Below are 70,419 nucleotides of genomic sequence, written 5' to 3'. Positions count from 1 at the left end.
TTATTGTATATGAATACATATGTATGTAACTTTTAAGAGGAAAAGTCTAGATCCAGGACGGCACGATTCACTGCTACAGTGATTGTGATCATCTAGTACAACCTGAAAGGACACCTGTGGCTCTGGATGAATAATTCATCCTCCGTTTCCTCATCTTTAAAACAATACCCAGGGGCCCAGAAGATCACTCGGTGATTAAAAGGCTTCTACTGCTCTTCCAGAGGACCACAGTTTGGTTCCCAGCACTCACACTGGGTGGTCCACAGCTGCCGGTTATCTCCAGCTGCTGGGAGATCTGGCGCCCTCTTCTGGCCTCTATAGGCAACTGCACTCATGTGTATACACAGTTACAAACATTACTTTAAAAAAAATAAGGTAAAATCTTTTCTAAAAATTCATTTCGCAGAGCTCAGGGAAGGATTTGATTGATACACACAGATAGCATGTATTCTACATAGCCTAAGATGAACATGTGCTTAACACGAGGACCTGAGTTCGATTCCCTAGAACTGCTCCAAAGGGGCAGAGGGAGGCATTCGTTGTGCATTTAATTGTATAAAGTAAGTGATAAAATAAATGGCAGGGACCAGGAGTGCCAGTGTATGCCTTTAACCCCAGTGCTTAAGAGGCAGAGATGGGGATCCTTATGAATTCAAGCTAGCCTGGGGTACATAGTGAAACCTTTTCTTAAAAAAAAAAAAAAAAAAAAAAAAATCAGGTAGCAGACATATTGTTGATAGAGGTGTGTTTAAATGAACTCCGGTTCCTAATTAGTCCTACCTTGCACCCTTGTATAAACTTCAGGCGGGGGGGGGGGGGCGGCTACTTAGCTCACACTGTAACTGCAGGGGGGGGAGGGGCAGGGGAGTGTTAAGCCTGGGGTGAATGTTGACCATTCTCATTACTGGTGTGGCTGCCACGATGCTGGACACCTTCTTGCCTGGAGTGCTTTCCTTCTTTTGAATTATTTCCTTGGGACAAATTCAAACTCCTTTCTCCAGCTTGCTACAGTTGTCAGCTCCAAGAAAAGCAGGTAGCCATAAATCCCGCAGCAGCTGAGGCCCAGGATGGAGTCGGGGCAGCTCCCCTGCTAGGAGCCGCCTGCAATGGGTGTGACCCAAAGCTGCTCCTGGCCGAGGCTCCTGTGCCAGAGATGACATCATCTGGAGAATGGAATCCTCAGCAGTGGGCTGGGAAGGCTGGGGGTTGGCGAATGTTTACTCTCTTGGCATTTCTGTCTCCTCCCGGGGAAGGGGGGGTGTGAGAACTGGTCCAGATGCCACGAGCCGGGTTTCCTTCACCTCAGACGGGCCTAGGAAGGCCTGAGCTTATGGGTGACAGTGTGAGTCATACGTTGGATGAGATAAGAGGAAAAGGCAGACTCCTAGGTGCTCTTCTCCCCACCTGGGATCCAGAAGATGCTAAGTCTCAGAATTGCATGCACCGTTTCAAGTATATAAGCCAAATGTCAGTTAAAACACCCCAGCCTTTGAGTTCAAATAAAATCAGTGCTGACCACATCCTTTGTGCACCCCTCCCGGGTGTGCAGAGATTCTGAGACCTAACGATCATCCTGGTTATCGCTGACTTCATAATCAGCCAAGAAAATTCATTTTGGGGACCATCCTGCTACCTGCTCCAAGTAGACCTGGATAGAAATCAGCTCTCCTCCATGATTAGGAACAGTGAAATTAAAATAGTATTTAAAAGCCACTCCTATACAAGTACATTGCAAATTTAAACAGCAAGACAGAGAGAGAGAGAGAGAGAGAGAGAAAGAGAGAGAGAGATATGAAAAGAGAAAGACAGTGAGCGTCTGCATGCAAGTGCACACGTACATGCATGTATATGGTGGAAGCCAGAGGTTGAGATAGGAAGTTTCTGTTGCTTTCCTTTCTTTCCTTCTTGAGTAGGTCTGTCTCTAAACCTAGAGCTCAGGGATCAAGTAGTTTGGCTGGCCAGTCAGCTCTCACAATCCTCTTGTTTCTTTCTCCCCAATATTGGGTCTACACACGAACAGCCTCATGCCCAACTTTTACATGGGTGTTAGAGAGCCAAACTCAGACCCTCATGTTGGTGCAGCCAGGCACTTGATCCACTGAACCACGTTCTTAGACCTTTCATTTGGTGGTGCCAGTGCTGGCGGTGCTGGTGGTGTGTGTGTAGGTGTGATATGTGTGTTCTTGGAAGGCTAACTTTCTCTTCCTTTCAACGTCTGATAAATAAAGAGTGGCTGGGTGTGGTGGCACCATCCATTGACCCCAGCGCTCCGGAGGCAGAAGAAGGGAGATCTCTGTAGACCAGCCTAGTCTACATAATTTCTAGGACAATCAAAACTACGTACTGCCACCCTGCTGAGAGAGAGAGAGAGAGAGAGAGAGAGAGAGGAGAGAGAGGAGAGAGAGGGGGAGAGGGAGGGGGAGGGGAGAGGGAGAGAGAGGGAGGGAGAGAGGGAGAGGGAGAGAGGGAGAGAGAGAGAGAGAGAGAGAGTTTATGTCAACTTGACACAAGCTAGAGTTATCTGAAAGGATGGGAAACTCAGCTGACGATAGTCTCCGTAAGGTCAGGCTGTAGGGCATTTTCTTAATTAGTGATTGATGTGGGAGAGCCCAGCCCATTGTGGGTGGAGCCATCCCTGGGCTGGTGGTCCTGGGTTCTATAAGAAAGCAGGTTGAGCAAGCCATGAGGAGCAAGCCAGTAAGCAGCACCCCTCCACGGCCTCTGCACCAGCTCCTGCCTCCAGGTTTCTGGCCTGCTAGTTCCTGTCCTGACTTCCTTCGATGATAGTGATTTGGAAGTATCAACGAACCCTTTTCTTCTCCAAGTTGCTTTGGTTAATGTGTCAATGCTTCAACACAGCAATAGTAACCCTAACGAAGGCACCAGACTTTTTCCTATCCCATGGGTTATTGTTTATTCATTCATTCATTCATTCATTCATTCATTCGTAGGGTAGGGGGCGGTGCATGTGCCACAGCAGGCATGCAGAGGTTTGATGACAGGAATCAGCTTTCACCTTCTATTATGCACATTCCAGGGATCAAACTCAAGCCATCCGGCTTGGCAGCAAGCCCCTTTCCCCACTGAACCACTTTGTGGTCCAATTCCATCCTTCCAGAAGTGTTACCACAAATTCCCAGTCCACCCAGCCTGAGGGCTGAGCACTTGACCACAGCCTGGCTCAGTTCAATTGTAACTTCCTATTCTCCTACGCTAAGCAAGGAGTCAGGCCTGGGGCTGCTGGGGCCATCTTTCCGACTATGGGGGAAGGGGCCTTTCCATGGGGGAAAGGAAAGAAGCTAAGACCAAAGAAAAAGGACTATGAGCCAAGAAGTCCAACTGTGACAGCTGTCGCCCCACGAATGACACTTCCCTTGAGCTTAGCTTCCCTGCTTTCCTCCAAATGTCACCTTGGGAGCTGGAGAGATGACTCCTGCAGTAAAACCATTTGCCACATAAGCGTGGGGACCTGAGTTCAAACCCCGGAGCCCATGTCAAACAGCAGGGCATGGTAGTGATTGTCTATAATCCCAGCAGTACTGGCAAAGGCTGATGGAGCCCTGAGGCTTGTCAGCGAGTCAGCCTAGCCTAACCTGTGAGCTCCAGGTCCTAGTGAGAGGTGAACAAACAAGGTGAACTGCTCCTGACCTCTGGCGTGCATATGCATGAACACACGTGCATGTGCGGGCACACACACACACACACACACACACAGAAGAACACCCAGATATGAGCATACACTCAGAAAAATAACAATAGATAAAAAAACTTAAATTGGAGACAAGAGACAATCATTGACTTCCAGAAGGCTGTGCACAGAAGTGGAGGACCTCCTGTCTGTTCCCCAAGGCTAGGGATGCTTGGGGATTGCAGCCCTGGAGGGAGGGCCTCCTGTCCATGTTTGGCTCAGCCCAGAGCTAAGGAGAGGCAATGCCTGCTGGGCAACCAGGTAGTCTGGAGCTAGGCAGTCTGTCTGTCCTGAACAGACAGAGTCCAGTCTACCTTGGCTCTGCTCCCATTTCTTCCTGCCCTTCCATGGCCCCGGCAGATCATTTCCCAGAGACATCTTCTTTCTCAAAAGAAACCCAAACGCTCCAGTCATTACTATTTTTACACTGTGTACCTGCTGGGCATACCCAGTCCCCAGATTCTAAACTTCTGAGTCCCAACGTTGCCTTACAAAATAGAAAATTCCACACCACAAAGCTTGATTTTTTTTTTTTTTTTTTGAGGTCAGACATCCTCTAATCCTAACACTGGAAAGGCAAACACAGACAGGTAAGTGTGACTTTGAGGCCAGCTTGGTCTACATATCGAGTTCTAAGCCAGCCAGGGCTGCACAGTGAGAACATATCTCAAAACAAAAACAGAACTTTGGTCGGACCAATGAAATGGTAGGGGAAGGCTTTGGCTACCGAGTCTGATACCTGAGCAAAATCCCCAAGACCCCTGTGGTAGGAGGAAAGAACCAGCTTCTACCAGTTACCCTCTGACTTCCATACATGTACTATGCTACATGTGAGCTCCCCATACACATGCAGTAATTATAATAAGTTAGGTCATTTTTTTCTTTTTCTTTTTAAAGATTTACTCATTTATTATATATAAGTACACTGTAGCTGTCTTCAGACACACCAGAAGAGGGCATCAGATCCTATTACAGATGGTTGTGAGCCACCATGTGGTTGCTGGGATTTGAACTCAGGACCTCAGAAGAGCAGTCAGTGCTCTTAACTGCTGAGCCATCTCTCCAGCCCATTAGGTTATTTTTAAATCTTAATTTGGGGGTTGGGAGTTTAGCTCAGTGTTAGAGCGCTTGCCTGCACGTGCAAGGCCCTGGGTTCGGTCCCCAGCTCAAAAAAAAAAAAAAAAAAATTTGCTGCCAAGCCTGACTCGTGAATTGATCCCTGGTACCCATAGAGGTGGAAGGGATGTTTTCTGACTTTCACACACTCACTGTAGCATACACACACACACACACACACACACACACACACACACACACACATACACATCCCATACACTACATACATACATATACTACACACACATACCACACACATGTACGTATTCACACACATATGTACACACCACGCACAAAAAACAATTACTTTTTAAAATTGAAAAACAGACCCTTGTACAGAGTTCTTTAAAATGTTGTGTATGAAATGTAATGGCTATCTTGAAGAGACCTCACTATACAGTCGCAATATTTCAAAATTGGAAGAAAAAATATCTAGAACAGTTCTTGTCCTGAGCACTTCAGAGAACTGACCAACCCAGTGTGTACATGGTTTTTTCCTGTGTGTATTTCTTCCAGAGACAGGGTTGGTCTTTTCACCAGCTTCTTTCTGGAGGTATTTCTGAGACTTGGAAAAGAGAAAGAAAGAAAGAAAGAAAGAAAGAAAGAAAGAAAGAAAGAAAGAAAGAAAGAAAGAAAGGAAGGAAGGAAGGAAGGAAGAGGAAGAAAGAGAGGAAGAAAGAGAGGAAGAAAGGAGGAAGAGGAAGAAGAGAGGGGAGGGGAGGAAAGGGGAAGGGAGGAGAGGGAGGAGTCGCATTTCCTGAATGAAGCTTCTCCCACCACCAGAGAGAACAGGGTCGGATGCTAAGGGCAGGTCACAGGCTGGTCTAGCCAGGGAAGTCCTCAGGGGTCTGAGTTCTCAGCCTCAGCACCCTTTGTTCAAGCAAAATTTTAGAGGAAAACCCAAGCTGGAAAACAAAGGAGGCAGAAATGGGACAGGAAGAGGGGGAACTTGACCCTCAAAGACTCCTGGGAGCAGCACAGAGGCTCTGTGCAATTCATAAGCTACCTCAAGCTTCTTCCATGTGACCTTTAGGAGAGACCTTATTTAGCTAACTCAACTCATTTTACAGATGGGAAAACTGAGGCCCATGAAGAAATGAGTTGAATCTGGGTGGTAGTGGCACATGCTTTTAATCCCAGCACTCAGGAGGCAGAGGCAGGTCGATCTCCATGAGTTTGAGGCCAGCCTGGTCTACAGAAATAGTTCTAGGATGGCCAGGACTACACAGAGAAACCCTATCTCAGAAAGAAAAGAAGGAAGCGAAAGGAAAGAAAAGGAAGAAAAGGAAAGGAGTTGACCTTGTTGTAAGCTACTTTATGACATCATAGCAGCCAGACTGCAACATGCACACACACACACACACACACACACACACACACACACACACACACACCACCCCACCGGCTCCGGCTCCAAGTCTCCTGTGTTCCCCTGGTCTAGGAAAAAGTAGAAACTACATTTTCTGTCCCCAGAGCTCAGAACACTCAGTGTCTCCCACAGCCCACACTCTGGGGCCTGCCTTCAGGCCCTTGAAATGTCCCCTTCTCCATGTCTGTGACCCTCCTGGATTTTCCAGGTAGGCGACAGGAATCTCCCTCACCCCAGATAGCTCAGAGCTGCTGTACACTTGAGCTGATGTCACTTGTCAGACTGGTCTCCATCAGTGACTGGGGAGGGGCCAGTGTGAACCCCAGCTCCCAGGAGTGAGATCTGCTAGAGGCCAAGCCCCAAGATGTCTCCCTTTACAAGGATGAAGTTTCACGACTTGCGGGTTTTAATTAAAAAAAAATTTTTTTTTATTTTTGTGGAATCTCAGAAAAAAAAAAAGATTTCCCCTACTTCTGCAGCTCACTCCTTATTATTAAAAACCATGACAAGATGAAGGGGAAATGCTGTCCAAGCGTCCAGAATGAGACCATATTTTAGCAAAGATCTGGCCACACTGCACCCTTGAAACCTATTCCCTGCCTCTGAACACTGGGGCCACCACCGTGTCTCCACAGATCGGATTTTTAAGTCCGGGGCTTATTGCTTTCTGAGCCTCCAGGGATGTAGAGGATTATTCTGGACTTAATCCTTTAATAATTTTTCCTCCCTCCTGTCTGAGGGCTGGCTTTCCGGCTGAACTCAGACTGGGTAAAAGAGCTCGTGTCCAGCTCCACGGAGCCCCCTTATAAGCTATTCAGGAAGCTGGCCACTTCTGGGACGTGTGAAGGCAAAGCTTGAAGGCTAGATTCGAACTTGAAGTCTGGTCCGAGGGAGAGGCCACTCACGGAGCACCTGGCACTGGCACCGGGATGCACAGTGTTTCCTCTATGGGGGAGGGGCAGCACTTCATCTTCTTGAAGAAGCAGCGGAGGCCTGATAGCAACTATAGCTTGTCCGAGGTGACACAGGGGACAAGTGGCAGAACCAGACTTCGAACTCTCTCCTGCTAGGCTCTCTGAGCTGTAGAACATCGAAGGTGCTGGAGGAGGAGCCCGGGTAAGCTACAGAGATTATTAAGAAGTAGAATGTGGGGTTGGGGATTTAGCTCAGTGGTGAGCGCTTGCCTAGCAAGTGCAAGGCCCTGGGTTAGGTTCCCAGCTCCAAAAAAAAAAAAAAAAAAAAGAAGAAGAAGAAGGGAAAGAATAGAAAAGAAAGGAGGCATGGTGGTACCCACCTCTAACCAAACTCAGGAGGATGGGCAAGAGAACCTGGAGTTGGAGGTCATCCTTGACATCTTTGAGGACCTGGCAAGTTTGGGACCAGTTGTGGACTACCTGAAACCCACCTCGAAAAACAAAATGGCATGGGGTATATATGACCTAATACCAGCAACGTAGTTATAGAGCAGAGAGAATTTTTTTTCAGGGCTGGGGTTCAAGCCCGGATCCTTGCACACACACTGGACAAGTTCTGTACCACTGAGCAGCTAACCCAACCCTTGAATTGACTTCGGTGGATGGCTCATGAGTAAAGGAAGCCTCCATCACGCAGACTCACTGGACCGGTGCACAGTAATGGGCTCTGTAAGGTAGGAACACGGACATAGAGTAGGGAAAAGCCAGACCAGTTAACTCTGAGACACTCTTCTGGTTTCAGGTTTTTGTTTTTGTTGCTGTTTGGTTTTGTTTTTGCTTGTGTGGTTGGGGTTTGGGGGGGTTGGGAGTGTGGTTTTTTTGTTTGTTTGTTTGTTTGTTTTGTTTTGTTTGAGACAGGGTATCTCTGTGTAGTCCTGGCTGTCTTGGAACTCGCTCTGTAGTCCAGGCTGGCTTTGAACTCACAGAGATCCACCTGCCTCTGCCTCTCAGGGATTAAAGGCGTGCACCACTGCCACCTCCACCACCCAGTGTCAAGTCACTCTTACATAACAGCTAACCCAGAGGCGAGTTCCCTATGATGTCAACAAGATCAGTTATAATCCCCTGTTATTTGGAATGAGCCCATCTGTTCTGGAATCCGTCTCGGCCTCCTTAAAGCCTTCATTTGATTTTGTAGAATTTAGGATGAGTGACTCCATTTTGTATGATCTGGTCAGTTGGAGCCGGTCCAGGAGCTCGGATCGGACGATCGCCTGTTGTTATTTCTGCTGGACAGCTGTGTCCTCAATTTCCACGAAATTGAGATCTGGCCGGACTGTGAGCCTACAGCATTCCGTAGCGGGAGGCTGAGCAGGGCCTAAGTCAAGGGAAGGAGATGTGTGCAGAGCAATGCCCACCTGTAATCCTAGCCCTGGGGAGGCAGAGAGCAGAGGATCCTAAGGTTTGCTGCAAATACGGCAGACTCTGTGAGCTCCAGGTTAAACAAGAGACCTTGCCTCAAAAAAACAAAAGACAGAGAGTAATTAAAACATGCACCACTGACTTCTGCCCCCCCCATATGCATGTACAGACACAAATATACATACACACACACACACACACACACCATGAAACTTAAAGGACAGCCATATATTCTTTCATCATCCAGCCTTCCCAGGTCTCAGAGAGAAAAATCAGGTTGAGTTCATGTGATAGTGTGCATATGCTCAGCCCAGGGAGAGGCACTATTAAAAGATGTGGCCCTGTTGGAATAGGTGTGTCACTGTGGGTGTGGGCTTTAAGACCCTCACCCTCGCTGCCTGGAAATCAGTCTTCTCCTAGCAGCCTTCAGATGAAGATGTAGAACTCTTAGCTCCTTCCTCCCTGCCTGGAAGCTGCCATGTTCCTGCCTTGATGATAACGGACTGAATCTCGGAACCGGTAACCCAGCCCCAGTTAAACGTTGTCCTTATAAGAGTTGCCTTGGTCATGGTGTCTCTTCACAGCAGTAACTAAGGAACCCTAACTAAGACAGTTCAAGACCCTCCTCCTCCTGTTGGCCCCTGAACACTGGCCTCCCATCTCAGTTTTCCTGGGGATATGCACAGAGGGAGAGTGGAAGAGTTGTGCTCATTCCCCTTGATGCAGACAGTCCCTACTCACCATCCTGTGGACCCTGAAAAATCAGACCTCCTGCCCAGCAGCCTCCTCGGAGAGACAGACACCTTCTCCAGCCTTCTACTAAGCTCAGCGATCAGCTAGCCTCCTCTGAATCCACAACTCATTTAATCAGCAAACCTCCAGCGAGCAGCTTCACTGTGCACACAGCTGTCTAAGCCATAGGCTTGGAGAGGAAAAAAGACAACCCCAGCTGTCCCTGGGGGGAGGGAATAAGTGGGTAGTTGCAAGCCAGCAGGGTAAATGATATCAAGGGGGATGGCTTGCCAGGGGCTGTGGTAGCATCTGCATCCCCCCGGAGAGCTTGTTAGAAATGCACATTGGCAGGACCAATCCAAGTCAAATAATGCAGATGGGGGAGCAGGCCACCAATCAACGCTTTCATAAACCCTCCGGTGATGCTGATGTGAATGGCTGAGAACCAATGGGTTGTGTGGAAGCGGAACGAACCCTGAATGAAGTGCCTGAAAGCCTTCCGGGAGGAAGAAGGCTCCTGCTGTAAACAAGGAGCCACATTAAAAGGTCACGAGGCGAGACGTGGGGGTTGGGGATTTAGCTCAGTGGTAGAGGCGCAAGGCCCTGGGTTGGGGGGGCAGGGGGGCAGGGGGGGTCAAAGTGCTTCTACCATTTCAGGGGCTGGGGGATTTAGCTCAGTGGTAGGCGCTTGCCTAAGCAAGCACAAGGCCCTGGGTTCAGTCCCCAGCTCCGGGAAAAAAAAAAAAAAAAAAGGTCACGAGACAATCCAAGTGGACAGAGCTGTGGATGCAGGAGCTCCGGGGGAAGGGCAGTTTAAAGAACTGCTGGCTGGAAGGCTGTAATGGCGTATGCCTGTATCCTGGCACCCAGGAGGCTGAGAGAGGAGGTTCTTGAGTTTGAGAAGGGACCAGGCTACACAGTGAGATCCTATCTTAAAAGGGAGGATTAGGGGAGGAGTTGGAAATTAAAAAAGTGAGGGAAGGGTGTGTTAAGGAGGGAGAGGGAGAAGGAGGGAGGTGCAGAGAGGGGGATGGGGAGGGAGGAGAGGGAGGGGGGGGGGGGGTTAGTAGGGAGGAGGAGGGAATGGTAGATTGAACAGAGCACTGAGTTTGATCCCAGGAGTGCCAAACAGATGTAGTGTGGTCCACGCCTATAATCCCAGCACTCAAGAGACGGAGGCAGCAGGATCAAAGAATTCAAGATCATCCTGAGCTCCACAGCAAATCTGAAGCCATTCCCATTCTTGGCTACATGAGATCCTGTCCCTACCTAACTAGGGGGAAAGAGCTAGCATGTAGCTTGCCTGACATGCGTGAAGCCCTAAACTCGATCCCCCACTTCATTAAGCCAGGGGTCATGGCACATGCCTGTAATCCCAGCACTCAGGAGCTGAAGACAGGAAGGATCAGAAGTGCAAGGAAGGCTGGGACCCTGTCACAAACCAAACGACAAAAATACAAGATGGCTCTACGATGGATGGATGGTTTGAGAGGAAGAGGGGCTGGGGTGCCGAAAAGCCATCCAAGAAGAGAGTATGGGTGCCCCATGACCCCTCCCCGCGGTAAACGGCTCTGCTGGAGTCAGGCAGGGCAGATACCCCAGCCTCCCAAGGGCTTGGAAGCCCCCCACCTCCATCCGGCACCTCCTCTGGTTGGTTAACTGCATGACCTCATGTGTTATGGCTGCAGAGACAGAGACACAGAGGAGGCCAGATCCGGTGTTTGTATTGAAATTAATTGGGGACTCATGGATGATGGAGGCTTTAAGGAATGTACAGGCCCCCTATGTGATCCCTCAAACAATGGTGTTGCTTACCACCACCACATCCCCCCAAAGACCCATATCTGTATATCCGCAGCCCTTCTCAATGAAATAATTATAGACAGATTTAAAACTTTCAAATACAAAGGGATACCTGAAGAGACTTGAGCTGGGGAGGACCTAGTCAACACTCCCGCCCACCCTCGTCCCCCACCTATTTTATTAGCCGAGGAAGCAGAGATTCCCCCCCCCCTTTTTTTTTTTTTAACCAAAGCAGCAGCTTGTCAATCAGGAAAAACCCACTGCTCACCCCCAGACCTGATTTATGGTGATTCAGAGGAGAGATGCTGCCAGGAACAGGCCAGGGCCAGGAAAGTTTCATCTGTCTGGAATCCGACAGGAAAAACGAGGCTGGAAATTTCAGAGGAAGCCGGGATCCGTGCCGGTCACAGCGCCTCTGTTTGTGCTCGCTCAGCTGGCTCCTGTTAGCAGCTAAGGGGCCCGCGGAGGAAAAGCGGCAGGCCAGGTTTTTCCATCTCTCCAGAACCTTGAGCTTGATCCCCAGGCAGCAGCTGCTCCAGTGACCTCCGACCCCAAAGAACAAGAGCCTTCGCCAGGTTTTCCCCAAAGCCCCCAGCCCTGGGCCTTTTTTTTTTTTTTTTTTTTTTTTTTCTCTGCTAGCGGGACTCATCTATCTCTTGGGGTTGTTTGTTTAATAAGACACTTAGCACACTCACGAAGCTGGGTTCTGTATGAAGAGTAATTCAGTTTTGTTTTAATTCCCTCCGGTGGAATGACCGAACTCTTCAGTGGAGGCCTTGATTGTCCTCTGGGTTAGAAGAACCAGGAACCTGGACCTCCAAACCTGATCTTCCGAGCTCTGCTTTGAGGCCAGGGGTCACAGAGCTCTGCCCAGATCTAGCAGAGAAACAATTAGGAAAAGAATCTTTTCTGCTTCAGTGTTTATTCCATTCCATTCCATCCCATTCCATTTTCTTCCTTCCTTCCTTCCTTCCTTCCTTCCTTCCTTCCTTCCTTCCTTCCTTCACTGATTCATTTATGCCTAATTTGTGCCTGGGCCTGTGTGGAGGGTGTGGGAATAGAGGCAGAGGAGATAAGAAAGGCATGACCTAACCCCCAGGTTCACAACCCAGTAAATAAATAACAAAAAATGCGGGGGAGGTTGGAACAGGCACCAGGCAGAGAAGATTGAAACGGCTTCAAAAGGCAGGTAAGGGCCAGTAAAATGGCTCAGTGGGAGAAAGGGCTTGCAGCCAAGGCTGATAACCTGAGCTCTATACTCAGACCCTACACGACAGGAAGAGAGATCTGACTCCACAAGTTGCCCTCAGAACTCTGCATTCAAGCACATACAAATTCAGACAAACATCAAATAAACAAACTGATGTTTTAAAATAAAAAAGGCAAGTAACGGGGGGAGGGGTGTAGAGGAATGGACCAGGAGTGAAGAGAGAAGCAGGGAAGAGAAGGGGTACACATACACCCACACCGAGGGGGACCTGCTGGGGCCGGGGCAGAGGATCTGACGGCTAGGCCTGCTCTGCCAAGCTATTTGTTCTGTTTCTAAAAAGAAAAAAAGGACACATTACTGGGCTGGAGAGATGGCTCAGGGTTTAAGAATACTGGTTATTCTTCCAGAGGACCCAGGTTTGGTTCCCAACACCCATGTAGGGACTCACAACCTCTTCAGGCCTCTACAGGTACTGCACACACGTGATACATACATGCAGACATACATGCAGACAAAACATTCATATACATAAAATAAAAATAAAATGAGTATTTTTTAAAAGAAAGAATTACTCATGGCAGTTGCTGAAGACAGGAAGCTAAGGCAAGTAGTTTGAGAGTTGAAGGCTAGCCTGGGCTACACAGTAAGAGCCTATCTTAAAGCGAAAGTAGCAAGATGATAGGGTAGCTAAGATGATAGTGGGCTCTGGCAATAGAGAGATCAGGCTCAACTCTGAACACAGCAAGGATGGTGAAGACAGATAACCAAAGAACAGGGCAGACGCAGTGGATGGAAAATTACTGAGTGGAGACTTCAAGGCCCGTGGGATTCCTATGAAGGCAAATCAGGGCAATGGGAAGCCTGATTCCCTGGGGATGAGGGGTCTGATCGGTCATCCAGCAAGGGTGGAGGATTTTGCTAAATTCACCCAGAAGATATAGAGATAGAGATGGACACGGACACACACACACACACACACACACACACACACACACACAGTGTCCAAGGACAAATCCAAGGTCAAGGTTTGATGAAAAGGAGGTCCCAGCAGGCCCAGTTTGGTCAAAAAGAGCTGATGTAAACTCAGGCAATAGGAAGTTTATGCAGAGGACACTGGAAAGTTTAGTCGAGGGACAGGGAGATGAGATGTACAGGTCCCTGGATGACATTGGGGAAGTTGGGGTGTAAAGGACAGGGTTGGAGGTGAAGACCAATCAGGAGAGAGGGTGGGAGCTGCTGAGATAGGCGAGGGTGTAACTTTCATCAAATGTTCTTCAACACCGGCAGGGAGGGGCTGGTAGCAGGAAGAGAAGACGGCTTAGAAGACATTCGGTGTCCCAGTTCTGGACTTAGGCGTGGTGGTGTACCATAAAACTAGCTCTCAGGACGTTGAGCCAAGAGGATCCCAAACTTAAGGTCCCCTTGAGCTAACAGATGGGCTTGCAGACGCCCACTCTGGGACTCAAGGTTTCTAATACACTGAGCAAAGACTCTGAGATACCAGTGAGCCACTTGCTCCAGACACGCAATGGAAGGGGTTCCTCGCCTCAAACTCAGAACACGAGCTATGCGCTGTCTACTGTGATTTTTCAAAACTCAAAATGAATGCGAAATCCCAAAACGAAGCTTGGAGCGGTGGGGTATATCTGCAACCCCAGCCTGTGGGAAGAGGAGGCCCGCTTGGGTTACAAGAGACCCCGTCTTTAAAGTCTAATAAAACAAACACAGGAAAAATTCCACAATGAGCAAAATATCAAACTTTCAAAGAAAAAGAGGATTAGCCCTGCCCCCACATACACTGCCCAGTCCATCACCCCAGTCAAGCTTAGCTCTTGGTCTCAATAAAACTTCATTAACTAATAGGCCATTGACTCATAAGCAAATCGTATTTCTCTCTTTCTCCTTCCCCCTCCCTTGTTCTCTCCTTCTCTTCCTCCCTAGTGCTTCTTTCCCTCCACCTCATCCCCCTCCTCCTCCTCCCCCTCCTCCTTCCCATCCCTCCTCCTCCCCATCTCCTCCACCTCCTCCTCCTCCCCATCTCCTCCTTCACCTCCTCCTCCCCATCCCTCCTCTTCCCCATCTTCTCCTCTTCCCCATCTCCTCCACCTCCTTCTCCCCATCCTTCCTCCTCCCCACCCCCTCCCCCACCTCCTCCCCCTCTATCTACCCCTTCTACCTTCTCCTCCCCATCCCTTCTTCTCTATTTACCCTCTTCCTCCTCTTCCCAATCTCCATTTCCTCCTCCTCTTCCTCCTCCTCCTCCTCCTCTTTGTTATGGTGCCATTACTTGAATTCAAGGCTTCAATTACCCTAGACAGGCTTAACCCCTCGATCTCAACCCCACCCCTTAATTTTATTAATATTTATTATTAAAAAACTTCCAGTGTGCCCTACATTTTGGATCTGAGAAGCCCCCTTTACACCCTCTCCCAACAACAAAGCTGTTCCAAAAGTCTCTTCCTGGCCTCCAGACCCCAGTGGAAGGACAATATTCCACAGAAACAGCTCACGTTCTAATTCAGCTGACCAGGCTCTGTGGTCAGCAGTGCCGAACGGAGAGTCCCACAGTCCTTTGAGTTTCCTCATGTTCCTGTACACCTGGGAAGAGTTGTTCCCAAACTCAGCTGCTTTCCCTGTAAACTTTTTTTTAATTTATTTATTTAATGTATATGAGTACATGCTGTCTTCAGACGCACCAGAGGAGGGCATCAGATCTCATTACAGATGGTTGTGAGCCACCATGTGGTTGCTGGGAATTGAACTCAGGACCTCTGGAAGAGCAGTTGGTGCTCTTAACCACTGAGCCATCTCTCCAGCCCTTCCTTGTAAATTTAATGTTTGATGATTTTCATTCCATTAAAAGCAAAGTTGCCCAAACCCAGGACCTTTGCACAACCAGTTCTTCAACAGAGTGGGTACCACATGCCAGACTCTCCTGGGGCAAATAGATAAACAAGACATGAGACCTCTATTCCCAACACTGTGGCCTGCCCCTTGGATTAAAACAAAAATTAGGCCCAGGGACAGAAATCATTCTGAGATGGACAGTTTTCACTGTCGACTTGACACAACATAGAATTACCTGGAAAGAGGGTCTCATTGAGGGCTTGACCTGTGGGCATGTTTATGGAAATTTTTCTTTATTAAGTTAAGTGATAGCCGGGGTTGGGGATTTAGCTCAGTGGTAGAGCGCTTGCCTAGCAAGCGCAAGGCCCTGGGTTCGGTCCCCAGCTCTGGAAAAAAAAAAGAAAAGAAAAGAAGAGAAGAGAAAAGAAAAGAAAAGAAAAGAAAAGAAAAAGTTAAGTGATAGCCAGCCCACTGTGGGTAGCACCATTCCCTAGACAGGGGGTGATAGCCAGTCCACTGTGGGTAGCGCCATCCCCTAGGCAGGGGGTCCTGAATTGTGTGAGAGTTCAGAAACCAAGCTAAGTGCAAGCAAGCTCTATGCATGCCTTCATTTCTCTGCGCTGTTGTGTGCAGCTATGACATGACCAACTGCCAGCCCCTGTGACTTCCTTATAGTGATAGACTGGAACCTGAAATCATGAGCTAAAATAAACCTTTTCTCCCCTAAGTTGCCTTTGGTCAAGATATTTTATCACAGCAACAAACATGAAACCAGAACACCTTCATCGTTTTTCTAATATTAAGTATCCACTGGCCACCTGCAGATGCCAAACACAGCCAGGCCATTGGTCAAGTCAGGTACGATCTTTGGTCTTAAGACCTATAATCTTGGGGCTGGAAAGATGGCTTAGTGGTTAAGAGCACTGGCTACTCTTCCAGGGGCTGGTTCCATTCCCAGCACTCACCTGGCCACATTGAACTCCAGGTCCAGGAGATTTTGATGCTCTCTTCTGGCCTCCAAGGGCACCAGGAGGACACAAGGTACACAGACACACATGCAGACAACTCACACACAGGAAACAAAATAAAACAATTTAAAAGGATAGTTATAATACGGTCCTGTGAGGCGGGCTCGGAACGATGACTGTCGCACAGCTTGCTACACACTCTTTAGCGGTGAGGCGATACGGGGGTTTAGAGACATTACCTAGTTACTAGCTGACAGTCAGGGGAGAGTTTTGCACAGCAGGGCTTTGAAGTCCATACAAGTAAATCTGGGGCAGACAGATGCCCCAGCACTTTTCAGACAAGAAACCTGTGTGTACTATAGCCAAGTGTGAGAGATAGCGGGTGACCAGAGGCCAGGACGCCGAGCAAACGTGTGGTTCCCCATAGACTGTGAATGGCCTCTTCATAATAGAAGACTAAAGACTTGGACTTAGTTCTGTCCGCAGTGGGAAGTCTCTGGAAGCTGTTAAGCGTAAAATGACAGGTTTTGATCTATCTTGAAATTACATTTTATTTGTTCCGGTGTGTATGTGTCAAAGTCAGAGGACAACTTTCAAGAGTCAATATTCATTGGGCAGTGGTGGTGGCTGTACACGCCTTTGATCCCAGCACCAGGGAGGCAGAGGCAGGCAGATATCTGAGTTTGAGGGCAGCCTGGTCTATATAGTGAGTTCCACAACAGCTGGAACCCTGTTTCAAAAAAAAAAAAAGTCAGTATTCTTTCCTTCTATCCATGGGTCCCAGATATAGAACTGGGGTCGTCCAGTGAGCCTTTACTCACTGTCTTGGGGGTTCAGCGCTGTGAGAAAATACCACGAACCAAGCAATTTGGGGAGGAAAGGGTTTGTTTCGAATTACAATTCCACATCATAGCCTATCATCAAAGGCAGTCAGGGCAGGGAGTCAAGGCAGGAACCTGGGGGCAGAAACCAAACCAGAGGCCACGAAGGAAATGTTACTTAGTGGCTTGCTTCTCATGCCTTGCTCAGCCTACTTGCTTATAAAACTTAGACCACCTCCCCCGGGGGGGCGGGGAAGGGACGGGGAGGCACCGCCCACAGTGAGCTAGGCCCTCCCACATCAATCATCAATCAAGAAAATGCCTGAAGGCCAATCTGGTGAGGACACTTTCTCAGTGGAGGTTCCCTCTTCCCAAATGACTCTAGCCTGTGTCAAATCGACAAACAGCTAACCAGGACTAACCCACTGAACCATCTCACCAGGCCCTTGATCTGTTTTTAGAAAGAAAGCACTGGCAGCCACAGAGAAGAGGAACCAAAATGAAATGGAAAGGATCTGGAGGTGGAAAATCCCATTGGAATAGTTCACTAATAAAAGGAGAATCAAGGCAGAAGTGGGGGCAGGGGCCAGAAATGGCAATCAGGCACACTTATGCCAAGAAGCCATCCAAGATGGTCAGTATAGTTTATAGGGCCAAAGGGCAAGAAAGTGAAGGTGTCAGGGCTGGACAGGAGGTGGCTCAGTGATCAAGAGCACTGACTGCTTCTTCCCAGAGGACCCGAGTTCAAGTCCCAGCATCCACATGTCACAACTGTCTGTAAGATCTGACACCCTCACACAGACATACACGCAGGCAAAACACCAATGCACACAAATAAAAATAAATAAATTGTTTTAAAAGAAAAGGGGAAGAAAGTGGAGGTGTTTAGATCAAGAGCTAGTTTTGAGACTTGGGCAATTCTGCACTGTGGAGAGAGTGTGCATTTGTGTGCGTGTAAGCCATGTGTGTAAGCAAGTGTGAGAAGGAAAAGCTGCAGAACTGATGTGCTCAACTGCAGGCCCGTGGCTTTAGGATTTGTGGGAGATGGTTCAGGTAAAACGACCAGTTGCGAGATGATGGGTTCAGGACTCAGGGCTTGGAACAAACTCAGGCTGATACTGGGCTGTGTGGGCAGAGGGTGTAGGCAGAGGGCACATGGGCCCATGAGCTGCCTGGGCAGAGAGGGCATGAGAGGAGCCCCAGGTGAGAGGCCACAGAAGACAGATGCAAGAAATGAACGTGGGACTGGAGAGGGGGCTCATGGGTAAAAGCATACACTGCTCTGCTGAGGACCCAAGTTCACTTCCCAGTACCCACACTGGGTGACTCACAACCGCCTGTAACTCCAGCTCCAGGGCCTTTGATGGCCCTTTCTGACCTCTCTGAGCTCCTGTACACACACAGCATACGCTCACACAAAAGCACGCCCGTACACATACATTTAAAAAAGAAACAAAACGAATACGTTAAATAAGAAAAATTGGCCCCGGGCGTCTTTGAGGGCTAGCCAGGGAGCTCATGAGAAGAAAGAATAGAAAAGGGGGGGCTGGAAGACCAGGAGCTGAAACCCTGAGGAGAAGGGTCCACGTGGCAGGTGGGAAGGCATGAAGACAAGAGCCAACTGCAGCTTAGAGATGGGCTAGCCGTAGGAGAGTTCAGCTAAAGGAATGTCAACAGCTGCCAAAATCTACATTTCCATTAAACCGTGTTGGGATTCAATCCCAATTTGAGGTATTAAGAAGTGACATGGTGGGGAGGGATGGGAGGAATCCAAGGGATGATGAGGTCCTGAGGGCCAAGGTCTTCACCAGCCATGAATTCATTCATGATAAATGGGCTTCTCTCGAGAGTGGTTGTTACAACAGCCTGGGACCCCAACTCCAGGGGATCTGACTTCCTCTTCTGGCCTCTGTAGGTACCTACACACACACACACACACACACACACACACACACAAACACACACACACTGGAAAATAAATATGGGGTTGGAGAGATGGCTCGGTGGTTAAGAGCACTGGCTGCTCTTCCAGAGAACCTTGGTTCAGTTCAAGATGTCCAAATGGAGGATCACAACGGTTCCTAACTCCAGTTCCAGGAGATCCAACACCCTCTTCTGCCCTCCGGCACACACATAGTACACATACATACATGCGAGCAAAACACTCACACATGCAAAATAAATCTTCAAACGTAATGAATGTTTTAAAGCTTTTCACTTCTAAAGGATTTGTTAAACATTTAAAATCAAAAGCCTGTTTGGCTCTGCCTCTTGAATAGGTCCTCTTGCCCTCCCTGTCCCTAGGACTAAGAGCTGAGTAAACCTTTACCCTTTTTGTCTTTACCACGTGTGCACGCGCATGTCTGCACACTTGCATATGCAGGTGGAGGCAAGCAGTCTGCTTATGTGTAGTCCCTAGAAAGATGACTCTCACCGTGTTTACTCGAGCACCGCCCTGCAACTCATGGACGAGGCTGGGCTGGCCGGCCAGGGGCTTCAGGACCCCCCTGGCAGGACTCCCTAGGCCTGGCATTCCAAGTGCATGCTACTTCTTGGTTCTGGGGAATCCAACACCAAGCCCTCACGTTTGAGCAGTGATCACTTCACTAAGCAAATCTTTATTCTTTATAAATTACCCAGTCTGTGGTAGTCCGAGGTAGCAGCAGAAAAACAGCAGAGACCACCACATCCTTCTCCATGGATGGAATAGCGGGAGGAGGGTTGAGGAATTTATGAGAAGTGGGGAAGCCAAAGCGAAGGAGTGTAGACAGCTCCTTCAAGGCATCCTGAGGAGGGAGAGGTGGCATGGCATGGGTCAGAGAGTATGTGTGTATATGTGTGTCTGTGTGTTCTGTGTAGTTGTGTGTGTGTGTGTGTGTGTGTTCTGTGTATTTGTGTGTGTATCTGTGTGTTCTGTGTATTTGTGTGTGTGTGTGTGTGTTCTGTGTATTTGTGTGTGTGTGTTTGTGTGTGTGTGTGTGTGTGTGTGTGTGTGTGTGTGTGTGTGTGTGTGTGTGTGTGTGTGTGTGTGTGTGTGTGTGTGTGTGTGTCTGTCTGTGTGTGTGTGTGTGTGTCTGTGTGTGTGTGTGTGTGTGTGTGTTGTGTGTGTGTGCGTGTGTGTGCTTGTTCTGTGTATTTGTGTGTGTGTGTGTTGTCTGTTCTGCGTATTTATGTATGTGTGTGTTGTATGGGTATGTGTGTCCTGTGTATTCTTGTGTGTGTGTGTGTGTGTGTGTGTGTGTGTGTGTGTTTCTCTGTGTGTCTATGTCTGTCTGTGTTTGTGACTGGAAGTTGCACTAGAGATTGGTTGAAACTGGGAGACACCTGAGCACCTCATGGGTGGACCTCACCTCTGCCTCATCTCAGTTCCTTCCATCAGTCCTCAGAGAACCCTCAGACTCAGGTAGCAAGACACTTCCTGGAGTAAAGGCACTTGGCACTGACCACCTAAGTTTGATCCCTGGTACCACACGGTGGAAGGAAGAACAAACTCCTGTGAGTTGTCCCCTGGCTCCCGTGCATGAGCTATGGCACACACCCCAATAGGTAAATAAATACGTGTAATTAAGTTTTTGAAAGAAATAAAGCTCCTGGCCCAGCAGCCTGATGGTGTCCTCCTTCTAGGACCTGCTTCTGTCACAGGTGCCAGACCTGTCTTTATCTGAAGCCCCCCCATGACCCCATAATAAAACTCCTGTCTGAATTCACTCTTCCCGTGTCTATGAAGTTCATCCTCTGTATTGAAAACACAAAGACCTGGAAGTTTTGTGTGACCATGAGCTTCCGGTACCCTCAGTCTTGAGTAAAACTCCATCTGCGACTAAGAAGCCCCTCCCTCACCCCCCCTTCACTATTAGCCATCTTTTGAAGCAAGTGAGACACAGACTTGGAAGTCTGTGGGTCGGCAGGGACCTCTCAGGCCACCTTAGCAGGGTGCCCCGTCCTCAGCAACAGGGGGAGGACTCAAGAGTCTCTCCCCATCGTCTCGGTCTGGCTGCCCTGCCCCACCCCTAGCCTGCGGAGGACTCTTCCAGGAGCCACTGCCGTACCTTCCAAAAATAATTCCAGAACCAAATTCCAAATGCTTCACCTCCCACATCCTTTTGCTGGATCACCAGTCCCCAGCTGGCCCACCTCTTGAAGCAGAGAGAATTAGAAACCAGCAAGGGCGGAAGATGACATAAGCGGACATTGTCCGAGATCTTCAAAACACAGGGGGAGCTGCCTATGGAGAAGCCAGAGCGGGGAACCTTAACTGACCCCCTCAGCCAATCTGCTCTCTTGCTTCCTCCTCCAGCCCTTCAGGTCTCCAAAGGCTTAGCTCCACAGGAAGATCCTGTCTTCCTGACAGCAGGACGGAATGTTCACCTCTCTTATTAACAGAGCATCTGGTGACATTATAATTGAAATTTTCATTCTAATTATTTCAATTGGCCAGAAGAGCAAGCAAGACCAAGAGAGCCCGACTGTGCACACGTGGAGGGTGGGTGACCAAGGAGGAGGGAGACAGAGACAAGGACAGGAAACTGGCTGTGATCAATGAACCAGAGAGCCGTGGGTGTTCATCTCACTCTCAGCTCAAACGCACAGCTCTGCCTTTCAGGGAGGCAGGACTGAGGGGTTCACTCACACGTAGAGAGCCTCCTCCTCCACAGACCTGCCCCAACCCTACTTCCTTTCCTACCCTCCTTCTGCTTTTCTCGGTCCTCCACTGGCCCAGCAACCACTTCTCTACCACCGAGCTACACCCTCAGCTCTGTGTGTGAATTGTTAACGTGCCATCTTTAAAATCATGTGGGTTAAACCCTGGCTAGGTTCTGTTCACTATAACCCCAGCATTCAGAAGGCTGGCTGAGGCAGGAGGATGGTGAGTTTCAAGACAATTTGGGATACACCACATAGCAAGCTCTAGTTTCTAAAGAAAGAGTAAAAAATTAAAAATGAGTGTGGTAGGCCGAGCCTTTAGTCCCAGTACTTAGAAAGCTGGCGGGGTTGGGATTTAGCTCAGTGGTAGAGCGCTTGCCTAGGGAAAAGGCCCTGGGTTCGGTCCCCAGCTCAAAAAAAAACCAAAAAAAAAAAAAAAAAAAGCTGGCAAGACCAGCTCCAAGAGTTCAAGACCAGCCTCGGCTACAGGGTGAAACTTTGTCTCAAACAAATATATCACCAAAATCATATGGGCTAACAGCTGGTCATGGAAACACTGCTGAGATCTAATGGGAGGCTTCTGCTCTAGTTTTGTTTTCGTGGCTCTGATCCGATACCCTTATGAAAGGTAATTTAGAGGATGAAGGGTTTGTTCTGCCCACAGTTCCAGGTTACTGTTCACTAACGGCAGGAAGTCAAAGACCACGGGGAGCAGAAGCAGCTAGCCACACCACATCTACAATCAAGAGCAGTGTGGGTTTGTACATGCTTGGTCCAGGGAGTGGCGCTGTTAGGAGGTGTAGCCTTGTTCCAGTAGGTGTGTCACTATGGGCGTGGGCTTTGAGACCCTCATCCTAGCTGCCTGGGAGTCAGTCTTCTCCTGTCTGCCCTTGGAACAAGAGGTAGAACTCTCAGCTCCTCCAGCCCCACATCTGCCTGGATGCTGCCATGCTCCCTCCTTACTGATCATAGACTGAACCTCTGAACCTGTAAGCCAGCCCCAATTAAGTGTTGTGCTTTATAAGAGATGCCTGGTCGTGGTGTCTGTTCCCAGCAATAGAGCCCTAACTAAGACAAGCAGAGAGAACAAATTAATGCATGCTTGCTCCTCATGCTCAGCTCCCTCCCCTGCCTACCCTCTCCACACCAACCCAGGGAATGAATGGGGCATCACACATTCAGGCTGGGTCTTCCTACATCAGTTAACCCACAGCATGCTTAAAGCCCACCTAATCTAGACCGCCTTCCATTGAGGCTCCCTTCCCAGGTGATCCTAGGCTGTCTTGCTGACAGTTAAAGCCGACCATCAGAATCTGTTATGGAAGTAAGGTTCTCGGTTTTGCCCGGAGTATGGATTAGGGTATGGAGGAGCTGAGTAAAACGTCTAAGTGCAGCTTTCTTGTAAAGCTAAGGGGTTTGTTTTTTAAATATCACCACCCATGGCAGCTCTGGCCTCAAATTCCAACGCTTGAAAACCGAGGCTTGGAGGATCGATACGAGTTCAAGACTGGGCTACACAGTGAGTGGCAAACCAATCCGAGTAGATCAGATAAAACCACATAAATACCATGGGATGACTTCTGGCTTCCTGCTCCCTAACCTACCCTCGGAGCTAAGAGCATCGCCCATGAGCATCTCTGTCACATGCCCTGGGTGGAAACCCCTAGGAATGCCCCAACCACAAGCTGAGAGAAGGGCAGGCATGGTGGTCCTGGGTACATTTGAGACACAACTACAGACATCATGGACCACAGACTGTGCCGGGTATATTGGGCATTTTCATTTCGTAACAGTGGGCAAACATTGAGCGAGGCTGGCCTAAGACGGGGTGGGGGGGGGGGGGGGGGGGGGGGGGGGGGGGGTGGGAAAGATTGCTGCCTAAGAGAGTCTTGGGAAGAGCTCAACAACAGACCATGTGCCTAACCCGTACAAGGTCCTGAGTTCAGTAGCAGCCACACATCACATGCACACGCATGCACGCGCACACGCATGCACACACACACACACACACGGACACACACACGCACAAGCACAAGCACAAGCACATAAGTGAAAGATTCCGAACACAGCCCCCTCCGTTGAGGGGGAGTGAGCAGAAGAGACAACCTCCTCCCACACACCTACAGCTGGCAGATGGGCAAGAGGAGGAAGTGAATGGACAAAGCCTACCAGGTACCCTCAGGAAAACCTCACAGAAAAGGTGGCATCGGGCACCAGTTGTTCCTTGTCAGCCAGTGACAGTGCTGTCACATCCTATGGCTCACACAGCTGAGAGAGAGAGAGAGAGAGAGAGAGAGAGAGAGAGAGAGAGAGAGAGAGAGAGAGAGAGAAGAGGGACTTCACTTCCTCCCCTCTCAGTGCTCTCAGCAAATATCAAGTGTTGTGGGCATCATAAAATCATAGTCAGTCATCAGGGAGCCCAAGGTAGAGGGAGAACAGGCCCTAGGGAACGAGGCTGCTTCCCCATCCCTGAAGCCTGAAAGGCCATAGGGGCTTGTTGACACAGCTGGGGGAGAAAGGTTTTATCCCCGCCTCATTAATCACTCCTGCACAGGAGCTCCAAGGCAGGGGCACCCCAGGGGCACAGGGCTAGCTCTCACAGGGTAAGGAGAGTGCAAAGGGGGGGTCCTGGCCTCGGGCTCAGGATCCAAGGCAACTCTCAACAGACAGGGGATCACCGGAAGGAGGTTGCCTACACCCGGGGGACCCACAAGCAGGGGATTGTCCAGTCCGGATGTTCTCCTCCGAGTAGCAGCCTTCCTGCTTGGAGGTGAATGTTTCCAGCCTGGGCTGGTAACCCCTAACACACGGGTCCCTGGAGGGAAATATATTTTCCTCTTTCCCATTTAGTCAAATGAGTGTTAGATGCTTGCCATGTGGCTCCTGACCCTCCCTAAACTCTACCCAGGAGGTGGGTGGGGGGTGGAGATGGGGGTCCTCAGTAGGATAATCGGAAGACATCGAGGGTCAACAAGCTTTTGCTGAGAGCAACTCAAACCATATGACTTAGCTCTGAGTACAAGAGACAAGAAGCGTCAGAGGAACCATTTCCCCATCTCTCTCAAGCTTCGGAACGCAAACGCGCCCTGAGGACCTACCAGGTGACAAGGGCACAGCACAGAACAGAGGGAAGTGTCAAGCCTCCAGAGCAAAGATGTCTCAGAGCGGTCAGGAAGGCCAGTGCCACGGAGCCCAGGTCTGGTTTCCAGAACTGCCTTCTTTAGTTAACTTTGTCGCTGGACATCCTAAATTAAGCCCCTCCAAGATCTGAACCAAGACTCCGAGGGTGGGCAGCAGCTCGAGGGCACGGGGACTCCCCTGCGGCCCCTCCCTGACTGTGCAGCGGGCAGGATCCAGGCAGCTTTTCTGCGGTTTCATTTTGAACCTCAAAGAGGAGCAGGTGGCCACTTGGCTCCGGGACTCCTCGCGCTCCCTCCACCACTAGGGGGCACGCTCATCTCTCGCCTTCCAGGCTCCCTCTTGCATTCTCTGATTCTTCACCCCTCTCCTCTCCTCCCTCCTGCCTGCTCCGCATCCCGTTTTCTCTCTCCCGCTCCCTGCCCCCCTTCTTCCTGTCTCGTATTTTCCTGCCCAGGAATCAGACCCCAGACAGTACCTAGGAAGTCTGCGGCCTTGCCTAATAGAACCGTAATAGTCCTCGGGGAGGCGTGATAATGACATCCTCCTTAAATAAAAGGACTTAATGGAGATTTCCCAAATTTGAAAACCACATTTCCACTAGCAACCTACTCAGTGAGTGCTCAGGAAAGGAACTCATGGGGAGCTGCAGTGGGGGAGCGGGGGCAAGGAGGTTCTGCGTCTGCGCAGAGCATGCTGTTCCTGAACCACTCTCCCATGTAGGACAAAGGACCCTTCAGAGGTTACAAACCACGGAGGTGGGTCACCTCCGTCTTCTCCCACCCAACACGACCAGCTCCCAAAGAGCAAAAAGCTCAGATTCAGCAAATACTGTGTGACCCAAGGTGAGCTGCTTCCCTCTCTAGGCCCCAGTGGTCCCAGCTGAACTGGGTATAGTCACGTGTACCAATATGACCCAGTGAGAATGAACGGTTAGGGCGTCAAGGTGCACAAAGAGCCTTCTTTTTTAAATTATATGTGCGTATGGAGGGCACATATGAAGTTGAGGAGGCCACAGAACATCTTGCCGGAGCTAATTCTCTCCTTCCATGATGTGGGTACCTAGGATCAAACCTGGGTGTCAGGCTTGCCCGCAAGCACCTTTAATGGCTAAGCCAGCTCACAATCCCAAGAAACAGAGGTTCTTGTCAAACATCCTACAAAAGAACAACACACCCAACAGACCTTTGTCTGAAAACGCCAACCCGAAGTAATAGCTCACATGCTACACGAGCACTACGAAGCCTGAGGCAGGAGGATTGCTGTGAACTTGAGGCTACCTGGTCTACACAGTGACTTCCAGGCCAGTCTAAGATATATAGTGAAACCCTGTCTCATAAAAAGTATAAAAAGAAAGGGCTGGGGACATAGTTCCGTTGGTAGAGTGCTTGGTAGCCTGAAAGAAACCCTAGTTTTGAGTACAAGGTCGGGCATAGTGGTGCTTGCCTGGAATTCTCAAATTTGAGGTGGAGGCAGAGGGTGCAAACAACAGAGAGACAGAGCTGATATGGGAGCTGCTCCTTGAGTCCCTGAGGTTAGGGATGGTACGGTTTCTCATAGCCTGTGACCCTAGCTGACGAACAAGCCATAACTGAGGTACAGGCTTTACAGTTCGGCTTCTGTGTACTCCGGGGCAGCTTTTCCCAGGTAATGGGGTTTATGAGCCTTTGGGGGACCCCACATGCTTCTCTGAAAACTGAGATGCTAAGATTGGACCTGGAGTTCTCAAGTTCCTGTTATCTATCCGGCCCTGTCCTGCCCTGCCGGAACCTGCCCTGCCCTGCTCCCAACTAGAAGATCGCCGCCCAACTGCCGCCATGCTGGCAGAGAGCTCTGCCATCAGCACGCTGTGATCTTGGGCAGAGTTCTTCCCCCGTCTCTCGCCCTCTATCCCCTGAGGTGAAGGCACGTGGGGTTAGGTGGTCTGTTAAGGTATCGACATTCTAAATAAAAGTTTAAACTGGAATAAACTCTTCCTCTTCGTGCCTGGCAGCCCCTAAAGAAGCTGTGTGCTTGCCAACACTGCCACCTGGTGGCAGCAACACTCCACTACAGTGGCGACTTCTGGGTCAAGTGGGCGTTCACTTCTCTACCAGCGAAGTGACTCTAGGTTTTTATTGTTGTTAATAACGTTATTAAATTTTTATCTTATCTTAATTATATATGTTTGTGTGTGGGTATGTGCACATGCATGCAGGTGCCTGTAGAGGCTGGAGGCATCAGATGCCCTGGAGCTGGAGACGGGTAGCTATGAACCTCCCAACGGGAAGGAGAGAGAAGGCCTAGGAACTGTATCCAGATCCTATATGCAGAGCCTAGGAACGTCTCTGAAAGAGCAGCATATGCCCATCACTGAGCCGTCTCTCCAGCCCTAAGTTTTTTTGCTTTATCTTGTTTTTGTTTTAAATCACTCTCTGGCTGGTGTTGTGGCTCTGTGGAAGAGCGGTGGCCTTGGTATGTTTGAGACCTTCCGTCCCGGATTCATTGCACCCCCAGCACCACCACCACCCAAAGAAAGTGCTAACAATTTACAGCACCTCGTGTCTATTTTTGCAAATAGAATACTGTCTTTGGGGCTGGTGAGATGACTCAGTGGGTAAAGTCACTTACAGCTAAGCAGGACAACCTGGGTTCTGACTGAGAAACCTACATAGTAAGAGAGAGCTGACTCTCACAAGTTGTCCTCTGACCTCCACATGATTGCTAGGACTCGTGCATCCAAACCCACACCCACTTTCATACACGTACACAAATAAACAAACAGGCAAACGTGATTCTAAAACCCCTATCCCTTTTGTGATACGAATGTGCCCATGTGTGTGGAGGCCAGAGGTCAACTTCCAGTGTCTTTCCTCGAGAGCTGTCCACCCTGGGTGTTTTTTGTTTGTTTGATTGATTGGTTTGGTTTGGTTTTTTGTTTTGTTTTGTTTTTTGACAGGGTTTCTCACTGAACTTGGAGGTCACTGACTGGGCTGGGAGGGCTGGCTAGTGACCCCCAAGTGACCCTTTCCCCCCTCCCTGGTGCTGGGGTTACAGGTGCAAAGAGCCCCTGCAGCCAGTGTTTTGACACAGGTGCTGGGGCTCAAACTGAGGCCCCCATGTTTGTGTGGCAAGCACTGTACCAACTGGCCACCTCCCCACCTCAGAGACTTTATCTCCTTCCAAGTGCCCACTGCGTACCAGTTACGGGGCTACACTCGCTCTACTGCCCATGCTGTGCTGAGTTTGATCCCAAAGCAACTCTGTGAAAAAGACGATACTGATCTTCATTTTACAAAAGGGAACAAACGCCCATGAAAGGGAAGTGACTTGCCCAGATGCTCATAGCTACAGGGATGAGATCGCTGTGAAACTGAAAAATCTTCCTGACACTGCTCAGCCAGGAATGAGCAGCTCACTTTTCTCAGCCGCGGAGGACTCCTGTCCACACGCCTTTGGAGTTGGGAGAGGTCACCGAGCTGAAGGTGACAAGAAGAAGAGGAGATGCTTGGAGTCTTATTGGGGATTGTGGGCTCGCAGAATGAGCCAGGCGTGTGAACTTTTGGCATGGGAGCACACGTGCTTCCCTGAAAGCTGAAATGTTAAGATTGAACCTGGGGTTCTCGAGAGCCTATCGTCCTGGGGCACATTGGACACTTTCCAGATGTTCTCTGGGACGCCAAAGAAACTTCTAGATTCTTCAAAAGGCATTCACCCATGAGCTCAACTCACATGTCTGCGTGTCCACTCACTCTGCTAATATGAATGGGAAGCCCCTCCCCCCCATCCATAGCCTCTCTGATCTGGGCTGGCCAGAGAAAACAGTGACCATCTATCCTGTGTTCTCAGGAAATAGTTCCTTTCCTGACAAAGAGACAAGTTGAACTCAGCTCTAAAATTAGCGTTTTGGGGTTGTTTCTGGCTTACCTCTGTGAATTAGAACATCCCCAACTCACTAACAGTGACCGCTCCCCTGGTGGTAACCGGCGGCAGCCCACAAATAATGAAAGTGTCACCCCTAGAGAAGGAAGATTTGCACGGAGGGCCTTCCCTTAGTTTGGTGATATTTCCTGTGATTGTCACATGCCTGAACTCTACCACACACCTGTCATCATCATAGCACCTAGTAGACTGGTGCAGGATGATCAGGAGTTTAAGGTCATCCTTCATTATACAGTGAATCCTGGGCCAGCCTGGGCTACATGAAACTTAACAGGTAGAGGATGAGACTCTCATCATAGTCTTATGCATTCTTTGGCCACTTGCAGAATAAACACCCACCTGTGGGCCCTAGAAATGACTCACCCGGGGCCAGGAAGCTGCCAAAAGCTACCCCATAGTTCACTGACATGGGGGGGAGCGAAGGGGATAAGTACTATGGCCCTAGGAAGCAACCCCTTCAGAAAGGAGACTGTAATGCAGTAAGAAAAACATGCCCTCGCACATACGAACAGAACTAAGCATCAAAAGGTTCCATGCAGCTAGAGCATAGTTGTAGCATAGGTCTTGTTCCCTGCAGCCCTGGGTCCAAAGCCTGTCCCTCTCTGGGTTCCCCGACTGTGCCATCAACATGCCGCTTTTGATGTACCTTAACCTGTCCACACTGACCTGTGACACAGCAACATGACCAGATGCCCTTCGCTGAAGATGAGGTTGGGCACAATATAATGGAGACGTTCTGCAGCATCATTCTCGGTCCCCCGCAGACACACTTTGCAGATACGCACCCAGAGGCAGCCCCGTATGACTTGGTATCCATGGTAACAAAAGAAGTGGCAGGAAGGGCTGGGGTGGGCACTGTGGCTTTTCTAGGACCAAACGAGAACTGTTCTCTTGTCCAAATCCTTGAACAGCTTGCTCAAGAAAACCTGCCAGCCCACCCTAGTGTCCCTGGCCCCCACCTCACTTGGTGAAAGAGGTCTGAAAGTACACGCTGAAGAGAAAGCCCTGTTTCTTGGGCGCTAATTTTCTTCCTTGTTAATACCAGAGGAAGGAAGCCCCACCGGCTGGCAAGGTGGTATCAGCAGCCTGGTGTGGGGTAAGGCGTGTCCCCTGCCTCCCAACAGGACAGCGGGAGAATAGAGACCTCTATATTCATTTTATTTTCGAGACGAGCTCTCATGGAGGCCAGGCTGGTCTTGACCTTACCATCTAACCAAGACCTTGAACCTCTGATTCCCAGCCTCCGCCTCCTGAGTTTGGGGGGTTATCAGTTTGCACCATCAACCCAAGTTCTTGGATTGAACCCAGGGCTCCCTTCATGCTAGCCAGGCGCTCTATCAACTAAACTACATTTGCAGCTCAAGAGACACCCCCCAACCAGATGCTTCCCCATGGGAGCAATGAGATATCATCCCTCGGTAGCACCCCAGGCAGGCAATACCAGGTGCTACACATACCTACCGGCCACCCCACAGGGGACACTCCCCTTGTTCATTTGACCTGGTAAACACAAAGGAAACCCCCCCCCCCCGTTTCTGGATCCTTCCATGCCATCTGAGGGAACCAGAAGCCACAGGCATTGTAGATGCTGGGATGGAGGCGACTCCGGGTCTTGAGTGGAGAGGGTTAACCGTGGGCTCTTGGCTTCATGGCTCTGTTCCAAAGGGTCTCCGTTAACACCAGAGGTCTCCTGCTGTCTCACTCTCTTTAATAGATTTTTCCCATTGACGGCTCGGTTTATTGACTATCATTTCCTTTGCTGTGGGGGAGCTATTTTCTGGGTCACTGATCCAACCAACTTAAAAAGGGCTGCATTGATTGGGTTTTATTGGTGGTGACTTGCCCAGATAGCCGCTGACTTGCCCCTACCTGCTAACAGCTCCTTTGTTCCCCCCCTCCCAGCCCCCACCCACCCACCCTGTTGACTTATGGGGGGGCAGGGTGAGGACAAAGTTGAAGCACTTAGGTGGCCTTTATGGAGTAATGGGGATCTACTAGCTGCCTCCTGCTCTCGGCAGCTCTGGGGTAAAGTCCATTAAGAGAAAAGGAGGAGAAGCTTGCAGAGCTTCAGGAAGGACTCATTTGTTGATCGAGCACTTACCCAGCACCTAATGCGGGGGTGGGGGGGGTTGTCACCTACGGTGTCCTTAGTGACATTTACAGGTGGCAAAACTCTTGAATCCATCATTCACTTGATGCCACGGTGATAATAAATAAGACAATAATTGTTGCCACTTTATACACAAGAGATAGAAGGTTAAAAAGAGGAAGCCTGCCCAAAACCACACGCACATGCATGCACATGCATGCACGCACAAACACACACAAAGAGAACCTCTCAACTTCATTTGGAGTACTGGTTTTTCTATGCCGAGAGCCCAAGCAGCTAATGACAGGTTTGAGGCCACAGTCGTACTTACTGTAAGCAAGTGATTAGCTCTATTTGTGCAGGGCCTGGGTCACTTGTAAAGGGAAAGGGGGAAAGGGCCTAGAAGAACCACGGAGACCCTGGAGATAACTAGGCCAATCCCCTCCTTATAAGGGCAGGGGGAAGGAGCTAGAGAGATGGCCCAGTGGTGAAGAGCACTGGCTACTCTCCTAGCGGAGCTGGGTTCAGTTCCCAGCACCCTCGTGGCATCTCACAACCATCTGTACCTCCAGTTCCACAGGATCTGACACCCTCTCCTGGCCTCCACAGACACCAGGCACACACATGGTGCATATACACCCACATAAGCAAAGCACTCACTCACATAAAAGAAAAATAAATAGTTTTAAAAAAAAAATAAGTGGGAAAAACTGAGCCTCGGAAATGTAAAATAACAGGCTGGGGATGTCCGCTCAGAGGTCCAGTTCTTGCCTAGAGTGCATGAGGCCAAGCATGGAAAGAAAAGAGAGAATGCGAGAGGGGCGGGGCTTGGCGCTTGGCATCTGTGCCATGGCGGTCTCTCTCCTGCTTTGGGGAGGGCGAATCCGAATCCAGGCGCGTGAGGCTGCCCTTCTCAAGGCAAGGGTGTTTCAAGGAGAACTGGCTTCTACGCTGCCCCCGTCTACAGAGTCAGAGAAGAGTAAAAAGGTAGCAGGCCCAAATGGCAAGACAGAAAGTGTGCTCAAAGAGCCCACGCTGGCTCCCGAGCCGGCTGACACCACCACCTACAAGAGCCTGCAGCATCATGACCACAACACCTTCCTAGACCTGAGCCTGGACCTCTCCAAGTTCAGGCTGCCACGGCACTGAACTCAACTCAGGGTAGACCCCCATGTCGGTCCCATGAATTCCTGCCTGTGAGAATAAAAAGTCAGAGTCACAAAAAAAAAAAAAAAAAAAAGAAAAAAGAAAAAAAAAAAGAAAGAAAGGGGGTTAGGCTGGGGGTGTGGCTTCCTTGATAGAAAGCCCTGGTTCCCATCCTCAGGCTAGCACAAAAACAAGCACAGTGACAGATGCCTGCAGTCCCACCATCTAGGAGTCCCACCATCTAGATGACCTCATCTAGGAGGAGAGGTGGAGGCAGGCTAATCCGAAGTTCAAATTCATCTTTGACGACATAGATAATTCAAGGTTGCCCCTGATGTGAGACTCTGTCAGAAGGAAGGGGGTGGGGGAAGGAGAGAGGGAGGGAGGAAGGAAGGGGAATTATGTGCTCAAGGTCAAATAGCACTCATATGCGTGTTCACTCACTCATTAACATGTTGGTACTTGGAAACCTTCCCCGGCGCTTAAGTGAGGAGTGGAGTACAGAGAAGCCAGCTACCTGCAGGAGCACTCATCTGTCGCCACCGCTTTGATCTTTATCTACATCACTTATGGGACTTTTCCTCCCTCACCCTCCCACCCCAGCCTGCGAGCACAGGCAGGGTAGCCCACTGGGTCGCTCCACAGAGCTTCGCCTTGGTAGCCACACTGGGATGCCCCTCCAGTTCCACCCTTTTCCCTCATCCTGGGCAATATTAAAAGGAGAGCCCGGGCTACCCAAGTCCTTCTGAAAGCACAGGGCTCCCGTGTGCAGAACATGAATAGAATGCTGACCTGCGGACCAGGAGCATGAGTTAGGGGTGGTCCTTTGACTCTCGTAGGGGTAGATACCTGTGTGATGACCTCAGCCTACGAGGAGGGAGTGGGGGTGGGGCACATGTCTGTGTGCATGTCTTAAGGCAAGGCCGGCAGAGTTCGTCCTGGTCCTCCCGTTTGTTTGCGAGTTCTTTTATTCATTCAGCAAGCTTCTGTTGGCCCAGCACTTCCTCTGTGGCGAGCATCGCCCTGGGACCTGGTGATTCACAGATGAGCAAGACAGTCTCTTGCCTAGAAGAAACTTGTGGCTATATGTGGGGGAGAATCACATGTACAAAGAATTTCAGCTTGGTGTACCAAGCACCACAAGAAAGATACAGGGGAAGGGAAAGAGGCAGTAGAAAGGCAGGGCTAGAAAGCAGCTAGAAGCGCAAAAGCTAAACAAAGAACACACAGGGCTCACAGGGTGGGCCAACTGTGAGAAACATGCAGAGGCAGGGCTGATGCGCTCTGAAGCAGAGCGCGCAAGTTCAAGGGAGGGGGGAGAGGAGTAAGGGCGAAGCGGCCAGCTGAGGACCGGAATTTAGGAAGTATAGGCAGCGAGAGTCTAAGTCTGGGGTGGAAGCATAGAAATCAGACAAGGTCAGTTCTTTTGCATGGAAAGGCCCTACAACCAAGCCATTACTCTTTGGGCCTCCAAAATGCCAAGCTGTGTGGGATGCCCGCGGTCCGTGGGAGAGACATTCTGCCGCGGGGATAGTGACGTCACTGCCTTTCAACCTCCATCCCTCTCTCTCATCAGCCCCCTCTAATGCGAAATTTGTGTTTCGTTCCATCTGGATGAGAGAATTAAATCATCCAGATTAAATAAATTAAGTGAATGTCTTCTCCCGGGCAGGAAGCTTGGCACATCTCAGGGAGAATTCCAGCAAACCATCCAGAAACCCAGCGATGGTCTGAGAGCCGCTCGAATGGGCCACAGCTAAAAGGGTCTGCCGGAATGGCCAGAACCCATTTCCCTGTCCTCACCTTCAGCAGTCAGTGGGTGCACTGTAAAATCACAGAGTAGCAGCTCCCTAGAGTGGCTGAGACACTTGGATGCTTGTGACAGAGACGAATCCCACACCTGTACAAGTCACATTCCGCCTATGAACCCACAGATCCCAGAGAAATTCTGTACCCAGACACCAAAGGAAGAGGGAAGTTTATGCCCTTTCCCTTTTAAAATACTTACTTATTCATCCTATGCATATGAGTACACTGTGGCTGCCTTCAGACACACCAGATCCCATTACAGATGGTTGTGAGCCACCAGGTGGTTGCTGGGAATTGAACTCAGGACCTCTGGAAGAACAGTCAGTGCTCTTAACCACTGAGCCATCTCTCTAGCCCCATTGTAGGCCCCCCTTTTAAAGTGGCTTTTATACACACATTGTCCACTTTTACATATACACACACGTCACACATCATGGACACAGCACACTGGATGAGTACCTGTATCTAATATCTCTCATCACACACACACACACACACACACACACACACACACACACACACATACACACACACACACACAGCGGGTGGGGGCAGAGAGAGAGAGAGAGAGAGAGAGAGAGAGAGAGAGAGAGAGAGAGAGAGTGAGCAATTTTTCAAAATTTGTAATTTCAAACTCAGGAGATCTAGGATAGTATGTGATCTCCTGGGGTAACTCTGGGGCTCGAGAGGGGATGGCTCAGCAGTTAAGGACACTTGATGCACTTCCAGAGGACCCAGGTTCAGTTCCATCACTCACATGTTGGCTCACCACCTTCTGTGACTCCAGTCCGAGGGGATCAGATGCCTTCTTCTGTCCTCTTGGGGGGTACCCACATTCATGGCAGACATACACACATACGTGTAAGTTAAAAACAAAAATAATTTTCAAAAAAAAATAGCATAGCTCTGTGGGATGATGTCACAGGTGAGGCAGGTACAGATAGAAGGAGGCCTGTCATTGGACGAGAAGGAAGGATAGGCAGGAGAGAAGTTTGAAGGAAGAGGAGGAGACTGAAAACGGAAAGGAGGAAGAGACGGGAGGGAGCTGGAGAGAAGCCATGGAAGGACAATATGGCGGGTGATGTTAAGATTCCGCTCTGTGTATTTACAGGTTGTTATTAATGTTCTTAAGGGATGGATGGTACTGGGCTCTGTATATCTTATTGGGTCAAAGGTTATTGTGTTGTGTGCTCTTTTATGTGACGTTTGAGTGTAGGAAAGTGTGAGGCGGCTAGAGACCCTGGGCCGCAGCTGCGGAATTGGGATGCGTTTCCGCCAAGATATCTAGCAGGTATCTTGGGGCACCGTGTGCCGGACCTAGCAAGATAAAAGACAACCATATTTTTTTTTTATTTTTTATATTTTTACAACAACATAGCTCCTTTGAATACTTGCCACGAATCAAGCAGCACTCCTCTGAGACCAGAGCTCAACAAATTCTGGCCTCCACCTGCAAACAGGCGCCAACGGTTTGAAAAGACAGTCAAGAGAATAATCCTCGATGCATGAAATTTATATGGAATTTGAATGTCCGGATCCATAAATACAGTTTTGCTGGAACGCATGCCACGTTCATCAAGTCTTTTTTTTTTTTTTTGTCCGGAGCTGGGGACCGAACCCAGGGCCTTGCACTTGCTAGGCAAACGCCCTACCCTGAGCTAAATCCCCAACCCCCAAGTCTTCTTTTAAATGGTACTCTCATTCCCATGCCCAGCCTTGGGTCCTCTTTAGCATTTACCCTCCCTCCCAGCTGACACAACAGGGTAACCTGATCTACTAGGAAACAGTATTGGGCAGGCTGACTCTGTTGCTCACTCCTGGGACCTGCTCCCCTACCTGAGGCTTTAAGACAGTGTGCAGGGCATCACGGACCTGCACACTGCAGAGAAGTTTCAAGTCCTGAGAGTGGTATCTCCATCACCACTGTCCAGCAGGCATCAGCAACCGAATCTCTACTCATCTGGACCAGAATGCTACAACTCTCCTCCCCACAGCCCAATAAATGGTTTTTATCTTTCTGTTTTGTTTCAACAGGGTGCCGTGCCACCCAGGCTGGCTTCTCTCTACACCACTAAGAATGGCGTTGAATCTCTGATCTTCCTGCCTAACATCTCCCCAGGACTGGAATTACACATGCGTGCCACCATGCTAGGTGTATGCCACACTGGAGACCAAAGTCGGGGCTTCATGCATCCTATGAAAGCACTCTGCCAATTGAGCTACAGCACGTGATTTTATAAAACTTTCTATCTCCTATCTCGGGGGGAAGATGGTTCGGTTATCCTCTGTCCAAACACAGACCCATCTTGGTTTCATTCATTCAACCATTACAGATGGTTGTGACCACCATGTGGTTGCTGGGAATTGAACTCAGGACCTCTGGAAGAGCAGTCAATGCTCTTAACCACTGAGCCATCTCTCCAGCCCTGCATATGGATTCTTTTTTTTTTTTTTCATTTTTTTTCCTTTTTTCTTTTTTTCAGAGCTGGGAACCGAACCCAGGGCCTTGCGCTTGCTAGGCAAACGCCCTACCACTGAGCTAAATCCCCAACCCCGGATTCTTTTTTTTTACACAAATAGTATTGTGTCATTTATCTTCTGATTCTCTTTCCCCTTTCACATTTCTGCCCTTAGCTTGCTCTTTGGGGCACAGTGTGCGTACAGCAAAATGTGTAGCATGCAGTTTCCATTTATTTTATTGATTTATAGATTTATTTATTTATTATATATGAGTATGCTGCAGCTGTCTTCAGACACACCAGAAGAGGGCATCAGATCCCATTACAGATGGTTGTGAGCCACCATGTGGTTGCTGGGAATTGAACTCAGGACCTCTGGAAGCATGGTCACTCCTCTTAGCCGCTGAGCCATCTCTCCAGCCCCATTTTATTTATTTATTTATTTATTTATTTTTTTTAAAACACTAATGCACATAAAATAAAATATAAAAATCTTTTTAATTTTTTTTGTTTTATTTATTTGTTTCCTTAGTTGGTTGGTTGGTTGGTTTTTCTTTTTTTTTTTTTTTTTTCGGGGCTGGGGATCGAACCCAGGACCTTGTGCTTCCTAGGCAAGCGCTCTAGGTTGGTTGGTTTTTCAAGACAGGATTTCTCTGTGTAGCCCTGGCTGTCCTGGAACTCACTCTGGTAGACCAGGCTGGCTTTGAACTCAAGAGATCTGCCTGCCTCTGCCTCCTGAGTGCAGGGATTAAGATGTGTCACTGCTGCCTGGTTAATTTTTTCATTTTTAAATATACGTGTCTCTGTGCACGTGCGTGTGCGTGTGCGTGTGTGTGCACATTCACATGTTTTAAGATGCCCACAGATGCCAGAAGAGGGTGTCAAATCCCTTGGGGCTAGGGTTATGAATGGTTCTGAGCCCCCTGATGTGGATGCTGGGCAGCAAACTCAGGTCCAAAAGAGAAGCAAGAATTAGTAACTGCTGGGCCATGTCTCCATCGCTTTAAAGCTTGATGGTGTTTACATCTGTCCTGGTGGCCCTCTGTAGCCTTGCGTTCCATAGCCGCAAACCCAGCCAACCACAGAATGAAGACGTTAAACTTTTTAAGTGTGTCTGTGCCAAACGTGTGCTGACTTTTTTCTTGTTGTTGTCTCCTAACAACAACAGTTGTTGTGCTGGACACTGTAAGTAAACTGGCGTGGCTTAAAGGGTAAAGGGTGCACCTGAATTCGGACCCGTCACTGCACCCCATGCTACACAGTGGATTGTGGGTATCCTCAGAGGACCCTGAAACATATCCCAGGGCACAGCTGTAAACATCTGTGTGCTCCACTCGGATTTAAAAAAGAGAGAGAAAGAAAAAGAAAAACCAGCAGTTCTAACATCAACATAGGTTATTTATGTCTCTTCTCAGCCAATAAACTACCCTCCTTCCCCACAAGGGACTTATTATTCTGGATCCTGTCACCACCCATTGGTTAAATTTGTCCCTTTGCTGTAGTTTTTCTGTGGGGGGGAGGAGGGGCATGAAACAGCAGCTCATGTAGCCCAGGCTAGTCTCCTGCTCACTATGTAGCCAAAGCTGGTCATGAACCCAACCCTTGCCTCCGTCTCCCAATGTAATACTGGGAATTTCTGGCATGTGCCAGCCACTATGACCAGTTTGCATTTGTTCTAGAACTTCATCGATAGACACCGTAGCAAGCTCCTTCCTAATTCATGTCTTGCCTCTTTCCACCAGCCTGCCTCGGAGATGTTTCTATGTGGCTGCGGGGATGCGGGAGTTTGTTCTTTTCAGCTGCCCCGGGCACTAAACTTGGGGAACTCTGCACGAGGCTCTGTGCCACTTTCTGTGCTGCCGGCTGCATCCCAGAGCATCCACCTGCCTGGCTGGTTCCCATTCTAGGGAGAGTTCCTCAGCTGGCCAGCCACATCTTTGCCTCCTTATGAAGCTGCGTCCCTATTTCTCTGGGATGAATAGCTGGAAACAGAGGTGCTGGGGTACAGGAAATAGGCAGGCTGAGAGGGGCAAACTCTCAAAGCAGAAAAGTCAGGGAGTGCGGGAGAGGCTGCTTCGGTACTCCTCTCCGGACCTCACTCCCCTCCCCTGCCGCCCCTCCAGGGAAACCTTTCAGCTCCTCTCCCCAGGCTCCACGCTCCACGCTCCACGCCCCACGCTTCACGCCCCACCCCCACCCCCACCCCGGTGCCCTCTTACAGGACCGGGCTAAGCGCTTAGCTTCCTGAACATGGCTGCCACCACAGCAGCCCGCACCATCCTGCTGCATTAAACGACGATAATCAATGAACTGCTAACTCTATTGCCATAAAGGAGAGAGCCCAACCTTATATAATTCTTTTTAATTGTTTTCTCACATTACAAGGGATTTTTTTTTCTTTCTGCTAAACTTATTCCACCATAAGTTATGTCGTTTAATTTCTCAAAGTGCTAATAATTTAATTGCTTCCTTCCTGCAGACAAAGTGCCTGCGCTGTCCTCCCTCCCCAGCACGGAGATTATAAAACGGAGTTGGCAGGAATACCTGAGAGGGGCGTCATTTTGGCGGTAGGACTTGATAGGAAACAGCTTTCTCAGAAGTCAGTATGTGGGACTAGGAATTTGGCTTGGGACTTCAAAGAGGCAGGAGGCCCAGCTGAGCCTGCCCACTAGCTCCAGGGGGTTTATCATAATCACAGGGGAGGGGAAAGGAAGGCTCTGAGATCAGAGTGAAGTGGCTAGGTGAAGTCCGGGGAGCTTGCAAGGCTGTCAAGGAAGCTGGGGTCTGTCAGAGCATCAGGGAATTAGACCAGATGAAGGGGTGGGGTAGGGGTGGGGGTGTGTGCTGATAGTGACATCTGTTAACAGCAAGTAGAAGCTCCCAGCACTCACAGAAGCAGAGGCATGTGGATCTCTGAGTTCAAGGCTAGCCTGGTCTACAGAGCAAGTTCCAGGATAGCCAGGGCTACCCAGAGGAATCCTGTCTCAAAAACAAACCCTATGGCCCCTGTAAACTGGCAGCCTGTACCACTCTAGTACATCTTGTTTTACTGTCACACATGCACAGTGTTAATGCTGTCTAACAGGTGAGCAAACCCAGGCAAAGAGAGGTTAAGTCGAGCCAGTGAGGTAGCTCAGTGGGAGGAGGAATCTGAATGCAGATCTAAGAGCCTGAGCTCAGTCCCTGATCCCACAGAGGGAAAACCAGCTCCCAAGGGTTAGCCTCTGATCTCTGCATATGCTTTCTCACACACGTGCAAACACACACACACACACATGCACACACACACAAATAAATAAATAAATAAATAAATTTCTAAAAATGTTTAAAGAGATAAGGATAAGTCATGAGTGTGTTGTGGGTCATCCCAGCACTTGAGACACAGAAGTAGGAACACCAAGCATTCGGCCAACCTGGGCAGTAGATTGAGACTTTATTTTAAAAGCCAAAGGCTCTTTCTGAAGAATCTCTTGCCTTTTCTCTACATACACTGTTTCTTCCTCTCTCTCTCTTCCCCCTCTCCTCTCTCCTCTCTCTCCCTTCCCATGGAGAATTCCCTGACCCCCTTTCTTTGGGTCAGTGAACTCGCCTGTCCAAGAGCAGCTTCCCAATAAACCTCCATTAAAACGAAGCAAAAAAACAAACAAACAAAAATCAAAAAACCCAAAGTCACATAAACACAAGAACCTGAGTTCTGTAGTTAGGACCCATGTAAAAGACCAGGCACAGTGGCACACACCTGTCACCCCAGTTCTGGGGAGACGGAGACTGGCAACAGATCCCTAGGGCCCTCTGCCGGCCCCGCATAGCCTATTTGGACATCCCCGGGCCAGTGAGAGACCATGTCGCAAAAAAACGAGACAGATGGTGCCTGAGGAACAAACTCTGAGGATGTCCTCTGGTCTCCATACTCGTGTACATGCCTGTGCAGCTGCCCCTGAGCACACGCATGAAACCATGCACACGCACGCATGCAAACATGCATGTACACACAAAGTTAAAAGGGAAGGAGGGAGGGAAGAAAAAGGCAGGCAGGCAGGCAAGCTAACTTACTGACATCAAAAAAATTTAGCCTTCAGAACCCAAGTTTTCATCAGCAGCACAATCGTGCCCTGGTGTATCTGTCTGGGTTGAACGATGAGGTCAAATCTATGTGCCCAGGATGCAGGCCTGGGGACAGGATCATGGATGAGCTATTCTCCATGTTTCCAAGTCCTTCTTCCTGGTCCCTCCAGCCCAGGGTCTGATCCCACAGGAGCTGCCCTTCCCACGCAGTGACTCCCACAGTCACTTGTAGGCCTTACTCTACAAGATGCCCACATCCCTCAGCCCCACCCTCAGCAACCCTGAGTCACTGCCCTTTGCTTTCCATCTGCCTCTCCCACCTTTACAACCACTGCTGCTGCTGTTTTTCAGGCCTGGAACTGTCCCCTTGTCACTGGTGTCATCTCTTCCAACCCACACATTCTAACCAGAAAAAAAAAAAACCCTTCCCCGAATCCCAAAGTAGAGTCCTCCAGTCACAGCTGCCCCAGCTTCCACAGAACATCTGGAACATGTCTTCCAGCTCTGGTCAATGGGGCTGCTGGAGGGCGGTCTCTTTGCAGTCCCCTCTTGTGACTTACTAGCTCCGTGACTCTGGGGACATTTTGTAGTTTCTCTGAACCTGTTGGTGCGGGGATAAATGAGTAGCACGTGTAAAACGGTCAGTCAGGCACGGGATTGAGCGCTGAAAGAGAACTTCGCTGCCGTGACTGGCTGTCGTTCCGACTTCCTAACAGTACCGGCTGTCGAGCAGTCGCTCAATAAAGAAGTAAGTGAAGGGGTTGGAGAGGTGGCTTAGAGGTTAGGAGCACTGGCTGCTCTTTCAGATGTTCAAGTCCCAGCATCCACAGGGTGGGTCGCAACCATCTGTGATTCCAAGGGATCTGCTGCCCTCTGGCCTCTGCCTTCACCAGGCCGTACATGGTGCATATGCACACACGCAGCAGGCAAAACACTCATCCACGTAAAATAAATAGAATCTTTCAAAATAAAGTGATGCCAGGTGGTGGTGGTGGTGGCCCGTGCCTTTAATCCCAGCATTTGGGAGGCAGAGGTAGGCGGTTTTCTGAGTTTGAGGTCATCATGGTCTACAGAGTGAGTTCCGGGACAGCCAAGACTACACAGAGAAACCCTGTCTCAGGATAAAAAACAATGATGGATGGATAGACAGACACACACAAAGACAGATAGATACATACATAGACAGACAGACAGAAAGACAGATAGACATGGGGATGTAACTCAACTGGTCAGTGCTTGCCTAGTGTATGTGAAGCTTTGAGTTTGATCCCCAGCACCACAGAAGCGAGGCGTGTGTCCCAGTCTGAGCTACATGAGACCCTATCTCAAAAATAAAAGTGCAGCCCCTGTTGCACCCAGTCACTGTGTCACTCCTCTGTCTAAGCTGAGAAAATACGCTGTGCATCTCTGGGAGGGGGGGCCGTAAATCACCAAGCTCTCCCCACCCCCAACCCCAAGGAGACTACTGGTGGCAGCAGAACACACCCCTATCAGTGACACCTCTTCACTAGGTCACGGCCCAAGGTCTCCACACTTGGCAGAGACTTGCAGAGGCGAAGTGAGAGGCCGGCACGCAGAACTGCGAGACCTCTAGAAATCCATTTCAGCTAAGCACAGGGAACGCAGAGTAGCAGCACCTCTTCCGGGCGTAGGCGTGGCTTCCTCCGCCCTCCAATTGACACGCCCATCCCCCAGGTGGCCTCTGGTTCCTCAAACTTGAATTAGGAAAAATGTTATTAGTAAACATAATTCCGCCGGGCCCACCCACCTCTCTGACTAAACAGGAAGCACCTGGCAGGTAGAGGCCTGCTTTTCATCCCTGTGGACAATCTTTCTCCCCTGGCACCCACTCGCTCAGTCCTCCACCCACAAGTATTCATTATGCACTGATGTAGGCGCCAAGGGGGGGCACTGGGGCTCATCTTTTTTTTTTTTTTTTTTTTTTTGAGCACGTGGGGCTGGGGGAAGATGTGTTTATGCAGTTCAGAGGTTGACTATCTACCTCTATTGCTCTCCACCTTAATTTTTGAGACATAGTTTCACAAAGCCTGGTATTCACCAGCTGGCTAGATTGGTGAGCTGGTGAGCACGGTGATTCTCCTCCCAGAGTGCTCCCTGGGAATCTGAGCTTCATGATTATTCAGCAAGTATTTGACCCACTCAGCCCTTCTCCCTAACCCTGAGGCTTGGTCTTTTTGTAGCACTAACTCGCGGCTAAATCTCCTACAAAAGCTCCTGACAAAAGCTTGCTTCACTGCCTCCCAGAGGACAGCAGAGGCCCAGCCAAGGCTAGCAAGGAGAACCCAGGTGCGCATCTAGGAAGAGAAGTGACTCCTTTTCCTCTTGTCCTTACTAACAGTGTCTGAGGACCCACGGGGGCAATCACAAGCTGGACCTGGAATCTCAGGGAGGATCCGGCTCAGGCTACACAAGAGGAAATCTTGCTGCCTGAGTTCTGGGACAATATCCTAAGCTACTGAAGTGTAAAAGTAACTCTCCTTACTTAGGTAAAGAGACCTGGAGTTTCTCTCTCTGCCCTACAGCCAGCCAACAAATGAGAGATCACAAAGACAGGATGCCCCAGGGAAATCCTTTAGACAGGCATTCCAAAAGTTTTCAAAGTCCCCATCTCCTCCCTCCCTTTGTGCCTTCCATACCGCCCTGGAATCTTCCCCTTTCCTTCTCTCGCCCAGCCTTGGGTCTTCAGTCCTGATGGTATCTCCTCAGGCTAGGACAACTTGTGCTGACCCCCACTCCAGTCTGTTCATCTCAATGCCCGAGCCATTGCCACCTCATCCAAAAGTTCTTCTGTGACCCTTCGAGGAAAGAGGAGCTCTTTCTGTCTCTCCCCTTGGAACCGGAAGCTCAGGCCTCCCCTAGGCTGTAGCCAAGGTCTCAGCTTCTGAAACCATATCCCATGCGTTGGTAGATTGGCTGAGACCCTTCCCAGCCGGGTGGCTTCAGGCAAGTTCCCTCCCTAGTTCTTGGTTGTTTAGTTTGGTTTGGCAGAGTGGGGCATGCCTTTTAATCCCAGCACTCTGGAGGCAGAGACGAGAAGATCAAGAGTTGAAGCCAGTTTGAATATGAATGGCCCCATAGGCTCATAGATTCTGGTGTTTAGTCACCAGGGAGTGGGGCTCTTTGAAAGGATTAGAAGGATTGGGAGGTGTGGCCTTATTGGAGGAAGTGTGTCACTGGCGGGGCAGGCGGGTGGCCTTTGAGGTTTCAGATGCCTATCACGAGATCCAACTCTTCTTCCTTTCCTCTCTCTCTCTCTCTCTCTCTCTCTCTCTCTCTCTCTCTCTCTGCCAGTGGATCAGGATGTAGCTCTCAGCAACTGCTCCAGCACCCATCTTCGTGCCACCATGCTTCCTTCCTACCATGATAATAATGGACTGAACCCCTGAAACTGTAAGCCAGCCCCAGTTAGATGCTTTCCTTTGCAAGGGTTGCCTTGGTCATGGTGCCTTTTCACAACAATAGAACCGTGACTAAGACAGCCACCTAGGCTACACAAAGACACCGTTTCTAAAATATCTACAAGAAAGAAGGAGAAAGACAGAGAAAGAAAGGGTCAGGAAAGGAAAGAGGGAGAGAAGGGAGGAAGCAAGCAGCAGAGGAAATTGCTCATTTCAGCAAAAAGTTTGATTTCCCCAGAGGCCATGTAAAAAAAAGTCAAGTGTGGTGGTTCATGCTTGCAGTCCCAGGGCTGGGGAAGACAGGGGTACCTCGGAATCTCACTGGCCTGACCTATTTGGCCTGCTTGGTTCTAGACCAATGAGAGAGCCTGATTCAAAAAACAAAAAAGAAAAAAGGGAAAGAAAAGTAGTTAGTGCCTAAGAGATGACAGCAAACCTTGTCCCCTGGTCTCCATGCTTACCCAGTGGCATTTGCCACTACAGCCAGCTCCCTTGGGTTGTTGATCCAGTCATGCCAATGCGCTCACGGTCCACAACCATGAGTGTGCCGGCCAGGAAGAAGTTCCGGTTTGATTGGGAGACCCACAGAGGCCTGTATATGAGTCCAGCCACTGTTTATGAGGGTAGAGCCACAAGAAACTGAACAGTGTTGTCTCAGGAAGGCACAGCGAAGCCCCAAGAATGGTAATGAGAGATATCATACAATTTCAGTAGAGGGCCAATGACACGGCTCAGCAGAAAAGGTGTTTACTTTTTTTTTTTTTAAAGATTTATTTATTATTATGTATAAATACACTGTAGCTGTCTTCAGACACACCAGAAAAGGGCATCGGATCCCATTACAGATGGTTGTGAGCCACCACGTGGTTGCTGGGAATTGAACTCAGGACCTCTGGAAGAGCAGTCAGTGCTCTTAACCACTGAACCACCTCCCCAACCCTCAATGTAGGTTTATTAAGGAAAGGTTAAAAAAAAATAAATAGGGGTTGGGGATTTAGCTCAGTGGTAGAGCGCTTGCCTAGGAAGCGCAAGGCCCTGGGTTCGGTCCCCAGCTCCGAAAAAAAGAACCAATAAATAAATAAATAAATAAATAAATAAATAAAATTCAAACTTCCAAGAGCAGGGAAAAGTCCACCTCATTGTAGGACTTTTGAATTTGGTTCCACGTGGACGTCTCACGTACTCAGTAAGTGGTTCACATGTGTAACTTTAAGCACAATATGAAATACAAACTCAATAGCCTCTGTTTTCAACTCTGCTAGGACAAAGACAATCAAAGGTCTAATTACCAAAAGGACAGAAGGAAAGATGGAAAAGTGGTCACGGACTTAGGCTGAGAAGCTACAAGGGCTAGAGAAGCCAGAGAGAACTGTCAGAGCATAATTAGCCTCCCCAGGGGAGGCCGGGAGGGGCTGGAGTCTGAGCGGTAGAAGGGACCACTTTAAAAAAAAAAGTTTTGGGGTTGGGGATTTAGCTCAGCGGTAGAGCACTTGCCTAGCAAGCGCAAGGCCCTGGGTTCGCAAGGCCCTGAGTTCGCAAGGCCCTGGGTTCGCAAGGCCCTGGGTTCGCAAGGCCCTGGGTTCGGTCCCCAGCTCCGGAAAAAAAAAAAAGTTTTTTGAGAAAACTTCACACCATCCAGGCTGGCCTTGAAGTTGCTGTATATCTGAGGCTGGTCTTGAACTAATGATCTTCCCAACCTTCTTCCCCTTTTGAATACTGGGATCAGAGATGTGTCCCACCAAGCCCAGTGTGAGCTGAGGCTGGAACAGGTGCTGGGGATGGCAGGACAGCACTGACCAACTGAGCTGTTTAGACATCGCCAAGAAAGGGCAGCCTTCCAAAGGACAAGCCTGATGATTCCCACCCTGGGTTGCACTGGGGAATTGAAGCAGCAGAGAGAACCAGTGACTCTGGTTGTGTTTACCTTGGCTGCTCACCCATTGTGGGAACTTCAGGATCCCCAACCTGAGCCTCTCAGTGTCTTTGTCACACAGGCAGGCAGATCCGAAAGTAGCTTTAGTGCCTTTGGTTTCATAGCCGCCTTCTGCTAAACGTGCATAAAATGGATTCGTTTTAGCAGTAGTAAAAACCAGAGTGAAAAATCAGATTTATCATTTTAATTAAATATACTTTACACTCGCAATTTTTTTTTTTTTAGAGAGAGCAAAATGCTTCCCCCCCCCTTCCCTGTCAGCTCTCCCTTTGTGGGAGACATTCATATCTGCCCGCACAATTTAAAAAATATCAAAGTACCCCTAAGAGGATATACAATTAACCAGACCTTAACATGTATTCCTCAGCAGAAAATCGAGACTGATTTGTCCGAGGGGAAAAGAAATTGGGGATGTCAAGCAGGTGAGGGTTAGGCGGGGTCGAGGTATCTAAAGACTGAGAATCAGGTCAAACTGGGCAACATAGTGACAGCCTGCTTCTAAAAATAATTTAGGAGGGGTTGGGGATTTAGCTCAGTGGTAGAGCGCTTGCCTAGCAACCGCAAGGCCCTGGGTTCGGTCCCCAGCTCCGAAAAAAAGAAAAAAAATAATTTAGGAGATTAAGCCACAAAGCTGTGGATGGTTTTTTTGTTTTGCTCTGTTTTGTTATTTTTGTTTGTTTCTTTATTTAAATTTCTCTATTGCTGGGCTGGAGAGATGGCTCAGCGGTTAAGAGCACTGACTGCTCTTCCAGAGGTCCTGAGTTCAATTCCCAGCAACCACATGGTGGCTCACAACCATCTGTGATGGGATCCGATGCCCACTTCTGGTGTGTCTGAAAAGAGCGACAGTGTACTCACATAAAATAAATAAATCTTTTAAACAAAAATTTCACTATTGCCAGACTGGGGTTGTAGCTTGATTGATAGGTTTCTCTAGCATGCACGAGGCCCAGGGTTTGACCCCCAGTGCTGCAGAAACCTGTGTCTATAATAGCACACTCAGGAGGGGGAGACAGAAGGATCAGAAGTTCAAGGCTGAGGGACAGAGAGATAAGATGCCTCGGCGGTTAAGGGCACTGTCTGCTCTTCTAGAGGACCTGGGGTTCAATTCTTAGTAATCACACAGTGGTTCAGGACATCTCTACCTCCAGTTCCGGAGAGTCCTAGTGTCCTCTTTAAGCTTCCATGGGCACTGTGTGCACACGAAGCAAAGGCGTGCATGCAGATGTACAGATTAAATTAACTGTAAATTAAAAAAAATAATATTTACCTGGGCATGATGGGAGGAGCCTTTAATCCCAGCCTGGTTTACAGAACAAATGTAGGACAGCCAGGGTTACACAGAGAAACCCCGTCACAGATAGATAGATAGATAGATAGATAGATAGATAGATAGATAGATAGATAGATAGATAGAATAATATTTAACCAATAAATATTTTTTATGTTCAGGGTCATCCCTCAATATATACCAAATTCAAGGCCAGCCTGGGCTCCTTGAGACCCTATCTCGAAAACAAAACAAACAGCAATTAGAAGCAACCTGCTATCCTCACTCCCGGCTTAGAATCGCTAACCTTGGAGGATGAGACAAAAACCCACTGAAGGGCTGGAGAGATAGCTCAGTGGTTAAGAGCCCCGACTGCCCTTCCAGAGGTCCTGAGTTCAGTTCCCAGCAACCACATGGTGGCTCACAACCATCTGTAAAGAGATCCGATGCCCTCTTCTGGTGTGTCTGAAGACCGCTATAGTGTACTTATATATAATAAATAAATAAATCTTTAAAAATAAATAAATTAATTTAAAAAAACCCACTGAAGATGGCACAGGGCTAATGGCTCTCTGAACTTTTGAGTGCTCCCCTATAATGTGGAACTCCACCTATCCACTGTGCAGGGTACAGAGGAAATGACACAAGATGACACGTCGGGAAAGGTTCAGGAAGACAGCGAGGTTTAAAGCTCACATATGAACACCTTAGTTTGGAAATGTCAGGTTGAAGTCATGAATGCCTGATCTCCACCCAGCTAGGTACTGTGTCCCCTCAGCCTTCGGCCTGCACACTGTTCTGATTGGTCTTCTCCACCCAGGTCCCCACGGGGTGACCAAGAGATTAGCTCTGCCCCAAACTATAAACCAACAACCATTGCTACAAACTGCCTGACAAATCTAGGCTTGGGTGGCTGGTGGGACAAACAGGAAATCAATTGGCAGCAGCAGTCAGCTCCTTGAGCTACAGGAGAAGCCCTGGTGACTTTTGGACTCTTGACGGCTAGAAATAACGGAAGAAAGGGTCTCTTTGCAAAGCAAAACAAAACAAAAACTTTGGAAGTAAAGGCTGGGGCAGGAGACAAAGCTCGGTGGACAAGGTGCTTGAGGAGCCTGGGATCCATGGCGAGGCCGGAGTAAAAAACTGGGTGTGGTGGTGCAGACTGCAAGCCCAGCCCTCTGGAGATGGAGAGGCAGGAGGATCAGAAATTCAAGATCATCCTCGATTGCATTGTGGGTTTAAGTTAAGGCTAGCCTAGGATACATCGGGCTATGGAACAACTATTTTTTAATTAATTTTTAAAAAGGGCGCAGGAACACATAAACCACACACACACACACACACACACACACACACACACACACACACACTATTCCCTCCAAAAACAGTTTCCAGGAATAGTCCCCAGGTTTTGCCAGCCCAGGGGTTCCCTGGCCCCGCCTTAGCTGACTGAGCATATAGTTGTCCATTATTTCTGACAAGAACAAATATAGACACTCTCAGGGAGCTGGGGAGGGACTAAGTGGAAAAAAGATGCTTAATCTGTGGAGAGAAACTGCCTTCCCTCAGCAGAGCCCCGCCCAGCGGGAGCCACGGCCTCTCATAATTCAAGTCCACACTTAATTAAAAAGGAAAGCATCGTGCACTCGGGCCAACTGGCTCCAATTCCATCCTCATCCTTCAGACTGCTAGCATTTGTCCGTTTGTCTCTCTCTCTCCGGCCAAAGGGGAAAGAATTTAAAGCAAACAAACCCAACAAAAGCCTTGTCTCCTGCAGTTTTCTGGGAGGGCACATCTGTAAATGGCTGCTCTCCTAGAAACAGAGAGGTGGAGATCTAAATGCACAGGGAGAGACAGGACAGAGCCAAAAATAAAAAAGAGCTCTGCGTGTTCAAGGGAGTCCTGAGCTGCTGCAGGCAGTGAATGTGGAAAGCTGGAGTCACCAGCACCTTCTAAAAATAGAAACTGCTTTTCTCTGGCCGCCACTGGTCCGGGGCCTCTGGGCTCAGGCTCCCCCTTACCCTTTCCTCGTGAGACAGTGTTTCAAAGAGAAGGAGCACAGCTCACATTCTAATCTGTTTGCAAATATTAAAATGGGGCCAGTGAGACAGTGCTTCGGGGTCAAGGCACTCACTGGCCTCAGCTCAACCACCTGAGTTTGACACCCAGGACCCACACGGTGGAAGGAAAAGAGGGCCTATGACTCTCCTCGTGAGCAGACCACAGCAAGCACGTGCCTCCGGATAAATACAATTAGCAATGTTAAAATATTAAAATGTGGAGCTTTATAAATGGCTCAGGGGGTAAAGACCGGGCTGCATAGCATGAGGGTCAGAATTCAGATCTGTAATATTTATGTATATGCCAAGCGGACACGGCGACCTGTCCATAATCCCAGTGTGAGTGAAGTAAAACCAGGGGAGCCCCTGGGCAAGTTGGCTGGCTACACTAGCCAGACTGGCAGGCTCCAAGTTCAGCCAGAGACACTGCTTCAGTAAATAAGATGGAGATCAATCAAGGAAGTACTCATCTCAACTTTAGACCTCCACATTTGCAGACATGTGTGCACAGGCATGTATGCACACATATGCAAACACACACACACACACACACACACACAAATACACAGAGAAAAGAGAGAGTTTAAAATATTGCTCACCTTTTTAACTTACTCTGTGTGTACACGGGTGTGTATGTGCTCGCGCGTGCGTGCTCACGGATGCCCATGTGTGCAAGTCAAAGGACTCCTTGTAGGAGTTGCCTTTCTTTCAGCCATGTGGGTCCTTGACAACACCTACATCTGTCTGCTAAGCCATCTCACCCAGGCGCTTACTGGATTTACCCAAGTATGAATTATAGGGCCCCAAATTGTGAACCCCCCCCCATTGCTGCAGAGTATTTAGATCAGACTCTCCTTGGGGTTGGCTCACACCCACCCAAGTCCTGTGCTCATCCCTCTGCTCATGGGAACACCGCAATTGTCCCGTACAGATGAGACAGGGTGTGTCCAGGGAACCAGAGCACACTAGAGGAGACTGACTCCTCAGGAGTCATTTGAGCTCCTTCTGATTTCAGGGAGGCTCTTGAGGATACTAAGCCCTGCATCAGCAGCGGATGGACAGAGTCCCCATCTGCAGGACTTCTGTTCAGGGACCGCCAGTCTCCACCAGAGAGCCCTAAGCATTGGGTTAGACTTTATTCATCCCTGTCCTTGGAGCCCATTCTGTCTTCTGCTGACTGTCTAGAGAGCCCTTGTTCAGTGGCGTCTCAAGAGAGAGAGGGGCTCATCTGGACAGAGTATGCACCTGTGACCTCAGCACTCAGACGGAGTAAGAAAGATCTGGATGCTACACGGTGAGTTTGAGTCCTGGCAGAGCAATAGGAGATGGGGAATGGTGGTGGAGGTGGGGTTGAGGGGGAGATGGCATGACACGGACAACACGCACGGATGACACACACTCAGGCTAGGGGAAGGTAAACTGGAACAAGGGAAGCAGCATTTTCGCCGCCCTCTATTCGTGGTCTGCCATAGCGACGCATCCTCTCTCTGTTCTCAGCAAACTGAAGACACGGAGATAAAAGACCCAAGGGCCGTGTTTCCAACCTCAGGAGTGGGAATGGGCAATTACAGACCTGCTCTGTGGTGACCTGGATAAAAGCCATAGACTCTCTCTTCAGGGAGGTGAACGCTGGAGCACACACACAGATGCAGGTCATTAGTTTCCTGAGGTGCACACTCCATTCATGGCATGCAGGAGGGTCTGGGACCCCTGCAGTCTGAAGGAACCAAAGAGAAACTGGGCCAGTGAGAAAAGGATGAGAGGGACATGGAGTTTTTGTTGTTGTTGTCTTGGTTTTGGTTTTGGTTTGGTTGTTTAGTGGTACTGACCCATTATCAGGTCATGCACTGGATCTAAAACCTCCCCCGCCCAAGCCCATCCTCACCCCAGACCTTGCTCTCTGGTTCGTTCTCCCTGGTGAGAAAGCTCCAGCCTGGGAGACACCAAAGGGATCCTGTTTGTCCCACCCCTGGGCCTTAGGTAGCTTTGTCTCCCTTTAAGTGCCTGAAACTCTGCTTCAAGTTCTGCCAAAGCCAAAGCATCTATCTCTGTCCCTGCAGACAGTCGTGCTGCACAGGTTACCCACAGAGTATCCCCAGCTAACACAACACCGAGGACCAAATCCAGACCCCTGTCATTCATCCCCCCTAAGTCTATGTGGGCCAGGTGTGGTGCTGCTTACCTGTAATTCCAGCACTCCAGGGAGTTCAGCCTGGGATACCTAGAATCTGACCCTGTTTCAAAAGTATACAGAGGCAGGAGGATCAACATTTTAAGGCCACCCTCGGCTACATAGGAATTCTGGGTCAGACTGAATTGTACGAGACCCTGTCTCAAAAAGAAAAACTGAAAAGGAAAGAAAGAGGGAAGGAAGGAGGGAAGGGGGGAGGAGGAGGGAAGGAAGGAAGGGAAGGGGGGAGGAAGGAGGGAAGGAAGGAAGGAAGAGAAGGAAGGAAGGAGGGAAGGAAGGAAGGAGGGAAGGAAGCCACAACAAAGCATGGCTCATCAGTTTAGAGCACTTGCTGCTTTTCTAGAGGATCTGAGTTCTGTTCCCAGCAACCACAGCAGATGCCTCACAACTGCCTGTTACCTGCAGCTTCAGGAAATCCAATGTCTCTGGCTTCTGTAGGTACCCACGCATACCTACACAAACACGTAAAAAAATTAAATAAATGAATAATTCAAAATAAGAATAAAAAGTTATAAAAGCTAGGGAGAGTCTGCCTCTTTGATGGCTCCAGAGTCGCACGCTGTTACATTCAGGCTTTCTTTCTTACAAGCCAGTGCTGGGGTCTCCTAGCTCCCAGGGCAAACTCTGGGCTCCCTTTGTATAAAAATTTACATATCTAAAGTCCACATTTGCATTTTATAATTTAAACTCCTAGGAGACAAGTTGGAGTCCAGCCCCCCAATCGACTGGAGGAAGAGAATATTTACCTGCCCGACTCCCCCCCCCCCCAGGAGTGAGGAAGCATTTGGAGTCATAAAGGAGCCGAGAGCATCCTGCGTCTGAGGGATGCTGGCATAGGTCAGGTCAGGTCGGGAGGGTCCTCCATGAGACCTCATGTGCTCTTAAAGGAACTCTTTTTGGAGTACCCTCAATCAGTGGGGAGGAGGGGGCTCAAGGTTAGTGTGTATCTGGAAGACCCCTGTTGTTACCTCTTGTAAAATGAGGTGAGGATAGCGGGTGTCAGGAACAGATGAAAATCATGCACACAAGGCTGGATCCTTCAACGTCACTTAACCCACAACGTGAGTCCCAGTCCACACCTCCAGCCTCTCTCTTCCCTCCTTTGCTTAACTACGGTGGGTCCCATTGGAGAAGAGGCCCCAGTGCTCCCTTTGGAAATGTCACTGACAGTAATCTGAGTGTTCAGTCAGAGGCCAGGGCAACTGTGGCAGCTACAGCTGCAGTTGCAGTTGGTTCTCTCTCTGGGTCTGTAGGTTTGAGCCAGAGACAGGGAGGTAGGCTTCTTTGGTCTCTGCTGGGCTGGGGGAGCTGAGGAAAGGAGAGGAAATATTGACTAGCCAGGGCTCTCCAGAGAAGTGGAGGAACTCAAAATCAGACAGGCAGCCCTGGACAGGCCTCAACTAGAGCACCCAGTGCCCACTCAGGGACCCACATGAACCTTCACGGAGACCACATCAGAGATCTTTTCCTAGAACTGCCTGTCTTCCTCCCCCAGTTCTCTTGGCCTAGGAACTTAAACCCCTCCCTAAACTGGCTTCGTCTGCCCCAAGCTGGGATTTGCTTGGGCTTGCCTCTCCTTCCTTGGGCAGGGTGCCTGCAAACCTCCATTACTTTGCTTTTTATTGTAGCTGTTCACCTGACAGGCATTTTGTGCAACTCTCTTGAGTGTGAGGGAGGCTCAGGAAAGGAGTCCTCTTTCTGGGCGCTGCAGAGCTCTCTCCGTAACTACATAGGGATTTCTCTAACAGGAAAGAGAATGAAAGATCCCTTGTCATATATAAGGACTGACCAGGATTCTCCCGAAAGGGAGGCTCCCTAGAGGAGAGCGGCTGCAGCAAGCTTCAAAGAACTGTTTGGCAGATAAAGGGGAGGAGTTGATGCAGCAGAGTGAGCCCAATTTAGGTGCCAGGGAGTTGATGCCCTTGTCCCACCTCTGACTCCTACAGGCTGCAAGAGATTGCATGTACCTTTTCCTTCTCAGAGCCCCCTCTGCCTCATCTGTAGTGTTTGGTTGGAGAGATGAATTTTGAAAGCAGTACGGTGGGCCTGTGGATCCCTGGGACCGCAGCTAGAGCAGCCCAGACCCCAAGGGAGGTAGTCCTTCTCACACTTGCTTGCCACCTAGCACCGTGTCTGGCAAGGCAGCTATTTACCGAAGGAAGCGATGAGCGAGTGACAAAAACACCAAGATCAACTTCTTGAACAAAACTGAAACCCATCCTGCCTTTTGATCACCCAGTCCCTTGAGATTTCTGTTTCCTATCATCGGATGCTTGCCTTCAGGTAAGGAGTAAGATGGCAGCCAGAGGGACATCCTTGAGCCTCTTGTTTGCAAAGCCGCGAGTGAATGATAAAGCAGGTCACAAATAAAGCGTCTCCACAGATCACAGGCCCTTGAGAAAACCGTTCGAGCCAGTTTACATTTACTGAGCACCAACTGTGCATCCATTTGTTTTCATAGCTTAATTCACTTAAGCTTTTGGTCTCGGAGGGCTGCACAGAAGACCGTGGTGGCTTTGAAACGCTAATGTCCCGCAGTATTGACAAGCTGAGTTACCTCAGGTGAGGGGCAATGGTGTCTTTCTTAGCTTTCTTCCATTTTCATTTGTAAAGTAAAATGGAAACAGCTCCGCAGCACCACGTTATGGGAAGGAAATTAGCACGTGGAGGCAGAGCACTTCATAAATGCTCGTTATTATGGTTCCTCTGGGCGCACAAGTCCGTTCGCCTCCCCTTCCCCCCCAGGGCACACAGAGGTGTTCACACTCCCACGTACTTATAGATGCACAGAGGCGTGTGTGCTAACGCCAGCGGGAGGAGCTCAGGGGTCCTTAGACTCAAAGCCCAAGCTGGAACTGGTGGAGAAGCCTCTTTTTTTTTCTCAATTCTTTATGAATGAACTAAGGCCGAAAGGAGTTTATTTTTTTATGAATGGAAGTCCAAAAAGTGAATGGAGCCGGGAGCCAGCCCCTACATTCTGATTGGCCCCCGTGGCTGGGAAACTCCGCCCTCAAGCTCAGCTAGCCGAGTCTGAGGATTGGCGGGCGTGCCTGGCCCTGGGGTTTCATTCACAAAAGTCAATGAAACAAAGGGAACCGGTGGGGAGGGGCGGGGGAAGAGCGAGAACGGAGGCCAAGGCAAAGGAAATGCACCAATCAGCTGCTCCCCGGGGCTCACAACTGTCTGCTGCGCCCGGAAAACAAGCCGGGGCTCTGGGGACCCGGGGCTCAGGCCGCCTCGCTCAGGCCTAGCCCCGCCACCTTAGTTGTGTCATCCCCCGGGCATGCTGAGCATCCCCCCACGGCTCCTGCACAGACGCCCCGACCTCAGGTGAAGCTGCGGAAGGGGAAGGAAGGGAGAGTGTCTGTGATTTCCCCGATTCGTCTCCCACACACCACACTCTTTCTGTTCGGCGCCCGCTTCCGCACATTCCGGGGCGGGGGTGGGAGGCGTCGGGATTCGAGGCTGGAGGGGGCGCCCGAGTTATAGGCGTGCGAATGGTGTGCGCCGCGCGCGCGCCCATATACACACTCACACACGCACACACACACACACACACGCACGCACACACACGTCTTATGTAACCTAGTCCCGGCTGAGCAGGGCTGCAGAAAGCAGACACGCCGACCCCAGCTCGAGGGAGCAGGTGGGACCTCCTTTGGCGGGAGGGGAGTGGCGGTGGAGGCGCTCGGCCGCGCAGGTCCCAGCGAGTCGGAGAAGTTTCGCTGTCCGATCCAAAGCCTCGCGATCGCCCCCTCCCCCCGCAGCGCTCCCGGGACCGTGTGCGAACTGCCTCCCCCCTCCCAGGTCTCTGCCTCCGCGCGGGGGCCCGGCCCTGTGGCCGGAGGGAGCGGCCGGATGGAGCGGAGGATGAAAGGCGGATACTTGGACCAGCGAGTGCCCTACACCTTCTGCAGCGTGAGCGCCGCGCCGGCCTCCACGCCCGCCCCCGCCCCGCACCCCGCCCCTACTCGCCCCGCAGCCCCCTCCCGGGGGGTCTCAGTGGGTCCAGGGCCTCCTGGCCCCTGAGCCACCCCGGGACCCAACCCCCAACCCCAAGCTAGACTCCTCAGGGTGATTCGGGGGCATTCTCCCCCCTCCTTCCAGCAGAAATCTCCCGGAAATGGGAGCTTGGGCGAAGCGCTGATGGTCCCGCAGGGGAAGCTCATGGACCCGGGTTCCCTGCCGCCTTCCGACTCAGAAGGTAAAGAACCAAACAAACTGCGACCCCTCTCCTTAATCCACATACATCCATCCCAAAGCCCTATCCTGGACCCACATTTCCCCAAAAGTCAAATCACTCATTCTTCTCTGTCCCTTATCACCAGTGGGGAGGCTGTAACCCGGGCACGCCAGGTCTCTCCCCATATTATCTCCACCTCTTCACCAATCCAATATTCACCCATCAGATCTCTTCCAGGATCTCAGTCACTTCCAAGAGACGTGGCTCGCTGAAGGTGAGTAGTTTTGTTTCCTTCCTAAAATTAGAAGTGGGTCGTGGGGAATCTTCTCTGTCTCAAGGAGCCTTTCCACCCCCTCCCTCCAGTCCCTAACCATTTCTCTCTCCCTGGTGCCCAGTGTGGACACTTATATTGATATTTATTTTCTCGCCCTGAGCCAGGCTTGTATAACTAGGCCTGGGGATGAATCAGACTATTGTGTGGGGTATTTGCTTATTTGAATGGAACTTGGCCCCAGGCCTGTTTTCTTTCTTTCTTTTTTTTTTTTTTTCCTGGTTGAAAATTTCATTTGCAAAGTTTGTTTGGCAGGAGGCGCCTGGCCTAGGTGTAGTGTTGGGGTGTTGAGGTATTGAAAGACAGCAATGAAAAACAGGAGTAATTTATTACCCATCTTCTGGAGTTGCTGGAACGTTGGTTGGTTTTTCTTCTCTCTTCATTTCACTTCTTCCTAACTCTGAGGGCCAATTTACTGACCAAGCCAAAATAACAACAAAAGTTTCAATACTTCTCTTCTTGGCACTTTGGCAAAGAAGACTCAGGGCTGCCTCCCCAAATAGCCTTGATTATAATTCCAGTGGCAACTGGTTCTCTCTCCATCCCTCCTGAATACCTCCACCCCCAGGCAGTGCTCCCCTTCCTGTATGCAGGAGGGTTGTGAGCCCTGGCCAGGATGGGGTCAGTAGCCCAGCGTGGGCTGGGTGGGGCAGATGTCCTAGTTGGATTCTAGTTGCTGTGTTTTGGTGAGGTTAGTTAGCCTGAGGGTGATGCTGGCAGGGCTGCCAGTCAAAGGAGGCATGGTGACTTACAGTCCGAGATTCAGGAAGCACTAGCACCCCCATCTTCACTAACACCCCCTTTGTGTTAATACTCTAAAAACCCCAGAAACCAAAAGTGAGCCCCTTCTTCAGGTCTTTTCTTTTCCTAAGGGGTCTCCATTCCTCCACTGTGGGTGGGTACCTTTCTTTTGGAATTTAAAAGCTCAGATCCACCTCTTGCAGGATTCTCTATAGGAGAAGCTTGGATGAGAAGGAAAGGACCACTAAGTCGGTCTGTGGAATAAGATGAGGTCTGTCTTGGCCACTGTCTGTCTGTCTCTACACACACACACACACACACACACACACACACACAATCACTTACTGCTTTTGTCATTTTTATGATTATTGTGGTGGCGGCGGTGTCAGAGAAAGACTGTTAGCATGGAGCTTAGCCTCCGAAATGTGCAATGAGGGTGGAAGGTCTGAGTGTAGCATGTATCTTCCTCTGCTTGTATGTCCTGAGTGCCCAGCTCCCAGTTGCATGTAGAGCTTTGTTGGGTGGGCTTACCCCCCTTCAGGTTCTGGAGCTAAAGAACTCAGGGTCTCCATGGACTCTCAAAAAAAACCCCTTTCTTACCACCTAGTTACTGATTTTGGTCTGGCTCTCTGGGTTTCCTGCCCGTCAGCGGAGGGTCCTCACAGTGGCTCCCCAGTTGTGAGCTGTGGGCTCAGGGTGGCATTTTGGCAGTATTTGGTCTATTTGAATGACACGGGAAGGAGAATGTTCTCTTCACCCAACCATGGAAGCCCCACCCCTTGGTGGTGGGTCTGGTGGTAGTCCATGTGTCTGTCTGTGTGTGTGTCAGTGTGACAGCAAGTGCGTGTGCGCACAGGCATGCGCACACACGTGTATGCGTGTTACATACTGCTGCCTTGGGAGCCCCTGTACATTTAAATCCAGTGGGTGGGGAGATGGGGGTGGGGAATGCTGGGGGGTGTGTGTGTGCTGGGATCTCCTTGGTTCCCTCTCCTTCCTCCTGAGGGAGCAGCTCAGGTTCCCAGCCGGCAATGGATGGCCAGGCTTGAGGGGGGTGGGGGGATGCTGAGGCCACTCGCTCATCTCTCTGCGGAGACAGATGCAGCTGCCGGGGTCCTGTCCCCCTGCACCATCCCAACATCACCCCAATCTCCTCTCCTGCCTCTTCCCACCAGGTCAGTGCCCCCCATAGTCTAAAGGGGTGACAGGGAGGGATGAGCTCCTTTGGGAATTTGTCAGTGATGGGGAACATTAGGAGGAGTGGGGCCCAGAGCCCAGCCTCCCCTCTCTCAGCTTGGTTTCTTCCTAAAGCCTCAATTTGGAGAGAAACAGTGAATCCTTAGAGTGTGGGTGGGGCAGTGAAGATGGGGGGGGCGGGGGGAGTGACCAGGCCAGACCGAGAGAAGTGGATTTGGCTTCGGTCTATCGGCTGCTCACTGAGATTTTGGGGTGAGTGTTGGTGAGGCTCCTTGGAGGCAGCGTATTCATCTTTAGGATCTGGGATTTTCTGGGTAGAAGAGGGGTGCCGTGAGCTGGGGAGGGTGCCTGTGATGTGTGGAGATGTTGGAAAAAGGATCCGATGCCACAGAGAAACACAGGCTCAGGAAGACTGAGCCAAAGACGTGGCTGGTTATGTAAAAAAAAAAAAAAGATTTGTGGATTTGATGGAGGGTCGCTTTGTGGGATTGTCCGGAGCCCTCAAGAACCGTTAGGGACAATGACTCTGTGGTCTCTTTGGTAGTTAGGAAAAATGACTGAGCTGTATGTCCTTAGTATGAAGTTGGGGAGGGAGGGCCTGTGAACTCCCAGAAGGCTTATGGATAGATTTGGGGTCCTTGATATTGCTGTTCTGCATGTAAAATTGTTGGGGTTGCACCATATATGACGATAAAATGGATTCTTCTAGGAAAAGAATGGCTTACATATAGCTTATATCCGAATCTTAAGGGATGGCTCTGGGCTCTCCCTTCCACAAGAATTACTGCAGCTAAATGGTCCTCCAAGGGTGGCCCTCCCTTGGTCCTTTAGCCTCCCTGTTTATAGGTCCAAAAAGAGACCCGGTGCATAGAGGGGAAGCACGGAGGGTGCTTTCACCCACATGTGGTCTCGCAGTGAAGTACGAGAAATTTGGGTGGAAGTGTGTGCGTGCACCCTGGGGTCTTGGGGGCCCTGCTGGCAAGGGGAGGGTTAATCCTCAGTCCTCTCCCTAGACTCTTCTGGTTCCATGCCTCCTCCATCTTTCCATCTCCTCCCCTTCCAGAAGGTTCCTGGAGAGGAATGTCCCCTCCACAGATAGAGAACTGGTCCCTTCCAGTAGAGAGGCTGCCAGAGTGGGGGCAGGGTGAGGGTGTGAGCGCCCCAGCCATTGGTGACACAGTAAAACAGAAGCTCCAGAGGATGCTACCATTCACTCTTACGTGGGACTGTCCCCAACCCCAGAGGATGACAGAGCCCTTCTGTGGGATACATGGTGGCTAGCTCATGGTAGGCTTTGTTTCAGTACTTAGCTCATAAACTTCTCATTTCTTCTGGAACCCATCTTTGGGGTCCCCCTGGCTCCTATTAGAGGGATAGTCCCTATTTATTCTCTCTTATTCTTCTCTCTCTCTCTCTCTCTCTCTCTCTCTCTCTCTGTGTGTGTGTGTGTGTGTGTACACGTACGTGTACACCTGCACATGAATTACACTAGATATACACACATATACACACCTGCCTTAATCCTCTGCCATGTTCCCACCCAGACAGTCCATTTTTTTAGTGCCAGTGTAGCTGGGGGCAGACTCTGGCACCCAGGCTCAGCAGCCAAAACACGGCCGAGCCAACAAATAGAGTGGTGCATGAACGCAAGACCAAACATAGTAATTAAAATTTCTCCTGCTCTCCAGGAACTCGAAGCTCTGTGTCTCTGTTCCTATTTCTATCCTTGCCGATAATCTCTGGGTGACCGAGGGCCCTGTTGTATCCCTTTGGGAGAAGACCAGTGTTGGGAGAGCCGAGCACAGAGTAGGGCTTACCCCCCATTCTTGGGAGAGGGTAGCATCACCTCTTTGGGGGTATAATCTGTGTGCTAAGGGGAGGTCTCTTCCGGGGGTTCTGGAAAGGTCAGATGACCCACAGGGCTCACCTGCCCAGTGGCGTCAGCAGGAGATGCCCCCAGCCCATTACCTCACTGGAAACCAGTAGTTAATGAGGCCCCAAGAGGGGCTCCAGAGTGCGTCAGCTACCCCTGCCAAGTTTTGCACCCCTTCCTTGCCCTTGGGACCCTCCTTCCCTAAGTAGTCGGGAGGGAAATATCACTCAGCCTGCTTGCTCCTGCCACCTATGGGTTGTCTGTCACCTTTGAACGATCCTGGCCACCCAGCAGGAACAAATGAATGTGTCCTTCCCTTTGACTGGTGCATTTCAAGTGAACCAGTCACCAGAGACATTTATTGCAAATGTGGATGCCCGGCCCACCTCCAGCATATAGAACAACTTGCCCGATTTGAGGACTTAAAACCAACCAGTGAGGTGAATCTTCAATCAGGACATCTGGGGGACTGCCGCTGTGTGATGGTAGCCGGGCTTCCAAAAGCTTGGGATGTACACATATTTCCCCTGAGGGATTTAGTGGCCCACTGATGTATTTAGCCACTTTGGAATTGTAGTACGTTGATCTAAGTAGGGTCTTAACTACTGGAGACTTCTGGTTCTTAAACTCCCTCACCTCAATCTCTGTCTAGTAAGCAATCCTCTAAGCAGGGCATGGTGTTGAATAGGCCTGTGATCACAAGGAAGCTGAGACAGGAGAATGGTGAAGTTTTTTTAAAGATTTATTTATTTATCTAGATATTTATTTATTTATTTATTTATTGTATATGCATACACTGTAGCTGTCTTCAGACACACCAGAAGAGGGCATCAAATACCATTATAGATGGTTGTGAGCCACCATGTGGTTGCTGGGATTTGAACTCAGGACCTCTGGAAGAGTGGCCAGTGCTCTTAACCACTGAGCCATCTCTCCAGTCCTGAGAGTGGTGAATCTAAGGCCAGCCTGGGATACCTAGTAAGACCCTGTCTCAAAAAACCAAAGGCTGTGGGGTTCAAAAGGACTTTGATTCAACCTCCACCATAAATAAATACATAAAAATCAACTATAAACCTATGTCTATAAACGCTCAGGGCCTCTGACATTTGAAGCAAGCATTCGACCACAGCCCAAGTATCCTTCCTGGTAAGATGAGCTTTTCTGGGGGTGTGCCAACTCTGGTGGTAGCTGGTGTGTAGAGAGGAGCTGCAGGGTAAGAGACTGGCTGCCTGGGTGAGGATCTCACTGCTTTGGGCTCCCCATTCTGTGGAGCTAGCCCCTGCCAGCGTGAGTACAGGCCTCATTGGATGTTTATTCATAAATAACACTCATTTAGTGTCTGGTCTGAGTAGGGCCCGTTCTGGGTGCTAGAGACTCATCTGAAGAAGACAAAGCCGGTGTCCTCACAGCCTAATTTCCCAGGGAAGAGATGAACATTGACATGCAAATATACATTCCTAAGACATGCACAGGTGGAGGAAAATGCCTGCTGAGACAGGAAAGTAAAAGGGACAGTTGTGCTTTGGGTGGCCAGAGAAGGCCTCTGATAAGCCTGGCTGGGTGCCCATCTGTAACCAGCATTCCAGGCAGAGTCAGAAAGATGGTGCCTTTTAGGTGAGCCTGGGCTACATTGTGGGATCCGGAACATAGCAGCTGAGGCTCTGCGGAGAGGGAGGGGGGAGAAAGGATCCAGCTCTGCAGGACCGAAGGCTAAAGGAGGCCAAGGTGCTAAGGAATGACTGTAAGGAGAGGCAGGCAAGGGAGGTGAGCTGAGGAGGCCAAGGGCAAGCTTTAAATTACACGTTTTAAGTGAGGGAGCAGAGTGATTTGGTTTCTATTGTACGAAGATCGCCCTAACGGCTGTGCCGACTGCTGGGCCTGGAGGAAGTGAGTGGGCAAACACAGGGTCCTGTGGCCAAGGTCTGAACCTGCATGCTCACATGGGATTGGGGTGTAGAGCGGTCCCTATACCTCAGCTCACACGCCTCACCAGCCACTCTCAAGTCTGATTTTTTTTTTTTAATCTCCCCATTTCCACGTTGCCCAGTCTCCAGGGAGTGGCAATCCAGTGTCCTAGGTCACCAGCTCCATTGTCCTGCTCCAGACCTGCTTTTATCCTAGACAATCAGGAAGTCCTTCTTTGTGTCTGTTCTTCTTTCTGCTGTAATCCTCCCCCTTGATAGAGAAGTAAACAAAAGCCAGGAGTCCTTTGGGTATCCTTTGGCTCAGAGATGCCCACCCTTAGCTCCTCAGACCTCCAGGCCCTTCTTTTCCTTAGCTACAAAGCAGTGTTGAGCAGGTGTCTGTACCTTCCTCCTGTCCTTTTTTTACCGTCTTACGTCTCTGCTGCCGTCCTTTCTCCTCCATTCCCTTCCGAAAACTCAAGAACTCTAGTGTGTCTCCAAAACACCTGGAAAGAAGCGCAGATTCCTGGGTCCCTTCCCAAATTCAGAATTTCCTCACCTGATTTCCATATCCACAGGATCCCACAGTTTGTAAGACCTGTCCACCCCTGACAAAGCCTTGCAAATTTTGAAGGGCGGGCTCATTTGTACTTCTGAGACAAAACGTCTAGGCAAAGACTATCTGCTTAGACAAGTTCTGAGAGTCCTCCCAGGGGGTCTTCATGCGGCTGCAGCTGGAGGGTGCAGGCCCTGGGGTGCAGTCACCCTTTGTCTAAGGCAGGGTCTGGACCTCTGCTGGGCTGGAGCTGATCTGCAGGGTGGCAACAGTGCTGTCTTCCTGGAGTGGCCACTTTGCAGGGTCACATCCTGGACTCACCTCTGGCCTCTCTCTGCAGCTCAGGTACCAGACAGCGATGAGCAGTTTGTTCCTGATTTCCATTCAGAAAACTGTAAGTAGTGAGTGCTGGGTACAAGGGTGGGGGTGGGGGCTGAGGGAATGACAGGAAGTGAGTCATGGGGACAGTCACCCATAGGAGAGCAGTTTGCTCTCACCTAAAGACAGGGTGAATTGAAGGTCAGGGCTCCCCATCCTGGAATATGGATTCTGAGACCAACACTGTGACTGGGGGCGATAAAGACCTTCATTCCCCTCTGGGGTCCTAGCCATGCAACCTGCATTGCATTTCTTTCTGCAGCCAAAGTAATGGACTTGAGGTCACTTAGCAGTGTTCTGTTATCTTCGGTGCTGGTGATGCTATTCCAGGAAAGATTTGTCAATGACTCTAGAGAGTTTAGAGTTGGTTGCAAATGGAGTGGTCAGCGGTATTTCAAAAATATCCTATGATGCTCAGAACATCGCCCCAAATCTGACCCCAGTGTCACAGGTGTCACTGCTGCAAAATGATGCTTCGCTAGGTAAGATGGCCCACACCTGTAATCTGGAGGGTGAATTTGAGGCCAGTCTGGATACATAACTTGTCTCAAAAAAAAGTCAAGTGTGGCACCTTTGACCCCAGCACTCAGGAGGCAGAGGCAGGCAGATCTTTGAGTTTGGAGGCCAGCCTGGTCTACAGAGTGAGTTCTAGACAGCTAAGGCTACACAGAGAAACCCTGTCTTGAAAACCAAAAGAGGAAAAGTCTGAGAAGGGGTGTTTGGCTGTTAGGTACCACCTAACTGATGGCTCTCGGATGCCATCCCCCATGAAATGAAAGGAACACAAGAATGGAAAATGGTGGGTTGGGGATTTGGCTCAGTGGTAGAGCGCTTGCCTAGTAAGCGCAAGGCCCTGGGTTTGGTCCCCAGCTCGGGAAAAAAAAAAAAAAAAAAAAAAAAAAAAAAAAAGAATGGAAAACGGTGGTCACCAGGACCGTGGATTCCAGGGCATCTGACAAAACTGAAGGAAGCCAGGATGTCACTCACACCAGGGCTCAGCCACAATGGTAGCTGGACTGGGAGAACCCAGTAAGAGCCCAGAAAAGGCCAGTGCTCCTCACAGATAATTAGGAGCATGTGCCTATTCCTCTGCTGACATGCAAGTGTGCTAACAGCCAAACTCCCTCAGAAGACCAAAGACTCTTTACAGCTCCAAATAAGAAAACACGTCCCTCACTTGGGAATTTCCAGGACACTCAGGAAAGCCAAAGGCCCCGGTTCTGAGATGTTCACTCTTAGGAAGGGGTTTCCTCAGCTAAGGGTGTGCGTTGAACTTTTAGATGTTTGCCTTGGTTAATACCAAGGTTAATACCCAACCCATGTTGATCCCTAATGTACAAAACTAGACATAATGTAACCAAAATGTTCCAAAAGCATCCAGCCTCAGTGATCAAGAATGAGAGCCCGGAGGAGACTGACTCAGAAAGCAGAGGTGTCAGAAGCACCGTTGGCTTCTGTGTGACACTCTGGCTTTGCTCTGTCCTACCCCACAGTAGCTTTCCATAGCCCCACCACCAGGATCAAGAAGGAACCCCAGAGTCCCCGCACAGACCCCGCCCTGTCCTGCAGCAGGAAGCCGCCACTCCCCTACCACCATGGAGAGCAGTGTCTTTACTCCAGGTGAGCCCCAGCCCAGGAGGATGTCAGGAGGTGAAGGCTTCTCTTGAGGCTTGGGGTGGGAGAGGGCAACCGTGAGCTGAGGCACCCGTAGAGATGAGGGCTGGGTAACGGGGTTTCTTGGCTCCTGTAGCACTAGCAAGGACCCTTCTGAGCATTAGCAAGAGACATCACGCAGTGGGCAGATGGCCTCAAGAACTCAGTGAGTCTCTACCTGGAAGCCCGTGCCCTACTTAAACCAGTTGCTCTGGGCTTCGGAGAGAGATTGTCAGACTGAGAGGTCGGGTTCCAGGATTAAGAAAAGGTATTCACTTAGACAGGTATGGCGGGTGGTATGTGCTTGAGATAGGGGCATTGCGAGTTTGAGGTTAAGCTTAGCTCCAGAGAGAGTTCCAGGTGAAGCTGAGCTAACAACAGAGCAAGACTCTTCTGGGGAGAGAAAAAAAGAATTCACCTGGGGGCTGGAAATAGAGCTAAGTCGATAGCATATTTGCCTAACAGACACAAAACCCTGGGTATGATTTTCTGCACCTCTTAAACCTGGCAGGGTGGTTACTTGTGTGTAATCTCAGCAGCTTCGAGGTGGAAACAGGAGTTTGAGATTATTGTTGGCAACACAGGGAGAGTCTGAGGCTACCCTAGGCTACATTAGACCCTATTTCAAAAGAAAAGATTTCCTAGCCCTTGGAAAGCAGAGGCAAGTGTATCTCTGAGCTTAAGGCCAACCTGGTCTACAGATCAAGTTCCAGGACAGCCAGGGCTGTGCAGAGAAACCCTGTGTCAAACAAACAAACCAAAAATCCCAGCCCCTCTACTGCAATCCCAGCAGTCACTTCCTGGGGTATGAAAGGTACAAAAGACGGTCGCCTAGCTTCTCTGCCCCCTTGTCCCCATCTCCCCTTCAACTCCAGTGCCTATGACTCCCCCAGACAAATCGCCATCAAGTCCCCCGCCCCCGGTGCCCCTGGACAGTCGCCCCTGCAGCCCTTTTCCAGGGCAGAACCGCAGCAGAGTCTCCTGAGAGCCTCCAGCTCTTCCCAGTCCCACCCTGGCCACGGGTACCTTGGTGAGCACAGGTAAGGAGACGGATCTGAAGCACCGGGGGACCCAGGCCTCGCCAGGCAGTCTGGGCTCAGTTCCTTAGTTCTCTGTAGAGACCTGGCTGGGAGAACCAGGGAGATGGTGTCTCATCCCTCCAGAGCCCTGTCAACAAGTGACAGGCTCAAGGGGGCTAATGGAAGGTTCTCTCTTCTTCCTTCCTCATCCATCACGTCCAGCTCCGTCTTCCAGCAGCCCGTGGACATGTGCCATGCCTTCACATCTCCTCAGGGAGGGGGCCGGGAACCTCTCCCAGCCCCCTATCAACACCAACTATCGGAGCCCTGCCCACCCTACCCCCAGCAGAGCTTCAAGCAGGAGTACCATGACCCCCTGTATGAACAGGCTGGCCAGCCAGCTGCGAGCCAGGGTGGGGTCAGTGGGCACAGGTACCCAGGGGCGGGGGTGGTGATCAAACAGGAGCGCACAGACTTCGTCTACGACTCAGGTAAGAGACCGGGGGTTGGGGGGACTCGGAGGAGGTTTTCTGGGATTGCCAAATGGGGTCACAAGTACTCCAGTGAGCAGTGAGGTTAAGCATAGGTTCCTAGAAGGTTTGTGCCTTTTCACGGTCCATACGTTAGTTCCTAACCCAACTCGCTCATTCACTTTTTTTTTTTTTTTTTAACTATTCTAAAGAATGATCGTTTTCCAGCCAACATTCAGATGATAAGGTACACAGACCTTTGCCCTTACAGCTCTTGACAATAATAAGGGTTGGGCATTTACTTCTGTCAGAAGTCAAAGGGTTTTAATTAAACCCCTAAGACCAGGGTACTGTGCCTGGAACAAGAGTATGCTGTTGGAGGAGATAAAAATGAGATGATCACTAGTCCTTGTCTCCACAGTGATTTAAAAAGATGAGGAAGCTGTACCCGCATAACGTGGGAAGTGGAGACAGAAGGATCATTAGCATCAAGGATAGCCTGGACTAGTGTCTCTTTAAAAGAAAAAAAAAGCTGTGGTTATTTGTTCGGGAGATTGCCAGCATTCAGGAGGCTAGGGCAGATGGATGGCTATGAGTTTCAGGCAAGCCTGAAGTATAGAGTGAGACCTTGTCTCTAGAAAGATAGGTAGGTAGGTAGGTAGGTAGGTAGGTAGGTAGGTAGGTAGAACAGTAGCTGTAGAGCTTGGCTGGGGTTTTAGAATTTTCTTTTCCTGGTGCCCACAGTATTTTAGCATCAGGGGCTTATGTACAAACCCCTAGTCACTCCAGGGAGGAGAACAGGACCAGTGCTTCCCTTTCTCAAACTCTGGTTGCAACTGTGAGTCTGATGGCCACTGGAGATGGGAGCCGCTGTAAGCTGCTGACCTTCAAAGGCTGGAGACCGGAGGGATCGAGTTACTTGCCCTTGAACTCTTGCCCCTCCTCCCTCCGCTTTTCCTGAATGGAGTCAAGAATTCCATTCACAAAATGGAGGAATGAATAAACCCTCCCTCTTGCCTCCTCCCCCGAGGTGTCGGGTGTCAGCGGCTCATTCATAGGTGGGAGTGGAGGGGGCGGGAAAGGGTTGGGACTTGAAGCGTGGCTTCCTAGGTGGAGCTGGAAGGTTTCAGTTCTATGGCGTGGAACACAGAATGTGCTTATACCTGAGAAAAAACAGCCCAGTGCCCACTGCCTCTTCTTTAAATATATGCATCCCCCACTTCCACCCCCACTCCTCTCTCTCTCTCTCACACACACAGAGGCACAGAGGTACTAGACTTGGAACCTGACCTGCTGACCGGACGTGTGCCCATTCCGAGGAAGTCTTAGGCAAACCCTTTCCAACCCCCGGAGATTCATCTCTCACCCCCTCCTTCCCCCTGTACTCACAGGAAACAGCTGCTCCCTGGAATCCTGGGTCTTGTGAACAGGCTGCCTGGCCCCAGCTGCTGCCACCCATGCCCTCTGCCTCAGCCCTCAAACTGAGGGCCTCGAGCTTCCAGCTCCCTCTGGGCTGAACTTCCCCTGGGATTTGGTGGTGGGAAAAGGATGGTGGCTGGACTGCAGGCTAGCAGCAAGAACTCCTTGAATGTGTGCAGGGTTTCCTCCCCTGCTTCACCTCAGCCACTTTTATCACCTTTTCTTCCCTCCCCCAGATGTCCCTGGATGTGCATCAATGTATCTTCACCCAGAGGGCTTCTCTGCACCCTCTTCAGGTGATGGAGTGATGGGTAAGACAGGTGGATCCTTGCTAGGGGGCGGAGAGTCACCCCAGCCACAAGTCTCTGCATTCTGTGGGGTCTTCAACGGCGAACCCTCAGATCTGAGCAATTACCACCTTTCCTCCACAAGGTTATGGCTATGAGAAATCTCTTCGACCATTCCCAGATGATGTCTGCATTGTCCCTGAGAAATTCGAAGGTCAGAGAAGTGACTTTGTAGGAGGGTCAGGGTCCTCTTCACCCCTGTCACACACGGGGCCCTGTAGGAATCGCATTTCGTTTGTGGGCAAGATCAGGACACTCAGGAAAGAGTTTGGGGATGCCACATAAGGGAGGGGAGGAAGTCGGTTACGGGATATTACCTCACACCTATTTCTACTTTCCCAGGAGACATCAAACAGGAAGGGGTTGGAGCTTTCCGGGAGGGGCCACCCTACCAGCGCCGGGGTGCCTTACAACTGTGGCAGTTTCTGGTGGCCCTGCTGGATGACCCAACGAATGCTCACTTCATTGCTTGGACAGGCCGGGGGATGGAGTTTAAACTAATTGAACCTGAAGAGGTGGGTCTTAGGTGTTCCCACCCCTCCTGTCCGGCAGTTTTGGAGTCTTGAGAGGAGAAATGGTGGCACTTACCTTCCACCATCATCCTCAGTCTGCCTGACCCAGTTCTTGCCAAGCCTGAGTCAGCATTGTGCCAGTAACTAGCCTAGATTGTCCTTGCACCAAGAATCTCAAATGTTTTTCCACCCTGCCCCCTGCCCCTTGCCCCCCCATTTTTCCTCTTGAGATGACATCTCCACCCAAATATTTGTCTCTCGTCCCCAGGTCGCCAGGCTCTGGGGCATCCAGAAGAACCGGCCAGCCATGAATTATGACAAGCTGAGCCGCTCACTGCGATACTATTATGAGAAAGGCATCATGCAGAAGGTTGGGCTGAGGTCCTAGCATGGCCGTGAGGAGGGGCTGAGGGAGGGCCAAGAGTTGAAAAGGTGTCAAGAGAAAGTCAAGTGGTGTGTGTGTGTGTGTGTGTGTGTGTGTGTGTGTGTGTAGGGGGTAGGTTTCTCAGCAGGCTTTCAGGAACAGAAAATGTAAACCCAAGGTTCAGTGGCTGAACTTTGCCAAGTGGGCTGTGGTTGAGATGAGACGTGAACAAGGACCGGAAGGGAGTGGGTTTCAAGCAGAGTCAGTGCGGGAGGGAAAGAGGTCCGGATGCGTTTTAGTGGCCCCTGAGAGGAGAAGGACCCTCTAAATTCTCTGAGGCAGGGCATGCATGTCTGGCCTGACAACCCTCTCTCCACAGGTGGCTGGTGAACGCTACGTGTACAAGTTCGTGTGTGAGCCAGAGGCCCTATTTTCTCTGGCCTTCCCAGATAATCATCGTCCAGCTCTGAAGGCTGAGTTTGACCGGCCAGTCAGTGAGGAGGACACGGTCCCTTTGTCCCACTTGGATGAGAGCCCTGCCTACCTCCCAGAACTTGCTGGCCCTGCTCAGCCCTTTGGCCACAAAGGTGGATATTCTTACTAGGCACCAGTGACCTCCCCTTGCAATGGTGGGGTTGCCTAGTGTACATAACAACTGATTTGGTATTGGTAAAGCCCTCTTTCTGATACCTGTAGAAGTCTCTGGGGTCAGTGCTCCACTATCCCATCTGATACTCCTGGCCAGACTCAGCTGCTAACCAGAGTCTGCGGGAAAGACAGTGGACAGGTCAAGTCTAAAGGCAGTAACTGAAGTTCGCTGTGGTTCACCTGTACCCTCAGTTCAGCTTGGCTTCGGCCTAGGTCTTGCTCAGGGGCCAAGTTCCCCACGTCCTCCACAGAGAACCAGTGTTCTGTTCTGGGGACAGATAAGGGGCTTTCCGTGTTTATTATGGCAGCAGGGCCAAGGGGATCCTCAGAACACCCTGTCTTCCCCCTCAGCCCCTGTGGGAGACAAAGTTCTGCCCTGAACTGGGGGCCTGTGTTCTTGGTGCTGTGCTCTGGGAGGCAGGAGCACATGGAGACAGCTGGGGGTGGGGAGTGTTGGGTGGAGGCAGGGACAGCTCTCTGCCCTAGGCCTACCCAGGTCCAGTTCCACCTTCGCCTCATCTGCCAGACCTTAATAAAGCCTCTGCTTCTCCTGTTGTTTGTTTGCTCTTTGCTTCCCTGAGGCAAGGACCTAGGGTGGGAAGAGCTATGGCCATGAAGATGACTGGGGTTTGGAGTCTGTCCCTGCAAGGCCTTACATGATGACACGGTGCCCTGCTCCTGGAGTCTAGCTCGGGCCCTCACTTGCATTTCTGGAAATCTCTTGTCATTGATTTTCCTCTAGAAAATGAACACTGGGAAATCTGCTCTTATCCAAGCTAGGATCGTGTGAGGATCCAGAAATAATGGAGTATACTTGTTATCCCAGATGGGGCCCCTTGACCATCCCTTACCACAGTTAGCCTGTCCCTAGAAAGATCCTCAGGTGGAGACTTGGTCTGCGGCTTCCGTGATCATAGTTGCTCCCATGGACTAGGAGCCCACATCTATCCCAACTGCTTGTCCCTCTTCCTACACAAACTCCAGGCTGCTCCTTTTACTGAGGTCAGAAACAAGTGTTTGGAGACTAGAAAAGGAGAAGGGTATTCAAGCAACTGTAGTGAGGGGGTGACAGCAGGTCCTGAATAGGCTTGTGGGGTGTGTATGTTGGGGGTAGTGGTGGCAGCGTCAAACATTCTCCTGAGACCAATCCCAGGTGGGAGAAACAGGATGACTGAGGAGCTGTGACAGAGGCAGCAGCTTGGGAACAGGAAAGGACAGAATCTGAGGAAGGGACAGAATCTGGATCTAGAGCCAGCTTTCCAGGACTGGGCTCAGGTTAAAACAAGCAGGTTCAACAGAACCCCAACTGTTACCCACAAATAAAAAGCATCACTTTTTCCTAGAAACACCAAAAATCAATGTACTGACTCACAATTCAGAGCAAGAGATAGAAAACCGGTGGGGGGGGAGGGTGTTTTAGGCCTCGAAGGATGACTAAGTGAGTACGATGCTTCCTTCCGGACAAGCCTACGTGCTTGAGTTCTGTCCCCAACATCCACATGGTAGAGAGAGAGAACAAACTCCCCGTGGGCTGTCTTTTCATACGCATGCACGTAGTGGTCAAGAAGATTCCAGTTGTGTGTGTAAGACCCACATCATCTCTTAGACTCTCAATCTCAGGGAACACTGGCTCAGGAATAAATGAGAGAAAGAAAGAGCCTAGAGAGATGGGTCAGCTATTAAAAGCACTGGCTGTTCTTCCAGGGGACCTGGTTTTCATTCCCAACACCCACGTGACAGCTCTCAAACATCTCTAACTCCAATTCCAGAGGGTCTGACATCCTCTTCCA

At 50.0% G+C, this 70,419-nt stretch overlaps 2 protein-coding genes across 3 annotated transcripts; both read left to right on the top strand.

Moving 5' to 3' along the window:
* The first annotated feature begins 31,492 nt into the window (after positions 1-31,492).
* Positions 31,493-31,831, top strand: LOC116910331 (NADH dehydrogenase [ubiquinone] flavoprotein 3, mitochondrial-like). The gene has a single exon (XM_032914190.1). The coding sequence runs from the start codon at positions 31,493-31,495 to the stop codon at positions 31,829-31,831; it is 339 nt and encodes a 112-aa protein (XP_032770081.1).
* Positions 31,832-54,170: 22,339 nt separating this feature from the next.
* Positions 54,171-69,184, top strand: Etv4 (ETS variant transcription factor 4). Of its 2 annotated transcripts, none has more exons than XM_032913499.1 (13): positions 54,171-54,364; positions 54,842-54,952; positions 55,145-55,238; positions 55,444-55,491; positions 62,160-62,213; positions 63,691-63,817; positions 64,744-64,890; positions 65,092-65,360; positions 66,995-67,069; positions 67,191-67,259; positions 67,448-67,620; positions 67,886-67,987; positions 68,361-69,184. In XM_032913499.1, exons 2-13 carry the CDS (start codon positions 54,893-54,895, stop codon positions 68,583-68,585), a joined length of 1,443 nt encoding a protein of 480 aa, XP_032769390.1. In that variant the 5' UTR covers positions 54,171-54,364; positions 54,842-54,892; the 3' UTR covers positions 68,586-69,184. The 2 variants fall into 2 exon arrangements, with proteins under 2 accessions (XP_032769390.1, XP_032769391.1); XM_032913500.1 differs by having other exon boundaries at positions 54,273-54,364; positions 54,802-54,952; positions 55,142-55,238; positions 64,726-64,890.
* Positions 69,185-70,419: the final 1,235 nt, after the last annotated feature.

Source organism: Rattus rattus, chromosome 9, assembly GCF_011064425.1.
Source record: "Rattus rattus isolate New Zealand chromosome 9, Rrattus_CSIRO_v1, whole genome shotgun sequence".
NCBI classification, from domain to species: domain Eukaryota; kingdom Metazoa; phylum Chordata; class Mammalia; order Rodentia; family Muridae; genus Rattus; species Rattus rattus.
This window is presented reverse-complemented; position numbering and strand designations above follow the sequence as displayed.

What these genes read in the sequence shown, in the direction of transcription:
- LOC116910331 (XM_032914190.1), top strand. Translation starts at nt 31,493, where the DNA reads ATGCGAGAGGGGCGGGGCTTGGCGCTTGGCATCTGTGCCATGGCGGTC.
- Etv4 (XM_032913500.1), top strand. Translation starts at nt 54,318, where the DNA reads ATGCTGAGCATCCCCCCACGGCTCCTGCACAGACGCCCCGACCTCAG. An exon ending in AACTAATTGAACCTGAAGAG is followed by an intron (nt 67,621 to 67,885) that starts GTGGGTCTTAGG and finishes TCTCGTCCCCAG; the next exon opens with GTCGCCAGGCTCTGGGGCAT. An exon ending in AGAAAGGCATCATGCAGAAG is followed by an intron (nt 67,988 to 68,360) that starts GTTGGGCTGAGG and finishes CTCTCTCCACAG; the next exon opens with GTGGCTGGTGAACGCTACGT.